The following is a 69,723-nucleotide window of genomic DNA, read 5'->3' on the forward strand; positions in this document are numbered from 1 at the left end:
ACATTTACCTATTAGCAACATTATACGTTTTCACGTTAACACTACCATCATCTGCCGCTGTTTATTGGGCTTTTGGTGATCAACTCCTCAACCATTCTAACGCCTTCTCTCTCCTACCTAAGAACGGTTGGCGTGACGGTGCCGTTATTTTAATGCTCATTCATCAGGTTCCCTTTTTTCTTTAGACGATATTACACCTGCATTTTCTTTGAATTTACAAAATTATTAATTAACGATTTTTTGGTGTAGTTCATTACGTTCGGATTTGCTTGCACCCCGTTATATTTTGTATGGGAGAAGGTGGTAGGAATGCATGATACTAAGAGTATGTGTCTAAGAGCACTAGTTCGGTTGCCCGTGGTGATACCAATATGGTTTTTGGCCATTATTTTCCCATTCTTTGGTCCAATTAACTCGGCCGTGGGTGCTTTGTTGGTTAGCTTCACAGTTTACATCATCCCAGCTCTTGCTCATATGCTAACTTATCGTACTGCATCTGCTCGTCAGGTACTTCTATCTATCTCCACAAAAGAAAATCTAATTGAACGTCATTTGAGTTTCTTCAAGAATTGTTGTAACGTTTATTTTCTATATCAGATCTTAGTGATTTGAGATTGTAGTTAAGTTTGGACTACCTTAGTCACTCTTACTCATTGAGTGGATTATTAGTCTAACCTAGAGCTCCTTTCGAATCGTCCAAATTTCTTGTAGTGATATCTAATCGACCCATTTAATAAGTGGGTGGACGTCAATCTAAGAACCAAATGAAGATTCCATTGACCATAAAATTGTCTTTGATGGTAGACATAATAATGTTCATCCACTTGGGACATGATTTTTGGCCATAAAATTGTCATTGACCATAAAATTGTCATTGACCATAAAATTGTCTCAAATCATATCTGAACCTGGTCCGGGTCCAGACATAGCATGCTCATTTTCTACTCCCAGATATGTCACACCAGCGCTCGGACATGATTTTTGGGCGAAATATCATTTTCCTTTCCCAAATGGGTAGGTGGAGAAAATAGTTAATAGCTCTTTCCGAGATATTTCTTATGACCAACTTTTACGTACTAGATATCAGATTAATTTTATTGTAGCTCCCTAAAGATGATCAATTCACAGAATAACTGCACAAAAGCGACGAGCTTCCAAAATAGTTTTTTGAGATCTTTAGGGGGGCAAATTGCGCTCAAACCACGAATCCTGTTCGATTCTGAATCGGGCTGGTTTCTCTATATCTACTTGATCAACATGTGACTGAAGTCTATGTTTTTTCCCACAAAATGTGAGTTGTTAAATCTTGAATTTATTAATAAAGTTTGAAGCCCGGGGTCCCATTATTTGGACTTGGAAGGTCAAATCCGATTTAATTTTGGCTAAAATAGTAGATTATTTTTTGTAGTTACCAGCTAATATCATGGGTGGCGGGGTCTGGGTTCCTTGTCCTCTTTCATTTCTTTATTGGAAGGTCAAATTCGATTGACCATAAAATTGTCCGTCATAAGCCTATACTTGGGCTCAGACTTCTTTGCGTCATGTTTACTCGGTGAGTCAACTAGTTAAAACCAACTCACTATGGTCTTCGTGCTCTGTTTTTTGTTGCAGAATGCAGCTGAGAAACCTCCATTCTTCCTCCCAAGCTGGACGGCCATGTTTGTGATTAATACATTCATTGTAATTTGGGTATTCGTAGTGGGTTTTGGGTTTGGTGGATGGGCTAGTGTGACGAATTTCGTGAGACAAGTTGACACATTCGGGCTCTTCGCCAAGTGTTATCAGTGCCCCAAGCCGATAGCTCCTCTCTCAGCCGCACCACCTCCAAAGCATCACTAATCACCTAGTGAAGTCATATTGCATCTTGTACAAGGCCCGGTTGCAGAAAATATCAAATACTACACCAACATGTCTCTCTCTCTCTCTCTCTCTCTCTCTCTCTCTCTCTCTCTCTCTCTCTCTCTCTCTCTCTTTTGTATTATACAAATGAAAATGGTGGTGTGGTTCTATCCTAAGTAGATTGTAGTGTGTTTTATTTGACTCATTTTAATCAAATTAAAGGTGATCAATTCAATATATGTTTCTTTAGTGTTTTTTGTGTGGAGATAAGAAAAAGTTTAGGGTGAGTTAGGTTTTGTACTAAACACCATGAATGGAATTTAACTCTTCCAGAAAAGTTGGGCACATACACTACATACAGTACTACACCAGCTATCAAAGGGAATTGTTATTGAATTTATGCAACTAGGTAAATAGATATTTGAGGATGGAGAGTGAGTATAATGTGTGAATTGTTGTATAAACTGGGTCAATATTTATTGCTAGTTGACATATTTACCTTTGATTGATTTTATGTGGTAATGTTTCTTGTCCAAAAACATTATTTATACCTTAATAACTCAAGTTCAATAACCATAGAAACCACCTCATCTGGAAATCGAACTTGGGTCCTCCAGAATTTTAGAGTTTATGTCAACACATTGGACCACTTGGACAACCAATTGTTGACTTTTTCTGTTATTAAAGAACTAAAAATTGTTGACTTTCAACCAATTGTTGAAAGAGGACATACATTAAAGAACTAGAGTGTCATTACAATAATCCTTTAAAAGTAGTTGGGGGATAGAACTAAAAAATTTAGTACAGTTATTGCTTCGAGCCCATTTGGGCAGAGAGTCCGTTTGGGCGTTGTTCATCCTATGAACATGACTGAATTTGATGCTTTGGAATTGTGGCATGAGAGATTTGATTTTTCTGAGGTGACCTCGAGATTCTCATTGGATTGTGGTGTGGTCGTGGACCAGATGATTGATAATAGCTGAGTTAATCACTTTCAATAATAATGTGGATGTATTTTGCACTTGGTCGCCCATTGAATATTTCGAAATATAGCTATTGCTTCACTTTCCTTTGCATTTCTTGCCCGTAAAAAGTGGAGGTTCGCGCTGCAATGAATCCCGCATTGTGATCATGTACGATACTTCTGCTTCCACCAATTTCATTAGTTCTCATAAACGATGCGTCAACGTCAATTTTGAGATAAGGGTTTGGGGGGGGGGGGGGGAGACCAATTCTTATTGAGTCTAGACTACTTCTGTCTGGACGGGGAGATAAGGGTTTGGGGGGGGGGGGGGGGGGGGACCAATTCTTATTGAGTCTAGACTACTTCTGTCTGGACGGGGTAGTTATGACTTTCGGAAAAATTATAATCTGATCAATGACTTTATGAGCGGTGATCTCGTTGTGTTGAAAATGACGTTCACATCTTGCTTCTTAGTACTTCATTACCCTTCACCACCATCCGATACCACTTTACACATATAAAAATTAGAATTCATGTGATTCTTTTTTCATCACAATTGGAAAACCAAATGAGTTAGGACTTTCTCTCTCTTCTAATTTTTGGGAAATGTTTTAGGCGCCCTCACTCCCAATGCACCTCTAATATTTTGTCACAAAGAATACATGCCTTTGTATGATAAGTTTAAAAAATGGAATAACATGGAGGTAAGAGAAATATAAAAGTATACATTATATGTATTAAAACGCGCCAGTCGGTTATTTGGAAGACAAACCTAACCATTTATTTTTATTTGTTAGTTTTGTTTGGATCAAATCTAATGGAGGATGAGGGCTTTGTCAATAAAAAAGAATGGAGGATGAAGGCTAGTCAAACAAATAGTTACAAGGCTCTCTGAAAGTAATCGAATAAATAAGCTTGTTAACAACAAGGTTTCGTGGTGTAGTTGGTTATCACGTCAGTCTAACACACTGAAGGTCTCCGGTTCAAACCCGGGCGAAGCCATTTAATATTTTAATTTTAAAAATAGCCCTTCTATATTTTACAAAGCAGTCACCATGTGACTGTTTGGTCTTCTCTTAAACCGTGTCATTTTGAATAGCCATTTAAATGCAACTATTGAATTCCATTATGTTAGTTCAAGTGGTAACAAACCTATTTCTGTCTATTTCTTGTATCAATATCCATTCTCTTGGTGGACAATTGTGATTGCAAGTTGTGGTCATCCTTCTCTATCATATTTGTTTTCCGTACTAAAGATTTGGTAACATTGTTGTTGAAGTGGAAATACAAAACTGTAACACAACTACCGAAATCTCACGTAAATTTAGAGGGAAATCCGAATCAAAGGCCTCAAGTTTTTTCCCAATTTGAAAGACAAATCCAAAAAGTTTTTTCACTATGATATTATGATGACATCATATGCTGACCTGGGAACTCCATGTCGCCAATAATAGTCTATTTCTAATTGAGGATTTTGATCAAAACTCCTTATAGATTTTATAGTTCGGCAAAAAACTAATTCATTTTCTCGTAACTGGTTGCAAAGAATTTACACTTGTTACATTTTATTTAGTTTTTATTTTCAAATGTTTGCGAACAACAAATTAGTTAAGCAAAAGATCGAAAAATAAACTTTCGATTCAATTTCTTGTTATCAATGAATTGCATGAGGGGGATTGGGCCATTGGTCCAAAAAGGGGACCAAAATGAAAATCCCACCCAAAGTTGCCTAAAAATGAAAGGGAGGTCCAATGTGTCAGTTTGGGGGTCAAAATTACGTAAAGGGCCCTTAGAAAATAAAGTATTTACCGTTCATGCCATCGAAAATTACAAAATTGCCATTGAAAATTACAAAATTGCCATAGAAATTTCTCGGGCAACGATTTTTTTCTGAAAAATAATCTGACAACCCGTCCATCAGAATGTGTACTGTTCAGAAATTTACGAAACTGCCACCGAAAAATTCCCAGGAAACGAAATTTTTTTCGGGAAATTATTTTATTTACTGGAATTTTTTTTCTGTACTAGACATTTTTGCTGGGCGGGAATTTGAAATTTCGTAAAAAAAATTTGAAAATTTGGGCGGGAATTTGAAATTTCGTTTGAAAATTTCAAAACTTCGAAAAAAAGATTTTGTGATCGGGAAATTATTTTATTTACTAGAAATTTTTTTCTGTACTAGACACTTTTGCTGGGCGGGAATTTAAAATTTTCAAAAAAATTTGAAAATTTGGCCGGGAATTTGAAATTTCGTTTGAAAATTTCAAAAAAATTTCAAAATTTCGAAAAAAATATTTCGTTTGAAAATTTCAAAAAAATTTGAAAATTGGAATTTTTTGTGTACGGGAAATTATTTTATTTACCGAGAAGAGATGGTTTTCTGGGCGGGAATTTGAAATTTCGTTTGAAAATTTCAAATTTTCAAAAAATTTTGAAACTTTGAATTTTTCGTGTACTGGTAAATTACTTTATTTACCAGACATTTTTTTTTTCAGGAAAACGTCAGCATGTCCCGTCCAAGGGCAAGAGGGGAATAAAAAAAAAACTGACATTTGGACCTGCAACTAATTTTTGGACAAGAGTGGATTTTTTTTGGGTTTACCCCCCAGATTTTGGACTGTTGACTCAAAAATCCATTGCATGACCTTCATAAAAAAAATGAATTGCATGATATCTCATCAAAAAATAAATAAATAAATTGCATGATAAAAAGAGCACATTCTTAAATTATTATCTTTTAATTGATAAAGACATCATATTTTAAAATAAAATGTCTTTAATGATTTAGTTGGGAACCAGGTGGATTTTTCATGACTAGACCTAGCAGTTTTAAATAATTTATTAGCAGCCATACAATGGCTGCCATAGATTTCAAGATTTAAGAAAAATATTGATGAAAATCAAAATAATGCGATCTAGTTGCTTAGTTGGAATATAATATAATAATATATAACATATAAATGAACAGTTAAGATTCACTCGAAATTAGTACATTTGGCTTGAAATTTCTTTAGCTATTAGTATTATTTTGAGTTCAACAAAAAAAATATTAGTATTATTTTGGGTCAATGTTGACCTAAACTCCAAACCGCAAGAAACAAAGAAAAAGAAAAATAAAGAGAAGTCTCTTAAAGAGAAAAAGAATTACTAGAAGAAATTTAGGATGGTTCATATTTGAGTGGCTGATAGAGGATTTGGTGGTTAGTTCAACAAAAAAAAAAAAAAAAAAAAAAAAAAAGGATTTGGTGGATTACCAACTCCAAAAGTTCTCTTTCAACAAAAAAAAAAAAAAACTCCAAAAGTTCTCTTTTATTTTCTCCCTTTTGGTTTTTGTCAACACGGTTCTCTTTTGCTATCAATAAATGTCTTCCTACTTTATATTAGGCATTTTGGTTGAAAATTTGTTTGACTATTCACACCATTTAGTCGGTTAGATTTCTCAATTATTATTAGACTAAATCAGAGACGATTGGAGGGTTAATATTGTTAGTGTATCAATAGGTCACTTTTTTTGTCTGGAAAGTAACATAGTACTATCTGTGTTTGAGTTTGGACCCTAAGAATTGTAAATCAGCTAAATCGCCACACTAGTCTAAACGGAGAAGTATTTATGGACCTATAAAAAAATTTGACATTAGAACTTACAATTTTGTAAGATCATTTATGTTATACTATCTTCTTTCTTTTAAATTTTGACATCAAACATGTAGCAGTGACCACATTTCTAAGATTGAGTTTTGCTTTTATGTTCTTAAACATAACACAAAAGAAGAGTATTTCTATAAACTTTTTTCAAAACATACCATATGTTTTGAAAAAAAAGAGACATTGAAAGTTGAAATCTTAGTGATCATGAGAGGTAAGATCTTCTTCTCAAATATCATCTCGCCAGCAAATTCTTGACCAATTTCTAAATTTTCAGTAAACTTAACTTATCCTAATTATCTCCACCAAGAGTTCTCACTTTCCTACTTGCATTCCTAATTGCTTAATCTTATTGTCTAATGATGATGACGAGTTAACGAATCTAGGGGAATGACGGACTAGATTGAATTCGAATGCCCAATCCATAGAGATGCTAAAAGTGAGGGTCGTCTAAGAGTTAAAAAAAACGCCTACACAACCACTTTTTTTTCTCTAAAATGGGTGTCATATCTACACCGTCGACTTTAGATTAGGGCCATCTTAAGGGAAATGAGTAGTATCTTTTCCAATTTCAATAGCTAGAAATGTTATTTGACCCAAAAATGGGAATCCACTATGTCCGGCTTCTGTTAGTCCTGGCATTAGGGGTGAAACTAAAGACCCCGAAGGCCGAAAGATTGGTGAAAATCGAACCAGATCAGACAAAGAAACCTGATTTATAATGGTCGGTCATTTCTTAATTGAATTGGTCTTTAAGTCCGATTTGTTCCTTTTTCATACAAGCCTCGTGCCCCGTGGGTTCCGAACCGGACCAGATTAGATGTTATATATTATACATACAATAAATGGTATATATTAGTGAATAATTAAGTATTATAACTAATAATGGAATTGCTCTTATCTCGTTGGGGTTATTTCCCAAATAGCCCCCAACTTTGTGACCAGCTTCCTGCCTAGCCCCCTACTTTATCAAAAATGCCTAGATGACCCCTTTTTTCAGATTCTGTTATAACACCGTTAAGTAGTCATCACTTCTCTCTCCTCCATCTCATCACCTTTCCCTGCCACTTCATCTTCATGCCACATCATCGTCTTCTCCAGCGAAGGTCGCCGACCGGCGACCTTCAAACATTAAAAAAAAAAAAAAAAATTCCCTCTCTCCCTCTAAAAAAAAGAAAATCTTTTCTTTCTCTCTCAAGATCTGGTTCGAACAGACCTTCAATGAAGGTCTGTTTCAGTCGAATCACTCGAACAAACCTTCATTGGAGGTCTGTTTCAGTCGAACATACCTTCATTGGAGGTCTGTTTCAGTCGAACAGACCTTCATTAGAGGTATGTTTCAGTCGAACAGACCTTCATTGAAGGTATGTTTCAGTCGAACAGACCTTCATTGAAGGTCTGTTACAGTCGAACAGACCTTCTTTGAAGGTCTGTTACAGTCGAACAGACCTTCTTTGAAGGTCTGTTCAGACGAACAGACCTTCTTTGAAGGTCTATGTTCAGTCGAACAGACCTTCTTTGAAGGTCTATGTTCAGTCGAACAGACCTTCATTTGAAGGTCTGTTCGACAGATTTGGTTCACCATCAACCAAGTGAACCAGATCTAGAGAGAGAAAGGAGAGTGAAAAAAAAAATACTTTTTTTAGAGAGAGAGGGAGAAAAGTTTTTTTTTTTTAATGTTTGAAGGACGCCGACCAGAAAATTGGCCGGGCGGCGACTTTCGCCAGAGAAGACGATGATGCGGCGATAACATGAAGTGACAGAGAGAGGTGAGATGGAAGATAGAGAAGTGATGACTACTTAACGGTGTTATAACGGAATCTGAAAAAGGGGGTCATCTGGGTATTTTTGATAAAATAGGGGGCTAGGCAGGAAACCGGTCACAAAGTTGGGAGCTATTTGGAAAATAACCGTTCTCATTGTTGTTTTGACACTATAGAGTGAAGAAAAAAGTTAGCGAAATTATTGTGCATGTTGGATTATAATCATTTGATCTTTTGCGCACAACATTAACATCAATATAATCTTTTGATTGATTAAAATTTAAACTAGATTTAAACTGAAAAACTAGATCGTATTTTAAATTGGTGGTCTATTTTATTTTGTACAGTATATGTTTTTGGTCGGACTTTTTACATGTAAAAACTTGACAATTATAATAAGTGCCCCTTGGTTACATCGGTTTCACTCTGCGTGACATTGGACGGGTGTGAGGCTGCCACATTAGATTTGTTGGCCCCACTTTTGTACCCAATAGAACTTCTCTTCAAATTGCCGTTAGTCTTTAACTCGTATAAACCAGCAGATTCTATTTGACTTGTATTCTTGTGGTTGCCGGCCCCTGCCCTTCTTCTCATTCTCAGCGACAGTTTTAGAGAAACTCCAAAAAGAAGCATCAGTGATTTAATTCCAACTACTTCCACTAACTTGGGTTTTCTCTTGTGAACTCTTTATCAAGGTTTTATTTCTCTACCCATTTCAATTCTGAATCTCTCTCTCTCTCTCTGATCATCATTTTCACTTGTTAAGCCGCCCTCTTGTCTTCAGTGTGGTGGGTTTTCATCTTTTTGTCCACCTGAACCTTCTTCCTTCTGGTTCTCAGTAATTTGATCTCCCCGAGTTGGGTATTTAATTCTACCCAATTTCTCATTAACTTCACCTACCCAATAATGGTTCTCTAATCCCCCATTTCTTTTTGTTTTAGTTTGTTCTTTGTTTTGGGTTTTCTCTCTCTCTCTCTCTCTCTCTCTCTCTCTCTCTCTCTCTCTCTCTCTCTCTCTCTCTCTCTATATATATATATATATATATATATATACACATATGTGGTATGTGTCTAGTACCATGACCTATTGATTTGCTGTTGATTAAAATAATGTTGAATTCCTTTATACTTTAATGTTTTGGAATGATTTCCTTCTTTATTTATGATTATTAGCTTTTTCACGAAATTTGACTTTCAATTCAAAACATCTATTTCTCTCTTTAAAATAAGTTTAAATGGTAAGACTGATGTTTGGTGATTGTATGTTAAACAGGGAAGCTATTGTTTAGGGTTTTGGTTGGAACTTAGAAATGAATTTTTGTTGCTTCTCTTCATCAAGAGAGAGTAAAAGGGAACATATTAACTTACAAGGACAAACAGAAGGTAAGAATATCAATTTTTTTTCAATTTGTTTTGCTTAATGATGGATTAATGGTCATGGGTTTTGTTAATGATCTATAAACACATATGAAAACCAATTTGTTTCTTGTGTGATTTGCTTAATTTAAGAGTAGAAAGGAGATGAACTTAGGTTACTTTTTAAACATTTATGTGAAGAAGGGTGTTTAGGTTTGTTATTTGGGAAGTAGAAGTGAACTTTCTCAACAAAAAAAAAAAAGTAGAAGTGAACTACTAAAACCAAATTACACCAACAAGTTAGGGGCTAAAACTAGGAAGCCTTTATCTCTATGCATTCAATTCTAATTCTGCTAAATCTGAATATATTTAGGCAACCAGAAATCTTGTGCAAGAGATGTCTCCTAGCTTCCGATAGCCCGTTACAAGTTTTCGTTCATGAATTCTTGTCGAGCATTTGATTTTAATACGGGATTTAGCTTTTCGAGTCATTTTACTCAAAATTTAGCTAAAGGGCGTCTCTAAAAATCGAATCGTGAGACTTATAGAAGGTAGAAAACTAGAGTTGATATTAGTGGGTAAAGGTTTTGTATGCCTCTTGGTGCCCCTTCGACAATCTTCCATTGCATTATCTTTTTCGAAAAAAATAGCTTATAAAGGTGAATTTTGAGCTGTGGGTGGCCGGCTACTTAGTCTAATGGCTCTATCTTATTAGTGTTATTTTCTGAAAATTTGTAGATTCCGGTTCGATTTTATGATGTTTCAGTTCAGCATTTTACTTCGATTAATCCGATTTGTCCAGGTTCTTAACTGATGAAATGCCTATCTTTTTCGTTTACTTTGTGCTGTTAGAGATCAATACAAATGTAAGGCTTTTCTCCTACAACAGCTTAAGATCTGCAACCCAAAACTTTCATCCATCTAACAAACTGGGAAGAGGTGGATTTGGAGTTGTTTACAGAGTAAGATTGTGGGAATATTTTTTCATGCTTATTTTTCGATGTCTTCGAAGTGAAGTATTCCCAATTTAGATTCGACTTTGACCTTCTCATTTTTTTTTGTAGGGTTTCTTAAGAGATGAAACTGTTGTTGCAATTAAGTCTCTGTCTGCTGAATCTGCACAAGGAACTAAAGAGTTTTTGACTGAAATTGACATGATATCTAATGTTCGACATCCAAACCTAGTTCAACTCATTGGATGTTGCATCGAGGGAACCAACCGAATGTTGGTGTACGAGTATCTTGATAACAATAGCCTCGCGAATGCATTATTTGGTAAATTTCGATTATCCAAGTGCTTTGTTTGAAAATTCGATTATCCGTGATTCTGTAAGCAAACTCTTCACCTTGGTTATAAAGTACAAAAGATGGACAGCCAACTAGCTAGAAATGGGTTAGCTTGAATTCTCTTCGTAAGGATAGATTTCATAATCAGGAAAATGAAAATCATTTCGTTCGACTTGTGACTTCAGTCTCAAAACACCAAAAGATTTTCTCCTGTACCAATTTAACAATGTAAATGGTATACATGTCTTAACTAGGATTGCACGTGTTCACTAAATTTCCAGATTTCTCTGAATTCCACGTGTAGGTGTATTCTTTCTATGACCATTTTCGTGCTAAACATTTTCAGGTCCAAAGAGTAAAAGGATACCTATGGATTGGCCTAAGAGAGCTGCAATCGCTATTGGTACTGCTCGAGGGCTAGTATTTCTTCACGAAGAAACTGAACCACATATCGTCCACCGAGACATCAAGGCTAGCAATATACTCCTTGACAAACAATTGAATCCAAAAATTGGAGATTTTGGGCTGGCAAAACTTTTTCCGGACAATGTTACCCACATAAGCACCCGAGTAGCAGGAACAATGTGAGCATAACTTCTGGTTGTATAGCATGGACAAACTTTTCCCTGCTTGAAAGCTCCTTTTATCTTCTGTCGCATTTCCTGTTCGCATCGAATTTCATCTCTTCTAGTTTTTGGCATTGACAGGGGTTATTTGGCACCTGAGTATGCCTTACTAGGACAGCTGACGAAAAAGGTCGATATCTACAGTTTTGGGGTGCTTCTGCTTGAACTGGTCAGTGGCAGAAGTAGTAGTGCATCAGCGTGGGGAGAAGATATGATGCTCCTTGTCGATTGGGTACTTCTCTAGTTTATTTTCTTGTCATCTCCTATATCATGAAAATAATGACGCTTCTTGTTGATTGGGTATATTTCTAGCTTATTTTCTTGTCATCTTCTATACCATGAAAATTATGATGCTTCTTGTCGATTGGATATTTCTTTACTGTATCTTAGTGTTGCCTCCTATATCATGAACATTATGGAGTTTGGTGTCCATATACCACACTTTAAGTAAACATAAGGATTCTTTCAACAAAAAAAAAAAAAAAAAAGTAAACATAAGGATTAGACAGGGTGTGTGTGTCTATATATATGTATATATATGTGTGTGTGTGTACAAGTATATTGCGGTACTAACTTTCGACTAACTGTACCCAACACCTCGTACATTGACAAACCAGTAAATCCAAGTTATATTGCAAAATATAAGTAGTCTCTTGGTTACTTTGACGATTATATGTTGCTTTTGTGTAGTATTTCTGTATTTGGCAAGTAAATTGTTGTTATATTTGATACTTATAGATTGAATGTACTTAACAGGCATGGAAACTGCGAGAAGAAGATAGACTATTAGACATTGTGGATCCAGCACTGATTGAATGTCCAGAGTCCGAAGTAATGAGATTCATTAAGGTGGCCATTTTCTGTACACAAGCAGCATCAAACCAAAGACCGTCGATGAAAAAAGTAGTGAAGATGCTCTCGAAAGATATGGTTCTCCAGGAAATGCAGCTTACTAAACCAGGTTTCAGCAAGAGCAATACTACTCAAAACTACGGAAGTGTTAGTAGTTCAGAGGAGAGGTCTTCTCAACAAGTTCAGAAAGGGAAAGGATCGACGAACCCGTTTCTTACTTCAATGCAATTAATCGCACCTCCTGTTAGCATGATAGAGCCCCGATGAGACAGTTGACGTTCGGCTTGAAAAGTCTTAGTAAATCTCATGTTCACTTCTTTTTTTGTAAAAAATAGCTTAATCTGTATGATTTTTCACTACCCATTGCTTGTATCAGGGAAAAATAAAGACTTTATAGTCATGTAAGCACATTATAAAATGGACAGTATTAGTCATGTAAACATGAAGATATGTTTATATTCTCAACAAAGATATATTCATTTTCTTGTATTTATTAATTACTAGGTTTCCACCGCGTCGCGACAGAACCCTCTTGGCTAAACCACATTTTTTCTGAAGAATAAAGAAGATAAAGATAATGATGGTTAGAAAAATTTTGTTGGAAAGAAGAAAGAAGATAAGGGAGAGTGAGAAGTTATTTAGAATTTATGGAAGGGAGAGAAAAAGGAGAAGGGGTAAGAAAGAAAAAGAAAAATCATGAGGTGTTAGGATATATTTTGGAGAGATTTTAACTGATTTAATTGTTGACACTAATACCTCTATTTTGATGTAATTTACATAAAGAAGATTTTATACCAACCATGGATCGTGAGACTTACACCTCACGTAACCAACTGACATGTTTTAATATAATAGAATTGTTCGACGAACTACTTCAGGTTACCGACTGACATGTCTTAACATAATAGAGTTGTTCAACAAACTACTTCAGGTTTTAGTTATACTTCTTTTCTTAACCGGGTTCGGAATCATACCCATAATGGACCAACCTACTGTACATGTGAGAGATTGTACCTGAACCTAAATTCCCAACAAGAAACAATTCAACAATAAAAGAAAAGGTGAAGAATCTATATGTATTTAGTACAACTTAGGGAACTTAATAACATCCAAGATGAAATTTCTTCGTCTGAAGCAAGCGATACATCTAGGTCCCAATAGTTTTATCATCCGACAAAACTAAGTATAGATTTAAATGCAACAAACACAAAATTAACACTTCAAAGTTCTGAAAATCCATAATCTAAAAAGCCGCCACCATAAAAAATCACTATCATATGGACGAGTCTAGTATTCCTCCTGCTGTACCTCTATCGTTACTGCAAATCAATAGAAACGAATTATGAACTGAGATGACACACAAATGTTCCTTCATTCCCAACAATTTAATCAGGAAACATAACACTAGTGTGTAAGCTGAGTCAGTATTTACCTGCATATGGTGGCAACTGGTAGTGTGTCCGCCCTTTTGCTTATTGTAAAATTCTTTATCGATCTGACCTCCTGTGGTTGTGATTATCTTCTTCTCTTTTGTGATGGTAAGAAGAATCTCTATCATATCTTGGTCGTTTTTCACCGTCCCTCTGCAGCTGATCTTTTCTATTTGGTTCTGACTCGTACCTATTCGACCTCTCCTCTTTTCCTCTATCACCACGATCTCCTCTTGGGTTTTGTTCTGATTCATGTCTTCTTCTCTTATCAAGGTCTTCTTTTAGACTCAGTTCAGACTCGCGCCTAAGAGACCTCTCAGTCACTAGATTATCCCTGTCTTTATGACTTGTGTCTCTTTCATATTTTTCTGACCTTTTTTCAGTACCTCGCCGTTCCTGGTTTCTTGAACTTATTTCGGTTCTCTTATCATTTATATGCTTGTTCCCCTCATTGTACTCTGATTTGGAAGATCTTCCAATCTTATCATCAGCGTTAAAGCCCGAAGCCCGTCGCTGAGGCTCTGGCATACGATCCGATGAGCTGATGTCAGGATTCCTATGGCTCTTGGCTGGAGGCTCGTACTTGTCTTGTGCCCATCTCTTTGAACTGCTATCTTCTTTAGCACCCCAACCTGTGTTTGCACTTCTCTGGATTTCAAAAATACAAACCAAGAATAAGCATCAAATCGAATTCGGAGTGTAGGAACATTTAATTAGTGGATGTAGTAAAAAACTTCAAGCGGAAGAACTTAAGGTTAATCAATAGCAATCTAACGAAACATACTAGGAAAACCATTCAGCGACACTGACAACACCTCATATTAGGGTGCAAGTTAATACGTAGAAATAAGTGTTATGACACGACAAATCAGTAAACTGAAACATACTGATTTCTTATCTGTTAATAGCAACCTATGCTTATTCTTTTTCTTCCTTTTGTTTATCAATAAGTCGATTTTGGACAAAATCACAAAATAGATACAATTAGACACTTATCTGATTTCCTGTAACTAAAAAATTGTTTTGTTCAGGCGAGATATACCATAACAATGTTAATCTAGACGAAGGAATAGTCTCGCTTATACTTATATTCTGAGCTCTGACTCTAACTTGTAGTTTTTGAATCAGTAAGTTTGCTAAGCTAAGGATCTATAAGTACACATTATAATCATCCATTTGACTAACATTAGAAATTTGCATCAGGGTTTATAAGTAATTAAGATTCTTACTTGTTCATTGTGTGAAAACTTGCATGAAGCTCCATATTTACATTCACCTCTTTGGAAAGCACGACAAACACCACGTTCCTCCCGCTTCTTCTGTTCTTCTTCTTCATCTTCTTCCTCTTTCTTTTTATAGCTACTCTTATGGTCAACCCTAATAATCCGACCGAGAACATTAGCTCCATTCAAATTATCTGCAAAGGGAGATCAAAACAACGACATTTTTAGTATCGAACCACTTAAAATAAAACACTTTCCATCAAGTAAAGAATGAATCCTCTTATAACTACGACAAAATCGAGAAAAGCGCAATCAAGATAATGTGAAATATTACTAACCTACAGCAAGATTTGTGCTTCTTTGATCCTCATAAGCAATAAAGCAGTATCCTTTGGATTTACCAGTAGCTTTATCTCTAACAAGATTAACATCAACAATCTCCCCATACCTGAAAGCAATTCATACACACAACTAAATAAAATCCCCATATTTTACTATAGAAACAAAATTAACCCTAATTTTGATTCTGACAAACATGTAGTTGTAGGTCAATATTAAACCCTAAATTTAAAATCGAAGATATTAAAGTGATATGGGAATAAACACTTACTGTGCAAAAACTGCGAGGAGATCACCTTCAGTGAGATCAAAAGGAATGCCACCAACAAAAACATAAGCTGAATCTTGATATTTAGTATGCCATGAAGCTCCTTCAGAAATCCCTAAAGCAGCTTCTTTTGAATTAATTTGTTGTATTCGTTTCACTAATGTCAATGGATTCATATTTCTCCTTCAATAGCAGAGATCAAGATTTCAGATTTAGATAGAAAGAGTGAACATCCAAAAACCCTAGAAATCAAGAAAAGGGGCTCAATTCCTTCGAACTCCCGTCAAAGCCCTGACTGACTTCCCTCGACAAGATTTTATGTAATCAAATTACAGAAAAGGGCAAACATTCCAAAATAGACCCATTAAGGTCCCATCTGAATGAGAGAAAAAAAATTGTTGCAAGTCCACATGAATGTTTCCTGACAGTTAAAAAATGGAGGTTATAAAAATGGATATATTTTATACGATATTTACAGTTTTTTCATGAAAGATGTGTTTTTCTTACTTTCTGGTATATTTACGAAGGAAGATTTGTTGTTTGGACCCCCTTTTGTATAATTGACTTGTTGTTTAAACTTCTTTTTTCTAGTGTTGCACTTTGTATTCCATTTTTCAGAAAAAATTAATTTTAACAGTTTAAGAGGGGAAAACACTATTTTACCCTCTACTTAACCTACCCCAACCTAAGTAGTTAATCCACGAGTTAACTAGACCCAAGTACTGATCGGGCGACCTAACTTAGGTTTTAAACAACAATCAAGCTTCTTCTTCTTCCATTACAAAGGGAGTTTTTAAATTTTAATGGAAAATTGAAAATATAAATTCACGTACTTGTTGTGCCAATAACCAATAGCGGTTTGAGATTACAATTCTGGTGATTTGAAAATTGTGGTCTGTAACAAATAAGAAGATGCAAGAACAAGTGAAATTGAAACTAAACTTTTATTGCTCAGAAGAAGATAGACACAATTACAATTGGTTGTAAGAACAATTCTCTCTCTCCATTTTTGTGTTTCACATAACTCACAATTTATAGCTAAAAATTCTGACTACCACTAACTAACAACCTCCCTATTCTTACTCCACTAATATGTCCAGTAGAGTAGTTGCTTAGGACTTATTCAAACACATGAAATAAACAAAGACTAAATCAAACTAAGAGTGCACTAACTTGTGACACTCCCCCTTAGTGCATTCTCTCGATCGACAAGACCAAGTGCACTTCTAAACTCCTCAAACTTGCTTTTTGAAAGTGCCTTAGTAAGGCCATCCGCGACCTGTTCATTTGTCCGTATAGACTTCAACACAATTCCTTGACTAAGTACCTTATCTCGAACAAAATGATGGTGAGTATCAATGTGTTTTGTGCGAGCATGAAGTATAGGGTTTCCAGCAAGTTTAATAGCACTTTCATTATCACAAAAGATGGAAATAGGAAAGTAGAGCACCTGATTAACATCTCCAAGAAGTCTTGTAAGCCAAATACACTCATGGGAAGCTAATGTGGCTGCCACATATTCAGCTTCAGCGGTTGATAATGCCACCGTGTCTTGCTTCTTGCTGCACCAAGATATAGCAGCTGAACCAGTATTGAAACAATAGCCTGAAGTAGACCGTCCAAGATATAGCAGCTGAACTGGTATTGAAACAATAGCCTGAAGTAGACCGTCTATCAATCACATTGCCTGCCCAATCAGCATCTACAAACCCACATAAACGAAACTTTGTATTCTTTTTATACATCAACCCATACTCTAGACTTCCTTTGACATATCGAAGGATTCGTTTTGTAGCTGCCATATGACCAACACATGGTTGATTCATAAATTGAGATACTATTCCCACAGAAAAAGTAATGTCTGGACGAGTGACCGTTAAGTATAGAAGACAACCTACAAGTTTACGATACTCGGTCACGTCATCTAATAACTCACCTTCAACCTTGTGTAATTTGAGACCTGGATCCATCGGAGTGGTTGTGTAATTTGCATTTTCCATACCAAACCGTTCTAGAAGTTTAGTTGCATAACTTCTTTGTGACAGAAAATAACCATCTGATTCTTCAACTTCTAAACTAAGAAAACAATGAGCTTTACCTAAGCTTTTCATCTCAAAACGAATAGATAGATCATCCTTCAAACGTTTGATTTCAGCTGAATTATTACCCGTTATAATCATATCATCAACGTAAAGAAGAATCATAGTATGCAAGGTTCCAACTAATTTAACAAAGAGACTTGGATCTGAGTCAGAAGGATAATAACCACAAAATAAGAAGTATTCAGCAATCTTACCATACCACGCACGAGGTGCTTGTTTGAGACCGTAGAGTGCTTTCTTTAGTTTGCAAACATATTCTGGAAATTCTTCAGATATAAAGCCAAGTGGTTGTTCCATATATATATCACGATCCAATTCGCCGTAAAGGAAAGCATTCTTTACATAGAATTGCCAAAGAGTCCATCCATTGTTTGCTGCCAAAGAGATAATAGTACGAATCGTTACCATTTTTGCAACGGGACTGAAGGTTTCTTCATAATCAAAACCATATTGTTGAGAGAAACCACGAGCAACCAGACGAGCTTTGTGTCTAGAAACGCTTCCATCAGCTGCCTTCTTTAACTTATAAACCCATTTACATGTTACAAGTTCAACATCTTTTGGTCTCAGTATAAGAACCCAAGTAGAATTTCTGTCCAAGGCTGCAATTTCATCTTTCATTGCATTCTCCCATTCTGTCCTCCCTTGAGCTTCAATATAGGAAGAAGGCTCATTTTCCAAAGTGTCTTTCAACATAAAACAAGAAGTAATAGTGCATTGGTTAGCTCGAACTTCATAATCTTTTAGATGAGTAGGTGTCTTCTTAGGTCTTGCACTTCTTCGCAATACAACTTCACTTTGTGGTGAATCATTATGACAAGAAGATTCTGAACTCCCCCTATCGCTGAGGTCGTCTTGGGTAGAGATAGGTTCAGGATCAGTTTCAACAAAAGGCATAAAGACAGAAGTTTCTTCCGGGCCAGCAATCGGGTAAAAGTTAGAAACCTCGTCGAAAACAACATCTCGAGAAGTCACAATCTTCTTAGTGACAGGATCCATACATCTTCATCCTTTCCTGTTCGCATCATAACCAACAAACACACACTTCCTTGCTTTTAGATCTAGCTTAGTTAGATTATGCTTATGTATATGAACATAGCAAAGAGACCAAAAAACTTTAAAGTAACTCACATTAGGTTTGATAGTATATAGCAGCTCAAAAGGAGATTTTGATGTACCTGGCCATGGAGGCAGTCGGTTTATCACATGACAAGCACACTGCACAGCTGCTGCCCACAACTCTCGAGGAAGGTTCTTATTGTGCAACCAAGACAAAGTCATTGTTGTAAGATGTGCTAACTTACGTTCAGCGACTCCATTATGTTGCGGGATATCCGGCATGTTAATTGCCGATGAATACCATGTTTTCGACAAAATTCAGCAAACTCATGTGACTGGAATTCACCCCCATTATCAGTTCGTAAACACTTCAGAGCAGACCCGAATTGCTTCTCTACCATCTCTTTGAATTGTACAAAGTGTGTAAAAGCTTCACCTTTGTTTTTCAAGAGATACACCCAACTATAGTGCGAAAAATCATCAACAATAACCATCATATAACGGAAACCACTAAAGCTTGGTGTTCTTGTAGGTCCCATGAGATCAGAATGTACAAGCTCAAACATCGATGATGCACGGTTCAAAGATTTCTGAAAAGGAAGTCGATGTGATTTACCGCATTGACAACCAGCACAAATGACATCCTGATGTGTTGATTTGAAGTAGGGAACTCCTTCAAGTAATCTATTTGTTGATATTTGCTGCAACAATTGAGTACCAATGTGTCCGAGTCGACCATGCCAAAGTGAAACCGTTGTATTTTGACTTGTCTTTTCTACATACGCCTCACTTGCAGATAAAATATATATAGAGTTTGTCTTTCTTCCGGTGAATAAGACATTAGCATCAACACTTTTATAATCATCAAGAATCTGAACATCATTTGGTCCGAATAAAACATACTTACCCGAGTTAGTGATTTGAGAAACAGAAACAAGATTCTTCTTTAAACCCGGTACTTGGTATACATCTTCAAGTGTAAGACTTTCATCATCAGAATTAGTAGCCTTCACATTGAAATCATCTTCTTTCATTACAGGATGTAATGACTTGTCTGCTGTCACAATTACCCGCTTGCTCAAATGAGGACGAATATCAGAAAGTATAGAAGCATTACCGGTAGCATGATGTGAGCAACCCGAGTCAACGATCCACTCATTCTTGCAGTCAATACAGCTAGTATTAATCTCCGATTTCTTTTCATTCTGATGTGTAACCGAAGCCATGTTGTACGGTTGATTAATAACCTCAATTGAGAGACAATTCTCCCACTGTAGCTCATCACTATCTTCAATCTCATGTGCAACATTTGCATCTGATTTGACAACTTTTGCATAACAATTTGGCTTAATGTGGCCTGGTTTGCCACACTTTTTATACACAAGCTTCGCACGACAATCCGACTTCATGTGTCCAGTCCTCCCGCATCTAAAGCATATCAACTTAGAGTGGTTTGCTGACTCCCCCTCAATTGTTTTCTGCTTACCACCATTTGGAGAATGATTTTTCACATTTTTCGACTTTGACTTGCCTTTAGTGAAGAGTGCATCTTCGACATCACCAGAAGACTTACCAAGCATTTGTTTAACCAATGCTTCCTGATTAGAAAGTAGGTTTTCTAACTCAATGATTGATGGTTGCGAAACCCATCCTTGTATTGATGAAATGAACGGCATGAAGTCAGGTCGTAATCCACGAATCAAATAACGTCGTAGCCTTGCATCACTAATAGGTTCTTCACTATCCAAACCTGAAATTTCTGAACATACATTCTTAACTTTAAGAAAGTAATCAGAAATTGACATGCTACCTTGAGTTAAAGAAGCTAGCTCATTCTCAAGGTATTGCAGCCGCATAGTATTTTTCTGGGTGAATAACCTTTCAAGAGTATCCCAGATGTCTTTCGGAGAATCCAATGAACGAACATGATCAATAAATTCCTTACCGATCGAAGTTCTCAATGCAAATAAAGCCTTTCCGCACCTTACTTTCCATTTCCTCCTTAACTCAGCGTTTTCGGGAGTATCACCGGAAAGTGTATCGGTACCGGAAACAAGATCCCATAGATATTGTCCTTGAAGAAACGCCTCCATACATAACCGCCAATATTGATAATTGGTTCCAACAAGTTTCTCTGTAGACATAGGAGAAACTGAATTACTTTCATTCATGATTGAAAGTAGTGATAATCAATAATACTTCTTCACTGAGTAATAAAACCAAACACTTGTTATGCAGAAAAGTCAAGCTCTGGTACCATGTAACAAATAAGAAGATGCAAGAACAAGTGAAATTGAAACTAAACTTTTATTGCTCAGAAGAAGATACACAATTACAATTGGTTGTAAGAACAATTCTCTCTCTGCATTTTTGTGTTTCACATAACTCACAATTTATAGCTAAAAATTCTGACTACCACTAACTAACAACCTCCCTATTCTTACTCCACTAATATGTCCAGTAGAGTAGTTGCTTAGGACTTATTCAAACACATGAAATAAACAACGACTAAATCAAACTAAGAGTGCACTAACTTGTGACATGGTCGTTTTGATTCTAGTGGGAAATTAACCTCCACGATTTCTCATCTTAAGGTTGGCCCCTTATCTGGTGAAAAATCATCTGATATTGAAATCTTAATTTCTGAACCAACTATGATTCATGATTTTGCAATTACAGAGAGTTTTGTAGTAATCCCATATCAACAAGTTGTTTTCAAGCTTCATGAAATGATTAGAGGTGAATCATCAGTTGTTTACGATAAAAACAAGATATCAAGATTTGGAGTTAAATATGCTATAGATTCATTTGAAATTAAATGGGTTGAATCACCATATTGTTTATATTTTCATCAGTGGAATGTTTGGGAAGAAACTTAATCGGATGAACTCGTCGTGATTGCTTCATGTATGACTCAACCTATTCAATCTTTAGTGAATGTGATGGATTAAAGAGTGAGAAGCTTTCATTAATTTACAGTGTAAAATTGGTTATTTCTGAATTATATCAAATCTAGAGAGAAGATGATGAGTATATAAATTAGCTCTATGCATGACCAGAAAACATCAAAAACAGAGTTGCTAGCTTATTATAAACGCCATGAATTTACAGTTAAAAACTTCAACCAAGTTACCATTAAGGGGGTCTAAAGTGCAAAACTAATTATATAATGGTTGTTGAGTTAAATAAACTAGGGAGTCTAACGTGCAAAATTGATTATATAAGGGTGAAGTGTGGAATTTTCTAAAGTATAACTTTAGAGACGGAATGTTCCTTTGTGATTCTGTCAAAAGGGGGTCCAAAGTGCATCAGTCAATTATAGGAAAGGGGGTCCAAACAACAAATTTCTCATTTACAAATATGTCATTCACTGAGGTACTGGCACGTCATTTTTTTTTCTTATTTTCCTTTTTTTCATTTTTTCCTCCGTACTAGAATATTCTCTCTCTCAAATTATTTTAGTGAAAGTTTATAGGACATTATGTTATGTACAGTACTGCGGTATATAACAAAATATCAGTACATAATAAAAAATTTTATACATTCCTTTCAAAACGTAAGCTATTTTATTGAAAATTTATAGGACATTTTGTTGTGTACAGTACATAATAAAATTTTCTATATATTCCTTCTAAAATGTAAACTATTTCAGTGAAAGTTCATAGGACATTTTGTTATGTACAGTACATAATAAAATTTCCTATACATTCCTTCCAAAAAGTGAACTATTTCACTGAAAATTTATAGGAAAAGTTGTTATGTACCAGACATTGTTTTTATGTACTTCGATTTGGTTTTAAAATACCAAATTTGTTAGTATTATTTTAGTTAATTTTTAAGAAATTTTATATACACTTGCCATTTTTACGAGTCACACTCACATTGGGGTTGATTTGGTCATTTTTTTTAGAATTTTTTAACTTATAGCCCAAAAAACGGACCCTAATAGGACTTTTAGTCCTCTCTAATCCAATAAAGGGTTTGAAAACCAAAATAATATCCTAAATGGATATCTAGTCCATTTGGGTCCATCTAGAGAGAAAACACAACTCCCTAGAATAACTATAAAATATTAATACCTAAACTAACCTTCCTTAAATATATAAACACATTTAAGCTCAAATTCACCAAATATCTTTTCCATTTTTATCTCATTTTTTCTCTCTCCAATCACGTTTCTAAACAAAGAAACCGTGATCTTCATTAGCTTTCTGTAACCGAAACCTTTTGGTTTTGTCTCTCTCTCTACATCTTAACCGAAACCTTCTGGTTTTTTTTTTCTCTCTCTACATCTTAATCGAATGAAAATCCTCTATTAAATCAGAAACATTGTTTCATATTCATTTGAGTAGCTGAAATCATCTTCATCATTGTTAATCAGGTAAAACACTAATCAATTTAAAAGTTTTCTAATTCTGTTTCAGTTTATTATAGTTGATTCTCTCTCTCTACATCTTAATCGACTGAAAATCTTCCATTAAAACAGAAAACCTGTTTTATATTCATTGGAGCTTCTGAAAATCATCTTCTTAATTGTTAATCAGGTAAACAAAATTCTTCTTTACTGATTCTGTTTCAAATCGAGTATGTTATTATTGTCTTTCTCTCTCTCTTAAAGTTTCCTTAATGTTTTTGATATTGATGAGATAATCCTTCATTACTGATTCCTACAAATCGAGTATACTTATTGTTGCAATCAATCATCATATTAGATAACTTTAGATTTATAATTTAAGCCTAATGATATTCACATTTTTTCTTCAGATCTGGTTTTCAATCTGTACGGATTTATGAAATGTGCGTTTTTCGTAAGGTTCCTCATAACAGAATTAACATTACATGTACTTTACCATAAATTATCATAATTTACAGTAAATTATGCAAACATCTCCCGTACGAGGTTTTTCAAAATGAGAACATGATATATGTATTTTCTAACAAATTATATATGCTTTATCAGGAATATCATGAAAATTATATTATTGTCCATAAATTATGCGTAATTTATAGAACATTACGTATGTTTTAATCTCAAAACAGTACTCGTTTCATTATTAGAACAACTTCGCTTTATATATGCAAATCTAGTATACTTTGAAATAAATTATATATAATTTACATAAATGTTCATGTGATTTATTGTAAAAAATATGTTTTTCTATAAAATTTATATGTATTAATCTCTCTCCATTTGTTATCACAGATGGAGTTTCAGGTAGAATCATCAAATCAAAATAAGCAAATCAAACTGAAATCAGAGGGTTGGGATAAGATATTTACAGATGGAGTTTCAGGCAATATAGTATCAACACAGGGCATGATTTCAAATTCTTAAAAAATGATTCGAAGCGTGTTACTGATGTGTGTCCTGTTGAAGATGTAGAAATTCACGAAAATGTGATGATTAGAGATAGATGAACATAAATAAAGGACACCATAGTTAACGAGGTTCAGTCGGACATTCACGACCTACATCCTCGGAGAAAGCCAGAATGGCTACATACTTTATTAACCACAATTGTGGTGATTCGTTACAATGATTGATTAGTAATCGAATGATTTAATCCTCAGAACCATTTCTTATTTATAGAGAAATTAGGATCAGGGTTCCTAGGTTATCCTAACTAAACTAAGAAACAATATAAAATATATCTAATAATAGTATTAGATATATTGCAAGAAATATTCTAAATATATGAAACTGAATATTCTTGATCTTCACATATCTTCAAATATCTTGGAATAGTCTGGATTGTCGGATCTTCTCATCTCGATTCGTCTCTTATATCACGTGTTTACATACGTATCTCAACCGAAAATGTGATGATTGGAGATAGATGAACATAAATAAAGGACACCATATTTAACGAGGTTCAGTCGGACATTCACGACCTACATCCTCGGAGAAAGCCAGAATGGCTACATACTTTATTAACCACAATTGTGGTGATTCGTTACAATGATTGATTAGTAATCGAATGATTTAATCCTCAGAACCATTTCTTATTTATAGAGAAATTAGGATCAGGGTTCCTAGGTTATCCTAACTAAACTAAGAAACAATATAAAATATATCTAATAATAATATTAGATATATTACAAGAAATATTTTAAATATATGAAACTGAATATTCTTGATCTTCACATATCTTCAAATATCTTTAGTCTTGATTGTCGGATCTCCTCATCTCGATTCGTCTCTTATATCACGTGTTTACACACGTATCTCAACAGAAGATAGCAAATGAAGCGTGCATGTGGGCACCATTGAAATGCGAATCTATGTTCATAATTGATTTTATTTCTTCGGTTACCGTATCTACTATGTACTTCCGGTTCTATTTTTGACAATCTAATGAATAAAATTTTATTATTTTTGATAAATGTATCATTATGTTTCGTAAAGTTTGCATAATTTATTCTAAATTAGACAAGTGTTTTCTTTTGTTTTCAATTTCTTGATGGTTGAGCTTGCCCCGACCTGTAATGTAAGCTATATTTTAGAATACAACTTTACTACATCAAAATATAAATGTTGCATAAAGCATAAACACTTAGATACAATATATATATATATATAACATTATACATAAATTATGCATACTTTATCATAAATTACAAAAAGTAAGATTTTCAAATAAAACCCTAAACCCCAAAAATTACATTACATGTTTAATAAAGTATGCGTACTTTGTTAACTGAAATTTGTCTAAATCTCAAACAAAAGTAAGATTTTCAAATAAAAATTAGGTTTTTACCGATTACAAACCATTACCAAAATCAAGATTTTCGAATCAAACCCTAATATTTTTTGTGAGAAATCATTACCAAAACGATGAAATACATTGTTTTCTGATCTGTTCAAATTCGATTGTTTAGGGTTTCGGTTTTGAAAAGATTTGAATCTGGATTTTGCTTCCGAAACGGTTGAGAAAAGAGAGAAAGGATTGATTCATATACACAGATTCAATAAAAGATGGAGACAAAGGATAGTATTTCATCGTTTTGATTCAAATTTGATGTGCGTACGATTGTTTAGGGTTTCGGTTTTGAAAAGATTTGAATCTGGATTTTCATTCCGAAACGGTTGAGAAGAGAGAGAAAGGATTGATTCGTTGCTTGTTTTAAATCCCATAAATCACGCTGGAACAAGATGGAAAATACGTTTTAACCCCCGAGTTCATTAACACCCGCGTGTTTTGAACGAGGGACATGGACGATATGTATTTTGTAAAGTATGGATAATTTCGTCCATTAAGCAAAAGGACTAAATATCCATGTTTTGAGAAGATTGGATCATAAATCTTTTTAGAAGATTATTTTGGACCTTATACCCACGGACCCTTTTTTTTACTGAGTCAAATTTCACTCACATTCACTACTAAGGCAATATTGGTCGAGTTGATTAAAGAAAACCTAAAATCTTCTAGTGCTCCCAAAACATAGGATCTGATTCGTTAATTATTTCATTCACCACACTCAGTACCCCATTACTTGAAGTTTTTTTGTCGATGAACACATCCCAAAATCGAACAATTATCTTCCTCGAAGATCATATTCAAATTATTGAAGCTTTTTATTTGCGTTTAATGGGTGAAGATCATGAAAATAAGAGAAACTTCACATTATTCTTTTGATCCATATGAATCTTCGTTTTAAATTTTTCATCAATGAAAATGATGTTATCCTTGAAAAGCAAAAAAAACATAATCACAAACGAGGTATCAATCTGGCAAATTGCATTATAGGTCGAAACGAAACTACCAATATGTATTTATGTTACCGATGGAAAACTTATTAAATTTTTCTTCATAACCTACTCTCTATTATTTGTCGGTTGGACTATACTGATGCCTTGTGCTACACATCAGTTTCATCTTTCCGAGCATGTTGCATTATAGGTCGACATATCAATTTATCTTACAGAAAACTTATCAAAATTATCTTCGAATGTTACTCTGTATTATCTGTCGGTAGGACTGTACTAAACCTTATGTTACATGCGTTTCATCTTTCTCATAGTTAAGCATAGAATCAGTTTTATCTTACCGAAGAAAACTGGTCAAGACATTTGACCAACAAGTGTGTATACAGAAAAAGTGAGTCTGTTAGGGCAAAAATAGGTTTAAATGTTAGTGTGAATAACCGTGTGTGTGTATCAACCAAAAAAAAGGGCAATGACATAAAAAATGAAGGCGTTATGGAGCATACTTTTAGGTCGGGGGCTTAAGGCCTCCGGTGAAAATGTTGTAGGCCCCTGGATTACACATGGGATCTCTCACAATTTGTGCTTAATCCGGGGGCCTACAGCGTTTTAGTCGAGGGCCTTTAGCCACAGTCATCTTAATTGCTCAAACTTTGTAAAGGAATCAATCCCATTCAACTTCAATGACATCCCCACCATTGTTAGCACTGAAAAGTACATGGATTCCCTGTCTTCTAGTCTTAGATAACGGGACCCAAGTACCCAACCCATCCAAATACTAAATCTCTCAAAAGAGGGACCATTTCCAGTTTCCACCAAGCAAAAGCCCTAGATAAAGTGATATTTTGATCTACTTCTACTTATAATATAGCCAAAATAAATATCAGGACAACGAACCCAGATAAGGTTGGTAAAATAGAAAGTCACGATCTTTATTAAATGCAGATGTAGGTGCAATGTCAGTATCTGAGGGTGTGGATGCCTTTTGAGTCTGGCTTGGCCTCTCAACGGGAGGCATTTTGGTGTTGGCTAGGGCACACTGAAAGGAACAAAAGCCCTAAACCATGAATTGCCCTGATCGGGAATAATATCACAAAGGGCAATGAGGCTTTGGGTTACTAAAATTTTGTACCATAGCCAAGGGCTGTTATTGTGTAAGGGTCAAGAAATTTGATAGTCTCATACAAATTGGAAGTGCGCTCGGAGCGTGGATTATAGGTGTGATGATAGTACCTTCAGCATTCAAGGCCTTTTGGATAAGTAGGTTTGGCTCGTCCTAGGAACCAAACCTCAAGGAACGTGATCCGAGGATAATATCGTTAAAGTAACGACCATTATAAAGTGTGGGTTCGATCTTTATATTCGTAAAAAATCTGAAGGTAAACCATACAAGGAAAAAAGAAAATACCAACTATTCTTAATATATGTCCAACAATTTCGGATTTCAATGAAGCAGAGTTTTCTAAAGGTTCTAAACCAAATCATCAAACTTCCTATTCAGACACCGAACCAAACTGCAGGAAAGACGGAAAACTTAATACCTTCAATTAGGTTATCAGCAGAAAACATAACTCCCAAAAGGCTTAATCTAAAAAAATATACATATGAGTTTGTTGTACCTCAGTATAAATGATGAACCAAAAAAGAAAGGTTCCAACTTGGAGGTGTCCCTAACTATTTCACTAATAGTACAAAACGCCGAGATTAGAATTACTTTTTACAGAGATTGGAGGCGTATCTTCCTTACCTGTTAAACTGACAAGAGAAAGTCGTCATCTTCTTCAACTTGACTTCCATTCAAGCAGATGATGTTGTTATTGATGCTTTCAGAACTGGCATTACTGCTCGTGGCAAGAGGAGAGTCTGAAACACTCACTGGTCTGCTTCTTGTTGGTCCTGATCTTACACTGTACAGTGAGGAAGCTGGAATGTTTGTCATTAACGGGCGCAAGTTACCTGGAATGCTTCGCCTTATATCCTGCTCACGAACAAGTCCACGAATCAGCATATGATAAATAGGGATACCAGACATACCACCATTCTCTTGCTACTTTCTGAACAAGTGCTAAAACATCTATGGGTAGAGAGAGAGAGAGAGAGAGAGAGGGAGAGAGATCCAACATTACCAGCAAAGCTTAATTACAATAATCCAACCCAAACCTCACAAGTGCATCATATAATAATAACAAGAATATTGTTCTACTTCTATTAATTGTAAACAGTGCTTGTTCGGAAAAAGAACCATGAGACCGTGTTTAATGTTTTCTTTCATTTTTGTTCTACCCTTCCAGAAAAATATGATCATAAACTAATCAAGTTAGGTGAACTCCTCTAATATAAGTCTAAAAGTTTTCATGAGCCAAATCAACGTAACTTCCTTCCCCTACCAATTGCCATGTCGCAAAAATGGATGATGGAAAGAGTGACAAACTATCCTCAATGCTTACCTATGAAGTGATATGAACAAGGTAAGAGAGTGAAGGAAATGATACATACCATATGCCTCATCGCCATGTCTAAGGACTTCTTAGATAAATTTCTTCCAAAGCCAGAGCTATCCAGGGACGAAGATAGTTTTCCTGTCAAGTTATTACGGCCAGATTGTTGTTCATTGTGCCTTGGAGGTGCCAGCTTTCTCATGTTTACTACTCTTTCGACCATCTGGGTTCCCATTAGAACTGGGTTCACACTGTCGTTATCATTAGAGTATGATCTGCTAGATGCAGGAACGGAGCTCCTGCTGCTATGGACACTACCATTTGGAGCCCGTCCTCTAGATGGAGAGCATGATTGTCGCCTAGGTCTTCCATTAGAACCCAAATCAGTAGAGGATAGAGCACCAGGTCTGCCCCTGGAGGCAGAAGCTGGTCTAGCAGGTAGTGATGTCCGTAAGTTTGGCGGAGCATCTAGCGAAAACCCTGGCATATCTGAGGGTTCCCATGGTCTGGATCTCAGTGTTGGCGAACTACCACATGACGGAGGATTTCTCGTTGCTGTAGGACCAGACTTAGACACTGAAGAAGACCGAGTAGGACCAGGTAAACTAGATATACTTGACGGGGTTGCTGGACGCCGAGTTGGTGTTGCTGTCCTCGATGTCGACTTGGATGCTGTTACAGTGGGTTTGATTGTTGGTGTTGAAGATCTTGCAGAAATAGCTGAAGGTCTTGCAGAAGGGGTTGAAGATCTTGCAGAAGGAGTTGTAGATCTTGTAGAAGGGGCAGAAGATCTTGCAGAAGGGGTTGTAGATCTTGCAGAAGGAGCTGAAGATCTTGTTGATGGTGTTGAAGACCTTACAGAAGGGGTTGAAGATCGCGCAGAAGGCACTGAAGAACGAGCAGATGGCATTGAAGATCGTGAAGAAGGGTTTGCAGATCTCCCCGTCGGGGTTGAAGATCTCGCCGGAGGAGCTGTGGACTTCGAAGAAGGAACACTGGCCCGCGAAGTTGGTGTGGAAGGCCTAGAGGGCCTTGAAGGTTGCTTAGACATGGCAGGTACTGTGGGACGTCCAGTTGGTGTCGCAGGTCTAGAACTAGTTGTACTTCGCCCTCCTGATGACGAGGGCCTCGCCACTCCTACACCTGAAGAGCTCAACCCAGGGATCGCTGCTCTAGAACTAATTGTACTTCGGCCCCCTGATGATGAGGGCCTCCGAATTCCTGCGCTTGAAGAGTTCGAGCCAGGGGACAAAGTTGGTTGCCTAGACAGTAAGTTGCTCCTTGAAGTAGGCTCAACTTGGGGATCTGTTAACTGCAACCACAATAAATAGGCGACTTTAACAAATCAAGATATGCCAGCAAAATAACAGATTAAAACAGATAATAAACCTAAACTCAAAGACAATTGCTGAAATGTCAAAGAATTGGAGTTGAGAAAAACATCAAAGCGTTACAAACTATCATCAGGAAGTTTCTAGTTCATTTCCCAACTTCATGGAATTTTAGGTTTAATTCAAACTTCTAATGTAACTGTTTAGTCACAATATATAACTATAGAAGGAAAAGATGTCCAGCTCCAATACGAAATCCACCCACTGATGGCTTACAAAACTACAAGAGTTTAGATACTACAAACTGAATGGTTGTATGAACACCAACCTAAATGACTAGACATTTTTAAGCTACGACTGTTGAGTTGGAGTTGCATAAAATGCTCTCATACTCTCGTGCTTGGATTATGAGTCCAATCTACTACTATCACCTAGAAGACCAAACTCATCTACAATTTTTGTTATATATTAATTATTGGAAAAAAAGTTAAATGAATAATACCCTAGACTTCAGTACAGCAGAACGATTTGTAGACATTCCAATTTGACTTGAAACACTTTTTTGTGATTCCATCTCCAAAGAAGGAAAAAGAGGTGTGCCAGGCGGTGATAAAAGCCTGCAAAAAGGGGAGAGTGTCAACAGATGGTGCTAAATGAGTATCCATTATTATGAGGTTCATATCAAGTGACAGTTACCACACAAAATCAGATTACGATTTCAAACACATTAATGTCCAATCATCATGGAAAACGATCTGCAGATTCAACAACAAGATCTTATGCTTGACATGTAAACCATTAAATTAACTGGGAAGTTAATAAATGCAGGTGTATCATGCAGCTCCTTCTCATGCAAATCTAGTATACGGTCATCATGTCTGTTTTCACTCCAATGTTGCTCAAGTAATCAAGTTGGACTAATTATTAACCTAATGGTGGTAGAAGATGATAGTCAAACTCAAATTGTTGACGGCATTGTCGATTAGTTATCTAATAGATTTATGAATGTCAATTTATGTTCCTTAGAAGCTTTAATGAAACGCTACGTGGCTACTGTTACGTTTAATTGGAGTGTAGAATCAAGAGTAGCAAAGTCGGCATATGAAATGAAAGAACCAAGTTGCAGTGTATGTCAGGACATCGCATTCTAGGTAACAAATAGTATAATGTAATCATGAGAAGTAATAGCCTCATTCAAAAGCACATAATTGCCAACAACTGATAGCTCAGTTGGTAGTGTATGTACTCCAAAACCCTGGAGGTCCCAGGTTTGAAGTTGGGTTAATAAAAGGTATAAACGAAGTAGTTAAATGGGCTTTAGGACAGTAGTTTAGTTGGCCTTTAGGCCCGTTTCAGTAAGAGTTTAAAATTTGACGGCTATTGTGTCTATCACGTCTTATTAATGTATCAATGTCATTGTAATGACTATCTTAGTCAATTTCCAAAAAGAAGGCACTTAGTCTTCATTTTAAAATTACGTATACTTCTAGACTTCGAAGATTAAATATCCGTCCAAATTCTAGACAAAAAATGCATTGCAAGAAAGAAATTTTACTGCAATTCAAAGAGGTTCTTTAATATTACCAATCATAATCATTTTTATCATTATCACAGTTCAGGAAATCATCCGTAGCTGTCTTGCGTACAGGATCAGCAAGTACAATCTTCAATACGGGAGACCTTCCTGGTTTAGATACTGCAGCAATGAATTATAAGTGAACTACTTTCTCGAAAGAAAAAATTAGCTAGATAGATTAATAGAAACATAAGAGAGATCAAAAAGGCAATTTTACGTAACACTTAATGCATCTGGCATAGGATAAAACTTAAAATTGTACATATAATTTAAGAGATTACATCTGAATAAGAAAACTTCCTTTCTATATATCACCAGATAACAAAAGTGCGAGATAGATTCTGGGGTATAGAAGGAAATACAAATAGGTCTGGGATAGGGAGTCTATCTACAAGAAGGAAAGCGTAAGTTGCACATTACAGGCTTTGGTGTGCAACCAGAATTCCATAGTTGGTGAATGAGCTGGACTAACATCAAACTGCATCCTTAAACTAATTAAGCTGCGAGAAGGTAAGGAAATCCCAGATCTTTAGTCCCATAGCAGGTGATGCACTTTCAGAAATAAGCCAATTCAAAAGGAGTTAAGAACCCATCTTCATAAAGACCTAAATGATACTAGAAGCTTCAATTAATGAAAGATATGCATAAGATGTACTTGAGCTACAAAAAAATGAAGATGTGACTACACTAAGTTCATTCTGGACCACCATTTGTCTGGCAATAAAGGTAACCTCAAAAGTTATCACATGTATAATGGGTCCAACTTTTTTTGTTCATGAATGGGGGAAAACGAGAGATCTTTCGAGTTCTAATTTGAACATCGTGAACGCTATTGGATGATAACAAGTCCTACCGACCCGGACTATTCCGGAACTATCCGCATTCTTAATCACAAGAAATTAAATGGGTGGATTTAGGATAAACTTTTTGGAGTAAACAAAATTTACCCAAACAAATACCTTGATCAAAACCTAGAAACCCTAATTAAGTAATGAAAAGATGATGTAGAAAATTACCTATTGGAGTATCAAATTCTTCTGATAAGTTATTATTAAAAAGCTGATTACTTCGTTCCTTCTCACGTTTCCTCATCTCGAGAAATAAAGCTAGGTCATCTTCTTTCTCCTTTGACAGATTATTACCTAGCTGGTTTCTTCCTTGCTGCCTCATTTGTGCTTGTAGTTGAGGATCCGGTTCTCTAAAACTACGATTCATCTTCAAAACTCTACCACCACCTTCTACTAGTAAAACAAATACCAAAAAACAGAACCAGAAAAGAGATCACCACAACTAAAACCTAAAATTTCAAACACACACACCTCCAAAAACAAAACCTTCTAAAATCAATCAATACAAAATAAAAAAAAATAGGTTTAGATCTGAAATAATAAAGGTAGGTCGAAAGAGTTAACAGTTATGAATCAAAGATGAATGATTTTGCAGGAAATGGAGTAGTGACATTTTTGGTTAAGTTGTACAAGTAATAGAATAATCAAAATAGGAACGAGTAAAAGATAACGACGATCTTCACCTGCTGAAACCTAACATTTAGGTTATCTCTACTGTTATAACGGAGTTAAGATTTAAAAACGGAAATCTTTAGCTTGAATCCACCGCCATTGTCAGAGAAAGAAAGAAAAGATCTGAAAATGAAGCTTTATTGGCTGGCTTATGAGAAGAAATAAAAAAAATAGATTAATGAAGGAATAGTAGAATCATTTCACTGAAAATCGGAGCTGGTTTTTATCAGAAATTTTAGAGAGAGAAAGAGATAGAGAGAGAGAAAGGGTTTTTGGTTTTGTATCAAGATTTCAACGGGACTCAACAACAACTAACAACAACAACAACGTCACAACAGAACTCCTTTCTCTCTCTCTATAGTCTATACTGGTGACTACTACTATTATGTTAAGATGGTGTATCAAAGAGGATGTATAAGTATTAAAAGAGTGCCACGTATGTGTGATGGGACCTAGTTGTGTCAGTTAATAAGGAATAAACGAATGAGATTGAAGTTGTTGGTTTATATATATAAGTAAATTGGTAGTTGGAATGATTGTTAGCACGACGCCAAAATACGCAATCGACGTCACTAAGCCCCTCCCTCCCACGAGGCCACCACTTTTCTCTTGTGCCTATCACGTGATATCGCTAATTCACTTTTCTTTTTAACTTTTATTTTGTTATTTATATATTTATATATATTTATTTCTGTATGAACTTGTAAATGGGTGTGAACAAAGAACTTACTTCATCTTGAAGAAGTTCAACGAAGCAGATTGGAACAAAGAACTCGGCAACATTGGGCACTTAACGGAGATCGCAATACTAAGGCGTTTCATGTTTCTATCTCTAGCCGACGACGGAAAAACCACATTCAGTTTCTCCAGGAATCAGATGATATTCGAGTAACATCGGAGACTCAAATTGCAGAGATCCTTTCGACTCACTTTCAGAACTTGTTTTCGGCTGAACAGGTGGAACCTGTCCCCATTGAGGTGTTAACTAGTTACAAGCAAATCTCGGTCGACAACCTACAGGCCATTTCGATGGTCCCTACTGCAGAAGAGATTAAACAGATACTTTTTAATATGGGTTCCCTGAAAAGCCCGGGCCCTGATGGGCAACCTTGTTTATTTTATCAAAATGGTTGGAACATACTAGGACCAGACATCATTAGTTTCATCCAAGATGCCTTCATTTTGGGCCATTTCCAACCGACCTTGAACGAAACTAATATTGTCCTCATTCCTAAAACTGAGCAACCATCAAAGGCTGCCGATTATCGACCAATTGCACTATGTAACACTTTATACAAGCTCATCACAAAGATTATCGCCAATCGTCTTCGTCCTTTCCTGGATGATTGTATTGGATGGCAACAGAACGCATTTGTGCCTCACAGGCAAATTGTGGATAATATTGTTACTGTTCAGGAATCTATACATTCCATGAAACGGTCAAAGTCAAAAAAGGGAGCTTTTCTTTTAAAGATAGATATGGCGAAGGCCTACGATAGAGTCGATTGGGGTTTTCTTAAGCAGGTTCTCTGTCAAATTGGTATTTCAGGGACTCTTCTTAATCTTATTATGTGTTGTGTTACTACTCCAACCTTTAGTATACTTATTAATGGGAAAAGACAGGGATTTTTCAATTCTTCGCGTGGTCTTAGACAAGGATGCCCCCTTTCGCCTTATTTATTTATTCTGGTCTCACAAGCCCTGTCCCTTTTGATTGATAAATATGAACGAGGATCATTGTTTTTAGGGTATCGGGTAAACAACAAAGCACCAAGGGTCTCACATTTATTATTCGCAGACGACCTTATTTTAATGGGAGAGGCTACTCCAAACAACCTCAATGCAGTTCAATTGTTGATGGAACAGTATACGGGTTTTCAGGCCAGAAAGTAAACTTCAACAAATCAACATTATTCTTCAGTTCAGGAGTTCCACAAAAGAACAGGTCTTTATTCATGCAAATTCTACAAGCACCTATAATGGTCGACTCAGATAAGTACCTAGGGGCGCATATTCTCAAACCGCAGGCTCGTATTAAATCACACGACTTCCTCATTCAGAAATTCAAGAACAAATTAGCAGGGTGGAAGAGGAAATTAATTTCCCAGGCAGGTCGTACAACTCTGATTAAGGCTTCTCTCAGCCCAATCTGTACTTACTTTATGGGTCTATCGCTGCTGCCTCAGGGTACCATTAACCAGTTGGAGAGACTGCAACGAAACTTTTGGTGGAATCACTCCGAGGAAGAACACAGAATGCATTTCTTACCCTGGTCTTTACTCCAAAATCCTAAAGAATTAGGGGGTTTGGGTATTTGGTCTTTGGGCAAAGTCAATCAGTCTCTAGTGGCTAAACTAGCCTGGAGACTCCTGACTAACCCTAATGCTACATGGGCTAAAATACTGATATCTAAATATTACAAGTCAAATACCTTTTGGAATGAAAATAAAATTAGTACTGTTACTCCTCTTTGGAATTCGTTGATGGAAGTCAAAGAAGTGCTCCGGAGAAAGTGTTGTTGGATCATCGGAGATGGCTCTAGGGTGAATATAATTGAAGACCCATGGATTCTAGATTTGTCAGACTTCAGACCTCAATGTAGAACACAACTACCTGAAAATATTTGCTGGGTTTCAGACTTGATAAATCATATGGATTTCACATGGAATAGTGAATTATTGAATGAATACTTTGATCCGAGTTCGGTTACAGCTATTCTACAAATTCCACTTTCTAAATTCAACTCACTAGACAGATTGGTTTGGACTCCAACTATTCATGGAAATTTCACAACCAAGTCATTCTTTAAAGAAATTTCACCGACTCATCAAAACCCTAGAGCAGGAGATAATTTTCCTTGGTCGAATCTATGGAAACTTAAACATATTCAACCTAAGGTCCTACAATTCATATGAAAGCTAATAAACAAGGGACTACCTGTCCTTACTAATATAAGAAAGGGTACATCCACATCTCCACCATTTGTTTGTTGTGCAACCAGGAAGAAGAATCAACTCGCCATCTGTTTGGGGAATGTCCTATTTTTACAGAAATTTGGACAGCAGCCCAGGAGTTCGAACCATGTGTGAAAGAAGATGAACCGGTTATTACTATCAAGAACCTTATTATCTTATCTAAAGAAAATCAATTTAAGGCTTCTTTTTATCTATACCTGATTTGGTGTTTCTGGTTGGAGAGAAACAACAAACATTTTAACAACATGGGTATACATCCTCAACGAATCATCCTCAAAGCTTGGCGGATGGCGTATGATTCTTTTGGTGTTCCAAAAACCGTAACCATCAATTCAGATTTGAGTTGGGTTCCAATTCCAACAGACACGGTCAGAATCAACTTCGACGGTGCTTACAACGATCATGGTGCTTCTCTGGGAGTGGTTATAAGAAATGCCAGTGGAGAAAAGATATATGAAGAAGGTGTAAGAATAAACCCTAGATCTGCCATGGAAAGTGAAGCGGAAGCACTTCTCTTAGCTTGTAGAAGAGCGGCTGATTTAGGGTTTTCCAAGGCTTATATAGAGGGGGACGCCCAACTCATCATCACGGCTGTAACGGACGGTCCAGATTCCATACCTTGGCGCATTAGATCTAGGGTTCTGGAAGCACGAAACATCATATTGGGTCTTCAATCTGTGCACTTCTTTTTCATTCCACGGGCTGCTAACACGTTAGCGCATAACGTGGCACAAGCTGCCCTCTATCTTTGAGTCTAGTTTGTTTTAGTCCCTCGTCTTGTCTGACTTGGGCTTCCAGTCCTTCTGTTTACTTCATTGCTTTGTACTGAACTTTTAGTTGTAATGAAGTTTCTCTTCCAAAAAAAAATATGAGTGTGAATAAATAGGAGTTTTTTTTCTTTTCGTTGAGGTACAACCGAATTATCTAAAAACATTATACAACTCCTGCGGAAGATCTAATAAAGAAAGCCACAACCATGTTCCTTTGTTTCTTCTACTCCATTTTGCCAACTGGTCTGCTTTATAGTTGCCCTCTCTGGGGATATGAGTATATATCACCTTGGTGAAATTGGCCTCCAACTGTTGCACTTTATCTATAATCTTTTCAGTCTGCCACGTTATGTCTGTTTGTTCCTTGTTGAGTTTTTGAACTATATTTAGGTTGTCACTTTCAATGTGGAGGTAAACAATCTTCTTTTTAACAGACCATTCAAGAGCTTTGAAGATGGCTCCGCATTCACATTCTTCAGCATTTTGACCCCGAAAAGTGAAAGCTGCTGTCGCAAGGAAATTTGCCTGGTCATCGTGCATAATACACCCTATCCCCGCCTCGTCCTGTGCTGCTATAAAGGAAGCATCTACATTAATTTTAACAAAAGGAGATGCTGGAGGAGACCAACCAATAACCTTTTCAATCTGCTGAGGAGTACTTTGAAGATTCTGGAGATTAGTAATACATTTGATATTATCTATGATCATCATCGGGACAGGATTTATAGATGCAGAACATTTATCACATCTTGCTTTCCATATATGCCAAAGGATTGTCACAAAAAGGCAACTAATGTGTTCTTCTATATCTTTCCATGAAGTAATCCAGTCTATAATGTTAAGGATATTAATTGAAATAACATTGGAGTGCAGCCAAATTACCTTAGCCAAATCACAATGTAATAGTACATGAATCATAGTTTCTTGTTCTTGACAGAAATCACAATTATATACATGACCGATATATTTTCCAATTCTATCCCTTACAGGTAGACTATTGGTACAACATTTCCAAAGGAATAGTTTGATTTTGGGCAGAATTGGCAAATGCCAAATAAAAGTCCATTCTTTCATATCATAAGGATAGTTATCAGTACGTAAATAGTAGTACATGGATTTTATAGTACGAATACTTTATATCAATACTTCATATCAATGCTTCAATCGACAAAAACCAAGAGAACTAAAAAAACCTAAAAAGAAAGAAGGAGAAAGCTAGAAAGACAAACAAGAGAGAAATCGAAAAAGAAAGAGAGAGAAGGGAAAGAAAAGAGTGAGAAAGAGTGTAGTAATTGAATGAATCTTGCCTGGATGTTGAGTTTCGAGGATGTGACGGTCGAGTGTCCAAAGTTCCTTCCTCAGCTCCTTCTCGGATGATGAAACGACTTAAATGCGAGGTGAGTTATGCCCAATCCTCATTCTTCCTCATCTCGGGAAAGATTAAAGGGTGGATCTTCTCAAGATCCGCGATCTCCTTTGTCTTCTCTCCTGCCTAGGTGATTAATCAGTCTATAGGTTCTGGTATTAACTCAAGTCAAAAATCGAGGCTGGAATGATGATATTTTGTCTGAAGTATAGGTGAAGAAGCTTCCCGAGAGAAGATCTCAGATAGAGCGCCGCCGGTTTAGTAGGTAGAAGAAGATGAAAAGGAGGGAGATGAAAAACCCTAAGTGACGTCACTCGGGAAACTCTCTCTCCTAAAAAAATCCTCCTCCCGACCTGCTTCGAACACTTGAAATTCGAATAAATAGGAGTTTAGATACCAATGAAAACACATATACTCAACCATCTAAAAAAATTGGGTCCACGGGTATACAATCAAAATAATGTTCAAAAAACGTTTAGGGTCCAATCTTCCAAAACACAAATTTTTAGTCTTTTTACCATATGGACATAAAAATCCTCACTTTCTAAACAAAGTACCGTCAATGTCCCACGCTCAAATTTCGCGCGTTTTAAATTTTGGAGGGTGGGAAATCTGAAAAGACGGATTTGGGCGTGATTCGGGAGATTTATTAGCAACAAACGGATAGAAATAAATCATAATTTCTCTCTCCTCTAAACAGATTTGGAAATCAAATTTTCTCTTTTCTATTGCCCGAATCGATCAGAAACCAACATCCTAACCAAAACGAAACGCCATCATCACAGATATTTCCAAATCAATTTTCTCTCTCTTCTTTACAGATTTGGAAACCAAAACAATTTTCTCTATCTTTCTATGTAATATTTTTTTCCACTCAAATCAATTTTCTCTCACTTAACTTTCAGATTTGGAAATAGTATATTTTCTGGGATCAATTTAGCGTGATTTGGGGGTTAATATACAAAACGTATATATCACTTTCTCTCACTTAATTTTCAGATTTGGAAATAGTATATTTATCTGAGAACACTACAACAAAATTTGTTTTCGTGTTTACTCATACATAAATACACATCGAATACAAATTATGAAACAAATACGTAATTTATGTGTTATTTATGACGAGGAAACCATCATTTGTCATGTATACAACGTAATTTATCAACTGTATGTGTGTCATGTTCAATAAATTACACATAATTTCTTTTACATTACACATCGTTTACATTCTGTTACAAAAAAAAGTACAGAATCTTCTCTAGTTCAAAAATGGTGCTCATCCATGTACTCTCCATTTGTAGTCTTGAGCAGGACAAACAACAGTTACACTATATTATCGAAGAGCATATCGAAATGCTTTTGCACCACCAGGAAACAACTGACCAACTTCAGTAAATATTATATCCCAACCATCAAATTTTAGTTTTGTGGTCTTACTTAGATTGGATGATTCTGTAGGAAATTCCACAAGTAACAACAAAACTACAAAAAGAAAACATATACATTTGTCAACAAAACATATAATTTACTAGAAACGACATGTATAATGGAATAAATTATGCATACTGGTTGTTAAAAGTCATAATGTGTTAGGAGACAAACAGAACTTTAGTTTGAATCACAAGGTCACTTTTATGTGAAAAAATATGTATAATGTGCAATAAATTACATATAATTTTTGGAACATTTATTGTACTATAAACGGCAATTGTTTTAGGAAAAAAATATGCGTAATTTTGAATAAATTATATATAATGTACGCCAATTTATAAGACGTTTTTGATATTATTTATAAAGTGTATAATTTGTAACAAAATACATATATTTTACATTCTGTTATAAAAACATCGTACAGAAGATGTTTGCGTAATGTACTAGAAAGTATGAAAATGTATTGTAAACTACCTGGTTCATAAATTGTACGGATACAAATATCTGATGTGAAGAAATATCAGAAAATCAAGAAGCTTAAACCTAAATCTAAAGAAAAATGATATGATAATTGGATGCAAACATAACATACTCGATTTGAAGGAATCAGTAAAGAAGGATTAAACATCAAGATCATAAATAGTAATGAAAGTCTTAGAGAGAGAAAATAAACCTCAAACATTCAAAGTTAACGAATTAGTAAACAAATCTTTGAGAACAAAATCAAAACATGTTATGTTTAATTTTAGAGAGAGAGAATCTGTTACTTTAACCTGAGAAGCAATATTAGATCTTATCAATGGTACGAACAAAGACTTTCACAATGTAAAACCTGATAAACGATGGAGGTTTTAGCTGCTCTAATGAAGATGAAACAAGATTTCTGAGTTTAATGGAGGTTTATTAGATGATTCGGTTTTAGAGAGAGAAAATAAACAGGTTTCCGTTATGGAGGATAATGAAGATAATGGTTACTTTGAATAGAAACGTGATTGGAGAGAGAACGTAGGAGATAAAAATGGAAAAAGATAATTGGAGATTTTGAAGGTAAATCAGTTTTTATATATAAGGAAGGTTAGTTTAGGTATTATGATTTAATATGTGATGGGCCTAAAAGGTGTTCCTAAAAGGTCTCCACCCGCAAGTATACGGGTGTCAAGTAGTAAAAACCCGATAAGACCGGGGTCGATCCGCAGAGACTGAGTCAATCTTATTCTAAATCCTATAACTAATAAAAATTTCTTTTGAAATTGATTTTTGTGATGAGACGATAAAAATAACAAACTTATTGATTAAAACAACGGAAGCATAATTTGTGAAAAACTTATGAAGAGAGAACCTAGGGTTTTGGAATCCGCCTTAACATATATGACAAACAACCTATTCGTTAAAAACTCAAATCTTTCTTATAACTCAAGAATTGGCAACTGATCGTACCAAACCTCGGAAAATCTTTACTTGTTAAAACAAAACCAATAATGATTTAATTTTATAACAATGATAGAGAAGATAATCTAACTATTAGCTATCAAACCTTAAGCATGAAACATTAAAGACAATGGGTCTAAACATGAAACATCAAAATGTAAGAATAACAAATGAAAGATAAATCCAGAATCAAATGTGTAGAAATTAAACCTTGCAACGTTAAATCACATAAAAAATATTATGATTAGAGGTCATCTGTTCATATAGAATTAAGGGTTCATCCAAATCCTAGAAGAGAAGTTAGTTACACATAGTCAAACCAAAATTGAGATTCAGAGATAAATGAAAATAAACCCACATGGTTTGGAATGCTGAAATCTCACGGAAAGTTATTTTCCCTTGACAACCAAACATATGCCTTAAGAAGGAAAATTTTCCAACACAAATTTTAGAACCAAACAGCCCCTTTCTTCTCCAAAAAAAATCTGGTTAAGAGTTACAAGTGAAACTCTCTATCTCTCTAACTTCAATTATAAAAGAAAGATGACAAATGATGGTGAATATCTCTGTTTATTATTGAATCTTTCTCTCTTTCTCTCTAACATGTACTCTCTAAAATAATAAAGAAGAAAACAAATTAACTCAACTCTCCCTTTCCTCTTACTTTCTCTCACTAAAAGTAAAAATAAAGAAAGAGAAGAAGATGATAATGGTTTTCTTTCTTAGTTTCTATTTCGATTCCCAGCCTCCAAAGATGATATCCCCCAGATTGAAGAAGATGACTCTGTTTTATAAGAAATGAAAACTCCATAAGATCTCTGATTTTCCTTATCTCTCTAGGAAATATATCTGGTTCCTATAACAGTAGCAATCTTCATGATTCTCTGTAATAGAACTCATTCGAATCACTGTGATTTTAGGAAGATATCTCTTTAACCAATCAAATATTCTTCTCTATAACCTTGTTGTCCATAAACGCCTCCACTGATCTCTCTCTGCTGTCCTTATTTTCCAAAAGATAGAGATGAGAGAGGGATAAAGAAAGATAATATCTCATCAATCTCTCTCTCTTTCTAGTCTCTGTAAAAATATCTCATTCCACCTTCTAAATAATCTCTCTATAGTATTTTCGGATTTAAGAGAGAAGAGAAATCAGCAATGAATCGAATCTCTCTTTCCATTCTCTGTAAAATCCAAGTATAAAAGGAGAAGAGGATATATCTCCTTTATTCGAATTTTTCTCAATCACTATCCAGCTCATCTACTTCTCTCTAAAAATAGTTCAACCCAATCCATCCAACTCTCTTCTCTGTTTAAGAAAAATCTCTCTCTAACTCAATCTTAGTATGATTTTGTTTTCATCCCTTGCTCTCTCTATGAATGGTATTTAGTGATAATCAAAGGAAGGTATTTTAAAAAATGGAATGGAATTCAAAATGGAATGGGCACTAATAGGGGTGGGATTTTGGTCCGGAAACCCGGAATCCGCCCACGACCGCCCGAGTCTGAAGCGTCCGTGCCCGTCCGTTGCCCGAATCAGTCCGTACCCGCCCGACCGAAAGAGCATAAGCAGACGGACGCAGGCATAGGTCCTTACCCGGTAGTCCGATTGAACCCGCCCGCTTATATTGTTCGCCCGACCGAATCCGCCCATACCTGTTCGTTTACCCTACCAGTTATACCCGCCCGCCTATATGATTGATTTTAAGCCTTTAGATTTGTAGGGTTAGCTACAACCGTTAGATTTCAAGAGTAAAAATATATAACCCTAGAAATCACTTTTCATAATCTTATCTTCACCTCTCTACTTCTCTAGTATCTATCTCCTCCAAAATCTCAATATCTCATCAGTAACCCTTGAACCCACAATACACCGTAGAACCCACAATGCACCGATCGTAATCCATGTGAAGAAGAATAGAACCGATGGTAATCCATGAGAAATCTCATTGATTATCTTTAATTTTGTATTAATGTACTTTTTGGAATTGTAAAGTGGGAGTTTAGAAAGTTGTATTTAGTTACTAAACAGTTTTAATTTTGAATAATTTTTTTATGTGTTCATTAGTAACCGGTGCCCGACCGACCGATACCCGGTTTGCCCGACTATCAAAACGGTCACGGACGGGCACTTTGTTAAAGAAAAATCTGAAATGCCCGCCCGTTTTGTCAAGATGTCCGAATGGACACTTAAGACTTATGCTCGTTCCGCCCGGACCGGTTGACTTAGTTTCCATTTTCCGCCCGTCCGAACCGATTCCCACCCCTAGGCACTAATCACCAACGTGGGTTGTTACCTGGTCAAACAAGAATGATTCCCTGCATCACGAGTCACTTATGAAAAATGAGATGGTCCATCTAACGTGAATTAAGCCCACGTGTCGGCGGATCTTCCGTCAGATCTTGTGGGGATACCGAAATTTCATAACATGCAAGTACTGAATCATTTCTATTTCCTGTCCCGAATGTGCACCTCATGTACCAACTTTCTATTTCCTGTCCCGAATGTGCACCTCATGTACCATCCTTCACGCCGTCAGATGCATGCCACGTGCCTTCTAGTAAATTTAGTCAACCTACTTTTACTCCGAACTTTGATTTGGACGAACTCTCTCAACCGGACTCCGTTTTGACTCCCGCTTTCGCTGTTGGGTTCCCCTCTGATCATACTATTCATCCGAGCATCAACATTATCCAAGATTACCATGCTTCCCTTGTCACCAAATGAAAAAAATACCCCTAACACTAATTTCTTTCGAATTCGTCTATTTTCACACTGAACCCCGTAAAAGACACCTGAGAAAGAAAAACAAGTAACCCATTAGAGTAACAACTCGAAATGGACTAACTAACCCGAGTTAAGAGATTCAGATGGGACATTTTCATGTCTCATCAATATGTATTCTAGGGATTTGTGTTTTCTCTCGAGATGGATACAAATGGACAAGATATCCATTTACATTAATATTTTGGTTTACAAACCCTTTATAGGATTAGAGAGGACTAAATGTGTGTTTAGGGCCCGTTTTTTGGACTATAAGCCCAAAAATGATAAAAATTAGTATGAGGGATAGTTTCATAGTAAGATCCACTTATGATTTGTTGGGGTCTCTCCTCATAAAAGGACTACTAGTTGAAATATGATTTCTTTTATTTCTAATTTAGGGGGAAACAGGTTTCATATTTCAAGCCTAAAACGGAATGCGACCCAAAAAGAAATTCTATTTATATTAGAATACATCCATGTTTATCATTATAAAAGGGAATGGAAAGGAAAAATATTATTCTGACTTTCAGAACAGAGAGAGGTTAGAGAAAGAGAGATTTCTGAAGTGGTTCTTTCAAGAGAGATTGAAGGAGAAGAATATTGGTTTGAAGAAAAGAAGATTATTAATCTTGTGAAGCAGTTTAGTTTGTATTAAACTTTTCCAATCTTTGGTAATCTATGATTTGTTCAAACCCTAAGGAGTAAGAGATTTCTATTTCTCTGTTTCTTGTTCAGTTTATTCACCATAGTTTTTGGTGAAGAATCGTTATCCAAGAGTGTTTCCACACATCTTAAAGAGTTGGTTAATCTTTTATTTGTGTAGGGAAGAGTTGTTATCCAAGAGTGTTTCCACACATCTTGAAGAGTTGGTTAATCCTTTATTTATGTAGGGAAGAGTTGTTATCCAAGAGTGTTTCCACACATCTTGAAGAGTTGGTTAATCCTCTATTTATTTAGGGATTATTGTTAATCAAGAGTGTTTCTGCACATCTTGAAGAATTGGTTTATCCACATAGGTTGGTGAAGAAAAGATTTGGTTTATCCACATAGGTTGGTGAAGAATAGTGTAACCCATTACTTAATCATAGTCGAAGATTTCTAGACTAGGTCCTGTGGTTTTTTTACCTTCTATCTTGGAGGAGTTTTTTGTCACGTTAAATTATCTTGGGGTCTCTACTTTTACTTTCGCATCTCTTATCTTCATATTCGTGAACAAGTTAATTAAGTTATTTTTTCCTAACAAGTGGTACCAGAACTCGGGCTAGATTTATCGGTCAGAAATATGGAAGGGAGTACTAGTCGCATGATTAGCTTAGATGGAGAAAACTATTTTATGTGGAAAGAAAAAATGGAAGATTTGTTATACTGCAAAAACCTAGTTGCACCCATTGAAAGTCATGGTACGACACCGATGAAGATGGATGAAGAAGACTGGTAGGTATTAGATCGAAAGGTTGTCGGATCTATTCGATAATTGGTAAACTCTAATGTTTTTCATCATGTATGGACGGAGACTTCCGCTTTTAGTCTATGAAGGAAATTAGAAGAGTTATATGATCGGAAGACAGCTGCCAAAAAGGCTTATTTGTTCAGAAAGCTAGGAAAATTACAATATAAAGAAGGAACCTCAATTGCTCAGCACTTGAATGAGATGAAAAGTCTAGTAAATCAGATTTCTGCAATGAAGTTATGTTTGGATGATGAGTTGCAGGTCTTACTTCTTCTAAATTCTTTACCAGATAGTTGGGAGACATTGGTAGTGTCTCTTAGCAATTCTACTCCTGATAGCATAATGCGTATGAATCACATAACAAGTAGTTTATTGAATGAAGAAACAAAAAAGGAAATCGTCATCAGACAAGTCTCATTCAGAAGCACTTGTTACAGAAGGACAAGGGAGAAAACCTCGTAACCCTGATAAATCAAGGTCAGCGCTTTGGGGAAAGCTAAATAGTTTCCGGGGTATGAAATTTTCAAGGGAATATGCAAAATTTTGAAAATTTTCCGGGGAAACATATTTTATGGGGAATATGTTTCAAAATAAAAATAAAAAACTCTCCACCTCACCTCCATCTCATCTTCTATCTCTGCCACCTCATCATCTTCACCGACGAAGGTCGCCGGCCGGTCAATTTTCCGGCCGGCGACCTTCAAACATTAATAAAAAAAAATTCTCTCTCTCTAAAAAAAAAATTTCTTTTTTGTTTTAAGACCTAGATCTGGTCTGTTCGTGAAGAACAAGACCAGATCTAGGTCTTAAAATAAAATAAAATAAAAATTTGTTTTTTTTTAGAGAGAGAGAGGAGAGAGAAATAAATTTTTTTTTAATGTTTGAAGGTCGGCGGCCGGAAAATTGACCGGCCGGCGACCTTCACCGGTGAAGATGATGAGGTGAGGTGGGGATTTTTTTATTTTTCCCTCTAACAATTTACAAAATAAAATTGTCAAACAAAATTGACCAATTTTTGACCAAGTTTTCACACCCCGAAAACTATTTAGCTTTCCCCAAAGCGCTGGCCTAAAACAAAGGGAATATCAAAGCCAAAGAAAGAGATTAAATGTTTTGGTTGTGGAAAAATGGGTCATTACAAGAGTAAATGCAGAAAATCAAAGAAGAAAAATAACAAAAATGATGAAGAACAAGATAATGTTGTAGAAAATCAAAAACTCAAAAACCTAAACATCCTAGGTGTGATTCCTAGATGAAGTAGGTTCTCTAGTTTATTTTTTTAGATTCTATAGTTTATTGAACTTTGATTACTAAAGTATAAATAACATAGTTGGAATTAGACCATAGTTTGACTAGACTTTATACTCGTTTTGTAAGAGTTTAAATTTAGCGATTACCGTTCTTATCACATCTGTGATGTATCATTGTCGAGCAAGCAAAAAAACTAATAACGTTGATTTTATTTATATGGGCCAAAGTGCCAAACATATCCCAGAGCCAGGGGCATAAGTATTTTGAAATTTAATAAAACATAAAAGCTGCAAATTTAAAAATCAATGTTAAATCACGTCCGTTGGAGGTCACATAATTGGAAGGAGATGAATTGAGACCAGACCAGTTATATCCTACTATAAAAGAGACTGACCAGTCTCTGACTGACCTCGTAAATTGTGAAGATTTGAATTGGTTTTGTCAGTTGAATTTTTATCTTCTTCCACAACAACTCCACACAAATGTCATTCTATTTAAACCGTTCGATCGAATCATGATCTCACCGTGCTCATTCTCAGTCTATATACCTTGACGAATCACAAAATTACTGGACAAATATGAGATCCAAAGTTTTTATTTTGTCACACAACCAAAATCAGAGTTTACAAATATTATTTATCAGGGCGACCTCAATAATAGAGATCAACAACAACAACTAGTGACCGTGTGTGTGTCTATCACACTGAGAGTTGTTTAGCATTATCCTAAAAATTAGGCACTTACCAGAAACACGCTTCGCTATTAAAATACAACCTAATCTGAACAACACTTCATTGAATATCTCAGGATGTTTAATGCAATATATTCAGTATTTTACTATATAAAAGGACAACAACTATAACAACAATCACAAAAGAGTTTTAAGATCAAGAAATTGTTTCCAAACAAAGCCTATATACTTGGATATATTTGAACATAATATACAGTAACATCAGGTATCAGATATGCAACATTGAGACCAGAGTGTTTATCATTCATCAAGATCACTTTGGCTGTCCTGGTTGCCCAAGATATAGCTCTCACCTGGACCTATCACCATATACCTGCTCAAAAGGGGAAGAAAAGCTGTAGAAGTCGGAATATTACGCTAATGTACAACCCAAAGTCAAACAAAATCGATCAAGTTTGTTTTGCTTTCAGTTGAAAAAGCGCTTAGTTTTGGTCGGTCTGTTTCAGTTCGACAGGTTCAGCCCATTTTTGCTCCTCCCCATGACCCCACATAGTAGTAGGGAGTAGTCGAACACTGATCACTAGTCGCTAGTCACAATCGTTCGACAATATGTGTGTGTGTGTGTGTTCTAAAGGGTCTAGTACACTAATAGCTTGAGGCTAATAACACCTTGTCCAGTTAACCAAGTTGGGGTAAGCGACTATCTGGTACACATCAGACGTAATCACGACCTTCACAACATCTGATTTTGAATAAAATTAGTGGAGCAGGGTATATCATAATTTATAAGTAAATTTTGGAGTCGTTTCTATTGATATTATCTGGTGCTAGCATTATCGAGACATTTAATAATGTAAGACTAAAATAGTAAGTCAAATCAAGAACTTCAAATTTAATAACATTTATGGACTAGTTATCGACCAACCTCTCAAGGATGAATTTCCCTTCTTTGTACTGCTGACTTTTTTCCTGTGCTTTTTCCTAAAAAAATTTAAGGAATAAAACTTCGACGTGAGCCACTAATTGCATAGCCACATGCTTTTATCCCAACTTCGTAACGGTCCAAAACTAGCCTAATGCATATAAAACGGTTTAGTATCTAAAAGTTCGGTTTTGTATCTTACATATCTCCACCCCACCATAGATCCGCAGGAAACACAGGAGATATCACGAACAGTGTGCCCACCGGTCATCATCATCCGGTCTTCCTCCTCACCAAATGAGACATTCACACTGTCACATATCAGAAGAAGATGAACATCAGTTTACGCTCAAAACTAGCAAAGCAATAAGATCATTTGAAGATTTGAGCTTTAGAAAACCAAAGAAGTTTAACCAAGAATATAATGTATAGGTCCTCTCCACTCATTGCCAATTGGTTTTGAGTTGGATGGCCACAAAATTAGCATATCTAGGCTCAAACTGATCCAGATGAGAAACGGGTTTCCTCTTTCACGCAGCACAACCCATAAATTTGAAGTTGCACGAGACGACGAGAAGATAATAATGCTCTAATTGGTATGCTGAGGGGTAATGAATTTGCAAATATCCGGATAAAATTTTTCATAACTCGAAAAACACAAGCAAGTTGTCATCTAAGATTTACAATTCAAAGAACTAGTCCATTAACCAAAATTCCAGTATCCTTTCCTATGCCTGAGTATAAAATGAAAGATGGGATGTATAAAAAAGACTTACACTTCATTGAACAGGTAAGCTTTTCCATGCTTGCAGTGGAACATCTGAATATAAAAGGAAATGAATTAGAAAAGTTGCCAGCTGAAGCATTTGAAGTATGGCTAATAACAACTAGGGACTTATATGCAAGATAGAATAATCGCGTATTGGTCTATTGATGTCATATGAAGTTAAAAAAGAATTCCAAACTTGACTAGTGTTATTCCTAAGCTCGAGCGTACTTGTAAGTCCACCTACACAGCCACCAACAACGACTCCACTTTACGAGCAATTTATATTTTCAATTGACCACCATGGACAGATTTAGGAATTACTTTAAGCTGTAAAGTGGGAGAAAAAGGAAAGCCTAAATACTAAAGAGTAATCATAATTAACAACCCTGATTCTAGATGTGGAGTGAAGTAACAAACCATATCATCAGAAACATAAGCATTCAAGATTCGGAATTTCGGAGGTGCGTGTCAATATGAAGGATTGTCAACGCGACAAAAATCCTCAAAAGCCACGTGTTTGTTGTTAAGTAGCAACAAATTCATAGATAAAGCGAATCATTAGACTCAATAACTAAAGAAACTTCCATCAAAGGCTTACAGACCAAAAAACCTAATAGCAGTTCCAAAATTCCTCTTGATGAAGAAGGCCTTCCTCGAACTATTCTTCTTGTAGCCTTCACTTAGGTAGTTCCAAGTGACCCACTTAGGCATGAAAAGCATGCATGAAGAACACATACAGGAACTTCAGAAAAGTAGATAAATAAACTAATGGCATGAAGATCATTTGCTACGACCAATTTCCCTATCAAGAACTCATAACAAGCTCAAAACTAAATGTAGATGAAACCGGAATCTCTTAAACCTAATGTAGGTCTAAACATCTACGAAGTACCGATGCAGCAAGTCAAGAACAATCCAAGAATCGAGATGATCAAGTAGTTCCACATGAAATTTTGAAGAAATCAGACAAAACATTAAATTGGGTATTGTACTATTGTTTAAACTAATCAAGTACCAAACTACTCAACAAAGTGTGATCCAAAACCCCATTATGTAGTTACTGATCAAGAATCAAAACAAACATTCTAAACAATAGATTAAAGAACAGAAAGTAAAGAGAGAGAAAGAGAGTCTGAGGAAATCAAACCTTTGAAACGATATTTTGAGGAACAGCAAGAGGAGTCTTGCAATGCTTGCACTGGTACATGTTCCCTTCCAATTCTACCCTATCCATTTCTTTCCTTACTCTTAAATCCCTGAAACAAAATTTTTGATTTCCTTTGTTTTACCCAGAGAACCAATTTCTATAAGAGAAACGATTAAGAACAGATGAGAGAAAGATATAGAGACAGAAAGTAAGAGATAAAAAAGAACTTCATCTTCTTCTTTTGATGATTTACAGGTTCATACATAGATGGAGCGTTTCGTTGAGAACTAGCTTCTGCAGAGGTGGTGGAGTCAAGATCGGCACGATTCTCTCCCATCGCAGTTCACAGCGAAATGAAAGGGCACTGGCTAGGGTTCGAGTTGGCTGAAACTCATAACTGATACGACTTTCATTTCGAAGGAGATTCTGTGTGGAACAGTGGAAGAGGGGAGAGGAACGTGTCCCTCTTTCATTGTTGGAGAGATTCCAATACAGCCCTTCATATCATCACTTTTGCGGCTTTACTCCCTTAATTCTCACTTTGGTCCTTCTAACATTAATACTTTGGCCGCTTTGGGGAATAAGAAAAATATCTGGGGCATAACCACTTTAGTCAACTATATATCACTAACTTTTGCTCCCTAATCTTCATCTCTCTCCTTTTCATCTTCTCTCTCCATCTTTTCCCCTCCTCATTCTCTCTTCTCTCTAACTGTTTCCCTCTCAATCTCTCTTGGTCTCTTTCTCACAAGTCACACACTGTATGAAAAACAGAGGCAAAGTTGCATTATAGGGTTCCGCAAATCAGAGACCTGGGTGATAGAAATAACATAGAAACTAAGCTTCATCACATCTAGGTAATTCTTTGTAATATTTGAAATAAAAAGTAACCATTCCAAATCCAGTTTTTCCCCTGATGAATGACAAACCTGGAACACACATAAATCTGTTAAGTTTGTGATCATCCAACTCAAAACTAATTGGCAATGAGTGGAGAGGACCTATACTTTATATCCTTGGTTGCTAGTTACCCATTCTTCCATGTGGGACTATTCTCACACACCCCCTCACGTGTGGCGTTCTTTGAGCCTAACACGTGTGTTTTTTTTCTTTACGGGTGACGTGGAGCACGTGTGGCTTTTAAGCCTATCACGTATGGGCCTAGCTCTGATACCAAGTTGAAATTGATCAAAGAAATTATTTTATTCCTTGATGGATTACAAAAGAAATATAAGACTCTATTTATAGAGTTACAATACTACTAGTTTCTAACTTTACTAGTTTCTAATATTTTACTAGTTTCTTAATAGCTTATACTAATATATTTACTATTTCCTAATTCTTAATAGTTTCTAATATTTGATATTTCCTAATATCTATTATATGGGATATCTTAATATATAGAAAGATATTTCAACACTCCCCCTCAAGTTGGTGCATAGATATCGCACATGCCCAACTTGTCTACCATTTTCGAAAATATTCGACTTGAAACTGCTTTAGTAAGAACATCAGCCAATTGATCTTCAGATCGGACCTTTGGTAACTCTACAATGTTGTCTTCCAACTTTTCTTTAATAAAACATCGATCCACCTCAACATGCTTTGTGCGGTCGTGTTGGACTGGATTGTGAGCAATTTCACATGCTGCTTTATTGTCACAATATAATTGAATTGGTCTTTCAGAAGGATATCCTAAATCATCCAACAAGAGTCTTAACCATAACGCTTCACATATGCCATCAGCCATTCCTCTAAATTCAGACTCTGCACTTGAACGTGCAACAACGTTTTGTTTTTTACTTCTCCATGTAACAAGATTTCCACCAACAAAGGTAAAATATCCTGCAGTTGATCGCCTACCATTTACTTCTCCGGCCCAATCTGCATCAGTATATACATCAATAGTTCGACAACTCGAATTTTTAGTAAACAAAATACCTTTTCCAGGAGCCGCCTTCAAATATCTCAAAATGCGTAAAACAGCATTCATGTGTTTTTTCACCGGGATTGTGCATAAATTGACTAACAATACTTAACGCATATGCAAGATCTGGCCTCGTGTGCGCCAAGTACATCAACCTTCCAACCAGTCGTTGATATCTTCCTTTATCAACCGGTATCTGATTAGGCTCCATTGACAACTTTAATCCTTCTTCGACAGGTGTATCAATCGGCTCACACGCTAACATACCCACCTCATGTACCAAATCTAAAGTATACTTTCTTTGGGATAAGAAAATTCCATTACTAGATCGAGATACTTCAATTCTGTAAAGCCTTTCGTTCTTCAGGATCATCCCCAGTAACCACCATGTCATCAACATATACAATAAGTGCTGTGAGTTTTCCTTTCTGCCTTTTTGTAAATAAGGTATGGTCAGAATTACTTTAGTGATAACCGAATTCCTTCATAGCCTTTGTAAACCTTCCAAACCACGCTCTTGGTGATTGTTTTAATCCATACAATGACTTTTTCAATCTACATACCTTCTGGCTATGTATTTGTGGTATCTTGCATCCCGGTGGAAGGTCCATATAGACTTCTTCTAATAGTTCTCCATGCAAAAAAGCATTTTTTACATCAAATTGTTGTAGTGGCCAATCTAAATTTGCTGCTAACGATAACAAGACGCGAACAGTGTTGATTTTTGCAACTTGAGCGAATGTCTCTGTGTAATCGATGTAGGGTTTTAAACCCTTCTACTAGTGTTTATAGCGGAAATAAGACATCTAATGTCTACACTAGTATTCCCAGGATCACATGCAAAACTAGTAATTAAACTAACGGAGATAGTAGATTACCTTAATCGCTTTTCCCTCGAACTAGTTGAATTGATTGAAGAAGACCAAGAGCTTCAAGTGTAGCTCCTCTACTTGGGACACGAGCAATCAATTTAATCTCCCACCTTGTTGTATAGCTAGCACACCAATGGTGGTTGGAAAGAAGAACACCTTCTTCTTTGACTAGATAGATAGTTAATGGGAATTAGCTCACTTTCTCCTCTCTACTTGATGTGGTAGAGTAAGAAAGCTTAGAGAGAAATTCCACACCTTATTCTCTGCCCTAAGAGTGTTTATATAGAACCCTAATAAGAATCCACCTCCTTTTAGGTTTCCTAAAACACCCTTTAGAATAAGATTTAGGGAAATAGTCGAAAATAGCAACTATTGGTATTTTCTCAATTCCCTAAGGAGATGACGTCCAAACCCAGCCAAAATTGGCAGATTTAATGTTCATAACATAAGGAAACGTCACTCCAAAAATCAGCCCAATCCGAGCCCTAGAAGTGCCTGAATCGGCTAAGGCCCAAAAACCCTGTTTTTGGCCTTTTTGTACTATCTTTGCCTAATTCCTTTTTAGGCCTATGAGATATGTTTATGGGACACTCCCATGATTATATCTCACTCCCACTAGTCATATCCTAGATCAATTTGATACTCTTATGTGTAACCCGTTGTAGGATCTGATCGAAGTTAGCCGCGAATTACTTCGTAATTCGACGATCGTAGTTGGTCTCTAGCTACAACTCTACGATCCCTAAATCAATCGGACTTGATGATCTTCCACATCAATTGTCCTATCTGACAAATTGTTCGCATTGTCACCTTGGTCGAAAGACATCTCCTTCAACTCCTTCAATCGACTCCATAAGTTTGAGTATAGCCTTTTGCCACTAGTCTCGCTTTGTAACGTTCAATTGTACCATCTGCTTTATACTTCACTGAATAAATCCACCGACATCCCACTGGATTTTTATCTTCTGGACGATCAACTAGCTCCCAAGTGTCATTCTTTTGTAAGGATTTCATCTCCTCATTCATAGCTGCTTTCCATTTTGAATCAGATAAGGCTTCCTGTACATTGTTAGGAATATATACAGTAGATAATTGATTTACAAACGACTTATTTGATTCTGACAACCGATGATCTGACACATACTGACTCATAGGATATTTGACTCTACTAGACAGCTCAGGTTCATATGTCGGTTTAGGAATACCTCTGGTTTGACGCGACGGTAATATTTTCCTAGGTGGTTCGGAAGGTGCTTCAGGAACATCCTCGACAACTGACTGGTTTGGTGTATTACAAACCCTTGGTTCAACGACTTCAATTGGAGGTGAATCCACAATTTGTTCAACGATTTCATTAACACTTTCTTCCATTACCGATTCAGGTGTTGGTAATTCTGGAATTTCAATTTCAGTTCTACTTATTTCTTCAGGAATCAAATTTACTTCAATATTAGATCCAATTTTGTTCTCTTTTACATGATTATCCGTTTCTTCATAATCAAGAGTCAGAACTTCCTGCTTAATTTTCTCCCCCTGAAGTTCAGACTCAGGTGAAAAATACTTAGAATCTTCATGAAAGATAACATCCGATGTAACAAACATTCGTTTAGTTGGAGGATGATAACATCTGTACCCTTTCTGATTTGCACCGTACCCTACAAATACACATCTTAATGCCCTTGGAGTTAATTTTGTACGTTGGTGCTCATGAAGATGAACAAATACTACACACCCAAAGACACGGGGAGGTAAATTTGAAACTGTCGGAGAAGTTGTAACATCCGATAGAGCTTGAAAAGGAGTCTTAAACTCAATAGTACTCGATGGTACTCTATTAATTAAATAGGTTGCAGCAAGAAGTGCTTCTCCCTAATAAGATAATGGCATATGTGCTTCGATCAACATAGCCCTGATAACTTCTAACAAGTGACGATTCTTTCTTTCAGCGACCCCATTTTGTTGAGGGGTATTTGGACAAGTAGTTTGATGAACAATACCATGAGAAACCAAATAAGTTTGAAGTTCATGATCCATATACTCTCCTCCGTTGTCACTACGGAGTATCTGAACATTTGCGTTGTACTGAGTACTAAACAGTTTATGAACCTTCTGAAACAATAACTTTACCTCACTTTTAGATTTCATCAAACACACCCAAGTCATCCTTGTACAATCATCAATAAAGGTAACAAACCACCGTGCCCCACCCAAAGTAGAAACCTTAGATGGACCCCAGACATCGGAATGTAAGATCATAAAAGGAGTTGGACTTTTATTTAAATTTAACGGAAACGATGCACGATGACTTTTTGCAAGTGCACAAACATCACATTGAAAACTTGAAACATCGCATTTAATAAATAGCGATGGAAATAATTTCTTAAGGTAACCAAAGGAGGCGTGCCCCAGACGGCGGTGCCATAACCATATTTCATCTTTATTTTTTATTTCAGAATTATTCACTACTAATGCCTGGCGCAATTTATTAGAGCTTTCAGATACTAAATCCAAGTAATACAACTTTCCTCGCCTAACACCATAACCAATTGTTTGCCTTGTCCGGATGTCCTTAAAGACGCAAAATTCAGGCCAAAAGATGACAACACAAAATAGAGTGGTGGTTATTTGAGACACTGATAATAAATTATGATCTAAAGATGGGACAACCAAAATAGAGTCTAAGTTCAATGTGTTCGTTAGAGTTATAGGTCCTTCCCCTACAACTGTGGCTGAGGTGCCATTGGCAGTAGAGACAAATTTATGTGAAGATTGGTTTATGGTTGAGACCTGTCTAGAATCAAAAGTCATATGATCTGTAGCACCAGAATCAATTATCCAAGTACTATTCTTAAATTGTGTAGACATATTTAAAGTTTTGCCTACATTACCTGTAGTGGCTACCGTCGATGAAGCTTGCTTAACAATTGGATCTACAAGGGTCTTCTTAGAGTTTTTCTTTCGATTATGATCCCACCATTCTGGATAGCCTAATAGTTCATAACAATGACTTTTGGTATGACCAATTTTGTTGCAGTGAGTACACTTATAAGTAATTTTGTCAGATTGACCAACAATTTTAGCAAAATTTGAATTTGCCTTATTGAGAGTCATTATTGCGGAAGCATCAGTTGCCCTTCACTTTAGCTAAATCGGAAAAACAAGACGAAGATGAAAGGCTCTTCTCTTTCAATCAATATAAATTCCCAAACAAAAATTTAAGACTTTTGGCTCTGGTACCAAGTTAAGTTTGTGACCATCCAACTCAAAACCAATTGGCAATGAGTGGAGAGGACCTATACTTTATATCCTTGGTTGCTAGTTACCCATTCTTCCATGTGGGACTATTCTCACAAAATCAACACAAATACTTTTCACCCACCATTTCAATACAAAAGTTGGATCCTAGACCAGTAGAAATAAACCCTAGAAAAGGAAATATTGCAAGCCATTACAGTTTTTCAATGCGAAAGTTGGATCTCAAATTGAAGTTCACCACAAACAACTACCCAGGAACTTGGCACCGATTCCAATGCAAAAATTAGTTCTCAAATTGAAGTTTGGAATCTCCTTCCTAGTGCGATTGATGTCGTGTTCGACACAAACAACTTCTCATAACTTGGTACTGACTTGGTTACCACATTGACCATCTTGAATGTGAAGAATTTCTTTCATTTTCTATATGAAAGATTGATCAATGATAAGAACACAAAAATGGATAGTTGAAAACCAGGGAAAAATGGAATAATGATAAATGGTAAGTTAAGAAGGGAAGATGAGACGTTTTTTAATTTGGGGGTGTGATTCCCAGAGAGAAAGAAACAATGAAGAGAGAAGGAGATAAAGATTATAGAACAAAAATCAAGAAAATAAGTTTTAGACCTAAAATAGATATGCCCCGTTAGTCCAACCTAGTTGACGCAAGACTTTATGCCCTATAGACTTTTCTTTATACCCCAAAACCGCGACCTAATATGTAATGGACTTAGTGTTTTGGATTAATGGAATCAATCATTCAAAAAAAGTTGTTAAAAGAACTAACGATGAGTTCAGTGATTCAAACACAAACAACTTTGAAATTGTTGGAAGATTTTTGGCTATCTATTTGATTTTGGGTCATCTCATTATTTCATACCAAAAATTTATATTTCTTAATTTCACATTTATAATTTGATTATTATCTATAATGTTAATCTCATCATTACATAATTTTTTTCGAAACTAGTTAATTTCCATCGTTAAAAATTATGAAGTTTAAATATGAAAGTGGGGGACATAAGATAATTATAACATGTTTATATTATATGAACGCGATAATATTACATTATTAAAGGAAACAAAATAATATGTACAAATATAACAAATTCGAGAAAACATTAGATTTGACCAAACAGTTTGTCAAATTCTTTATCAAGTAGTTTGTCAAATTCAGCGGAAGATAGATGACCAAAGCGACCATAGTATATATCTCGTTCACTTTCCAGAACACAATCCCTTGGAATTTCAAGATTACTGACGTAATCAACGGGAAATAACTCGATCACTGATTCAATATTATGTATTTCTACCTCATCAACTAGATAATTAGACACATCCAATCTAGTGTTATAGAAGTGACCACCCATCTTCATGTGGTTCATTTCTGTATTGGTCGTTGATTTCTTTAACGACGCTTGGTAAAGATCTACCAGATGTTTTGCAATTTTACAGGTCATTTGCCAATGACATGTCATACCACATCTATAACATGATTTAGTTTACACTTCAAGTGGTTCATTTAAACTCATTTTTTCTTTATCTTGTCGACTAGATGGATAAGGTCTAGTTCTCGAGTTATTGTAACGTCCACGTTGGCTACGACCGTAACCACGCCCACCAGAGTGGTAGTCGCCATCTATGTTATTCCAGTTTTGATTAGTCCCACAACCACGTCCTCCAAAGTCGTAGCCACCATCTCTGGTATCTAATTGGTGATCGTTACTACGACCAGATCCTCTAGAGTGGTAGGCACCATCTCTATCATTTATGTTGTGATCGTTGCCCCGACCACCTCGTCCATTTCTCATATTAGAGAAAGATGTTACATAAGTTTCAGATACCTCTGAATAACCAGTTGGACGAGCCTCTTGATTTTTATTTATAACCTCGCGATGTTGTTCAACAACAAAAAAACATGAAATTAAATCAGAATGACATTTAAAGTTCATATTTCTATATTGTTCCTGCAAGTTCCAATTAGAAGCATGAAAAGTAAAAAATGTTTTCTCCAACATTTGTTCTTCACTAATAGGAAAACCAGAATGTTCTAATTTTGTCGTTATTTTAGACATAACTAGGTTTCTTCCCCGTCCTACGAACGGGGAAGATCCCTCTTAGCTAACGCCTTTGAGGAAGAGAAAAATAAATTTAAATTACAACATAAATTACATTAACTTCCCTTAATTTGTAAATCATATTCCAAAATCAATAGAGGAGAGATAACAGTGTGTTTAAAGAGGAGAGAGGGAAAACTGTATTTATGGAAGAAATATCACTAACAGAAAAGATCTGATAAAAAAAAAATTGGGCAATTTAATTTTAAATTATTAAGTGAAATTAGGAAGATATGGGAGAGTGGGTTAGTTATTCTAACCAATTTTGACTGATTTATGGGAGATTTTCTACTAAAGCTGGTAGTTTCTAAGATGTAATCCGTGGGAAAAAAAAATAGGGAGAGAAATATGTGGGTAGTTATTCTAACCAATTTTGACTAATTTACATAGATACCCTTTTTTTACATAAAAAGATTTTATATTATCCGTCGGATGTGTTCTCGACTAAATCTCTAAAATAAAATGGATGGCCAGACTTATCCCTTGGATAACCGACTGACCTGTTTTAATATAATAGATTGAACTATATTATGAAACAGTCTTCTAATCTTGCAGTCTCAGGTGCAACCAGTCATTTAGGGTCTTAGGAAGAATAACCATTTTTAAATGGTCAAAACATTTCTTTAGACCAATCCATAGCAATAGAGGGTCTCTCGTATTTAAATATTCCAACTTAAGATCTCACATAGATGATGTCGGATAAAATTTAGTGCAGGCACACGATTTTGAGAAGTTTCATTATTACCCTCTACTATGTTCCTCCTCAGATTTTTTTTTCTCAATAGGATTCAATATCAAGTGCCAATTAATATAGTTCTTTCCTGATAAATCAAGAATTGCGAAATTGATATTAGTTAGATTCGACATTTGAAAATTAATAGCACAACTTACCTTGACCTTTTGATAGCCTTCACGACAATCCCTCGTCTATATCTTTAAATCTCTTTATCCACATCTCGAGACTATCGTGATGATAACGTATCGTAATATTATAAAAGAGACTGAGATAATAGATGAAATGCTATTGATCTTATAATCACACAAGATTCCTATACCAAAGTAAATGGACAATTACTTTAATGGTGTGTTTGGTTGCAGGATTCTTAAGTAGGAATCCTATCAAAAGTGGGATTTGGTAGGAATCATGAATCCTTCGTCTATTTGGCTACAAAAAAATCTTAGGACTCTTGAATCCTAAGGTTCTTAATTCCAAAATTTGTATTGGACCAAAATCTCACCCTGTCCCCTAGGATTTGTTAGGATTAATAAACCTAAATTTTAAAAATTAGAGTGTCTCTAAATTGACATTTAAGAAAGAGAATCTTTATTTGACACTTGACAACTAGATTTTTAGAGTGTCCCATTCGAGATGTTCTAAGTAGGTGTTACATTCCGCAGCCTCTTAAGCCAACAATTTCAGATTGCTTCAACACAAAGTAAACCAAACTTCCATTCATAATTCTATAGGATCCTAACTAAACACAGCAACCAAGCTAATTGATCTATGGGCAGCCATATACCACACAACAACAAAATCAAAATCAATTTTGGGGCAATGAATATTATTTATAAGGGCGACCTTAATAATAGATGAGCAACTATTGACCGTATATCTATCACGCTTAGAGTTGTTTAGCATTTTCGTAAAAATTAGGCACTTATCAGAAACACGCTTCGCTATTAAAATACAACCGAATCTGAACAAAATATCATTGAATATGAAGATGTTTAAGGTAATATATATACGGCATTTTACTATATAAGAGGAGAACAACTAAAACAACAATCACAAAAGAGTTTTAAGATCAAGAGAGGGCATCAAAAGAGTTCCAACAAAGCCTATATACTCAAGAGTAATATTTGAACCTATACACAGTAAGATCAGGTATCAGGACTGCAACGCTTCCGAGCAGAATGTTAATTATTCATCTACATCACTTTGAGTGTCCTGGTTGCCCCAGATATAACTCCCACCTGGGCCTATCACCTTATACCTGCTCACAACAAGAAGAAAGCTGTAGAAGTCAGAATATTACGCCAATGCACAAGCCCAAGTCAGACAAAATCGACCAAGTTCGTTTTGGTTTCGGTCAGAAAAGCGCTTAGTTTTGGTTGGTCTGGTTTGGTTCGACCGGTTCAGCCCATTTTTGCTCATCCCCACATAGTAGTAAGGAGTAGACGAGTAGTCGAACACTAATCAGAATTGTTCAACAATATATGTGTGTGTGTGTGTGTTAAAGGTTCTAGTCGTCTGTGTTAAAGGTTCTAGTCCGCTAACTTGAGGCTAATAAACCTAGTCGAATTGGTCAAGTTGGGATTAGCTATATAATCAGGTACCCATAATGAGTAATCATGACTTTAACAACATCTGGTATTGGATAAAATAGTTGAAATTGATCAAAGAAATTGTTTTATTCCTTGATGGATTACAAAAGAAATATAAGACTCTATTTATAGAGTTACAATACTACTAGTTTCTAACTTTACTAGTTTCTAATATTTTACTAGTTTCTTAATAGTTTATACTAATATATTTACTAGTTCCTAATTCTTACTAGTTTCTAATATTTGATATTTCCTAATATCTATTATATGGGATATCTTAATATATAGAAAGATATTTCAACAAAAATTAGTGGAGCAGTGTATATAATAACTTAATAAGTAAATTTTGGAGTCGTTTCTATTGATATTATATGGTGCTAGCATCATTGAGATATTTAATAGTGGAAGTCGGTTAATACCTATTACCTAATTACTGAAAAAGAATATACGTTTTCTATCATGCATTTATAACAAGTAAGTTTCATGCTTAGGAAGTAAAATGGTAAGTCAAATCAAGAACTTCAAATTCAACATCATCTGTGGCTAGTTATCAACCAACCTCTCGAGGAGGAACTTCCCTTCTTTGTATTGCTGGCTCTTTAACTGTGCCTTTTCCTGAGAAAAATAAAACTTCGGCGTGAGTCACTCACTAATTGCATAGCCACATGCTTTTATCCCAACTTCGTAACGGTCTAAAACTATCCTAATACATATAAAAGGGTTTAGTATCTAAAAGTTCGGTTGTGTATCTTACGTATTTCCACCCCACCATAGATCCGCAACAAACACAGAAAATATCACGAACAGTGTGCCACCCAGTCAACATCATCCGGTCATCCTCCTCACCGAATGAGACATTCACACTATCAAATATTAGAAGAAGATGAATATTAGTTTAGGCTCAAGACTAGCAATGCAATAAGATCATTTGAAGATTTGAATTACAGAAAACCGAAGAAATTTCTCTAGGCTCAAACTGAACCAGATAAGAAACGGGTTTCCTCTTTCACGCAGTACAACCCATAAATTTGAAGTTACACGGAGACGACGAGAAAATAATAATGCTTTAATTGGTATGCTGAGAGGTAATGGATTTGCAAATATCCGGATAAAACTTTTCATAACTCGAAAAACAAAAGCAAGTTGTCATCTAAGATTTAAAATTCACAGAACCAGTCCATTAATCAAAATTCCAGTATCCTTTCCCATGCCTGAGTATAAAATGAAACACGGGGTGTATAATAAAGACTTACACTTTATCGATCAGGTAAGCTTTTCCATGCTTGCAGTGGAACATCTGAATATAAAAGGAAATGAGTTAGAAAAGTTTCCAGCTGAAGCATTTTATGTATGGCTAATAACAACTAGGGTCTTATATGCAAGAAAGAATAATGTGGGTATTGGTCTATTGATGTCATATGAAGTTAAAAAAGAACTCCATATTCGACTCGTGTTATTGCCTAAGCTCGAGCCTACTTGTAAGTCCACCTACACAATCACTAACATCGACTGTACTTTACGAGCAATTTTATATTTTTCAATTGACCACCATGGACAGATTTAGGAATTACTTTAATCCGTAAAGTTGGGAGAAAAAGACAACCCTAAGTATTAAAGAGTAATCATGATTAACAACCCTGATTCTAGATATAGAATGAAGTAACAAAATATATCTGTATCTGAAATATAAGCGTTCAAGATTCGAAATTTCAGAGATGCATGTCAATATGGAAGATCGTCAACGCGACAAAAATCCTCAAAAGCTACGTGTTTGTTATTAAGTAGCGACAAATTCATAGATAAAGCGAATACTTATAGACTCAATAACTAAAGAAACTTCCATCAAAGGCTTATAGAAAAGTTCGGTGAGACGCCAAAAAACCTAATTGCAGTTCCGAACGACCCACTTAGGCATGAAAAACAAGCATCATAAAAAAGAACGGCAATACATGCAAATGCTTAATTGCTTGTATCAGAATAATTCTCCCGATTTCGGATAAAAACACAGACAGGAAACTTCAAAACTAGACTATCAAGAGCTCAGAACAAGCCCAAAACTAAATGTAGATGGAACCTCAAAATACTAATTAGAAAACTCATGATTATTAAAATACTACCAATGCAGCAAGTGAAGAACAATTCAAGAATCAAGTAGGCCACATGAAATATTGAAGAAATCAGATAAAACATCAAATTGGGTTAAAATAATCAGATACCAAATTACTCAACAACCCACTGATTTAAGAGTAATCCAAAACCCCATTATGTAGTTACTAATCAAGAATCAAAGAAACCATACAAACAAAAGATTAAAGAACACAAAGTAGACAGAGGGAGAGAGAGTCTGAGGAAATCAAACCCTTGAAACGATATGTTGAGGAACAGCGAGGGGAGTGTTGCAATGCTTGCATTGATAAATGTTGTTCCCTTCCAATTCAACCAAGTGAAGCCTACCCATTTCTCTTCTTTATCTCTGAAACAAGAATTCGATTTCCTTTCTTTTTTTTTTACCCAGAGAACCAATTTCTGTAAGAGAAACGATTGATGGGAGATAGATACATAAAGAGAGAGAGAGAAAGTAAAAGGAAGAAAGCGATGAGTTCGAAGTTGGAGGGATTTCCTCCCGCTTTCGAAACGCCAACTGTTAAAAGAAGTGAGGCTGGTGAGTTGAGTGACTCCAACACAAACAACTTTGGAATTGTGGGAAGATTTTGGGCTATCTATTTGATTTTATTTTGGCCCATCTCATTATTTCATACCAAAAAAATCCATATTTCTTCCTTCCACATTTGTCCTTTTATTTTTTTTTTTGTTGAAGGATCCACATTTATGAGATATAATGGGCACTCAACACTTGCTAAAAATGAATTCAGCTCAATTGGTAAGATTTTGTATGAACTAATATTCATAGATATTTAGAAAAGGTTTTCTTAAGCTTAGAAAGAAAAAAGTGAAACCTTCAATAAGTTCACAAAGAGAAAAAGTGAAATTATAAAAGCCTAGAAAATTTGAAATTGTAAGTTAATTGAATAAAAGCTTTTGATCCCTAAAAAGTTAAAATTTCGAATTGAATTGTCTAAACTGTTTGTTTTTTGACAAAAAAATCTCTGCCTCTTTTGTTTATTTTTATATAGTCCTCAATTCAAATTTTTCTCTCCTCTTCCTAATGTCTTTTTAAATATCATATTCTTTTTTTTTTCTAATTTTAAAATCTAGAATTTATGTCACTTTTTTCTTCCTCTTCTTTGAGTGGCTAGAATAGTAGAATGCTACTACATAGACTAGAAAAGAATTTTGAACAAGAAATAAGGAGGGATCTAATGGAATTGAGAGCGCCTATAGACAGTAATACCATTTTAGGAGGTGCAAATAGACAAAAAGTCATCTGAAGGGGTAACCAGTAGAATAGAAACGCGTTACATATCAAGAGGCAGGCCCTATAGAATTCCCAAGTGTGATCGACCCCCATTGCACTTGGTGTTCACTCGAGCCGTACTTTCTCTTTTTGTTGATATTCGCTCGAGCCATACTTTGGGCTCGAAAATGGAATGCCATAACCAGATAACGCATTCTGAAATGATGTTTTGTGCATGGAAATGAAACAGGATGACATTTGACGATTCTTGGTACTTCAACCCAATAAAGTGGATTTGTGATTCTCTTTCTCTTAAAATCGTCCATCATGTAATCCAAGAGCAAAATCAATTTGTACCAATTTTGTTCCTGACAAACCAAAATAATATAATATGCCTTTATAGAGCCAACAACTGATAGCTCAGTTCAGGAGCGCACCCACGTAGGGGGCCGTGGGGATACGTGCCCCCACGATTCCGAGTTAAAAAATTGGTTAGGTCCAAAAATTCAGGGTCGTGTTTAGGTAAAATACGCGTAATTCCTAGGCTATGTTACAAAGCCACAGTTGGCTCAATGGCCGGGTAATTAGTTGTTCGGGTTGCATGTCACAAAATGGAATCCCACCGTCTTATTTTCTTTATTGCTTTTTTGGGTATTTTGTTTTGAGAAGAACTAAAGGCTCCTTGCTTTAGTATTAAAGGTGCCTCATTCCTTCACAAATTTTCTCTCAAATTTGCCTTAAGGGAGGCGCCAGAGTTTTCTTTTGAAAATTTCTCATTGGTTTTTGCACCTACTATCTTTGAAGTTATCTGATTAGTACTTTAAGTTATTCGTTAAGATCTTTTTACTAGAAACTTAAAGTCCGGATCTTCGAAGATCTCAAAAGTTTCGGGACAAAAATTTATCAAAATTTTGAAGGTCCAGGAACTTTTAAGTTGTGAAAAATTTTTAAAACATTTTTACCTGGGACATTAAAATTCCTGGATCATTAAGTTCTGGAACATTTTTATTAGAAATTTTGTTAGAATTTTGGAGGATCAATTTTAAATCTAAGTCTTTCAAACAAATGGTTAAGATTAAAACAAAAGATATTATTCTATATACTTATTTCTTTCTCATTATTGTTACGCAAAACGAAATGTAATAGAAAAAAATGAAATATTTTGAGTTTTTTTGTCCGTAAAACGTGATAATAACTATTAAAATTCGACGATAAAAAAAAGTCAAATGTTTGACATATAACTATATGACTCTGTCATTCCACATTCTTTCAGCAATACTATCTCTCCAATCACCAGCTTGTTGTCTTTGTTGTTCTTGACTTTGAATCTCTTCATCATAATCTTCATCCGGGATACACTCATCGGTTTCTTCTTCATCTGGAGCAAATTCGTCTGAACTCCATTCTCTTCGAATAAAGTTATGCAATCTTGTACATGCTAAAACTAATTGTGATTGTGATTTAAACGGAAAGGATGGAACAGTTTTGAAAATTTTGAATCTCGCTTTAAATACACCGAATATTCTTTCTATCGCGGTTTTTAAAGAAGAATGACGATGATTAAATAATTCCTCTTTAGTTTCTGGACGTCTAGTACTCCCAAACTCCCTTAAATGGTATCGAACTCCTCGATATGGTGTCAAAAATTGAGGACGATTAGGATATCTGGCATCTGCCAAATAATATTTACCTACAACACAAATATTTAAATGAAAAATATATATTCATATATCATCAAATCAAAATATATTAAAATGAATTTCGGTAAAAATAAAAATTATCTTACCATGCGGCACTTTAAATCCACCGCTTCCCTCTAAAGCATCTTTTAGTACTCTTGCATCATTTGTTGATCCTTCCCATCCACTACGAACATATATGAATTGCAAATCAAAGGTGCACGCCGCCAAAACATTTTGTGATATAATTCTTTTTCTATTACGATATGCAACCGAATTTTTTATTGGTACCATGGCCGGAATATGTGTACCATCAATCGCTCCAACACAATCCTATGTTTCAAACATAACATGATTGATAAAGTTAACTTAAGAGTAAAATATATAATTAAATTAATTTTAATCCAAAAAAAATTTATTTGATTACCAGAAAGTAACGATTGAAGCGATCATCTGTTAGGATCTTCATTGAGGTGGTCGTTGGAGTTTTCACCATTAATTTCGGAGCTAATAAGGTTAACGCTTTCAACACTTTATTGAAGTTTATGCTTGTACAAAATTTAGATCGATCAAATCTTTCTCGAGTTACTGAATAACTATTATTCTGACCATCCGTTAAAAGAAACATCTCAAGCATCTCTTCCACACTAACATAACGAGTACCCATTAAAAAAAACTTCTCTTTTAAAATTCGACATAACTTGAGGAATGTATCTGGATACATCCTATAAATCTCATGAAAATCATCAGGGGAATCACTTAATTTTTGTTGGATATAAATGAATCCTTTACTAGAGACTGACTTTCTTTGAGCATTAGGTGCATGTAGACAAAAATTGCAAGTAAATGCGATTGCACGAATAATAATGTCATTGTTACTATTTATTTTTTCAACATGTTCCTCACCTTCAACATTATCTTCATAATCCATTTGATAAATCCTAACAAATAAACAATGAAATAAAATACGTCAAAAACATTATAACATAACCCTTCTAAGATTGCTCAATATAAAAAAAAACATATAGAAAACCATATAAATCTTTAAACGATATTGTCGTTCCACTAACATAAATAAAGCATAAAATAGTGTATTTGAAGCATAAACAAAACAAACTAAAATAAATCTTAAACCCTAAACTCCAAAGTATCATTTATCAAGCTCCGATAGCATCCAATTTTTTCGCTCATCCAGATTCATCATGGAAAACATCATTTTCTGCTCCGGAGATTTTAGAAGTTTTGCTCCTTCCATTTTTATTGTGTAGTCCAAATCAGGAATCTCATAAAGTGCTTTACACCAATCGTTTGAACTCTTTGTAGTCTGAACAAGTTCTTCAAGACTCAGACTGATGCAGGCGCATAGGCGTGTGGGCCCACGTCCACGCGTGCCCACACCCTATTAAGTCATAATAGTAGTTTATTTAGTAGAAAAGAAGTTACTATAATTTGATATTTCTTTATTTTAAAGTTTCTATGTTTGAGTAGTTTATTATTTTAGGAATCCTAGTTTGAGTCTATCTAGGAAGGTTTATTATCTTATAAAAGGGGATCTAGTCTATGTTATTATTCACCTTGAAGAGAAAATCAATTGAAGTTAATAAGAATTTAAGTTTAGTTTATCGTTTTCTTTAATTCTTCTTAGTTTATTTTATTATTCCTCTGCGTCTACATCAAGTGGTATCTAGAGCCAATTTTTTTTTTTTTTTAACCAATCACAATGGTTAATTCTACCGTTCCTACTCCAACAGTCAAAGAGAAGACACCAACTTTTGCCTCCGAATGGGACAACATCAACAAGAAGTTATCCTCGGTTACAATTTTAGAAGAAGCTTTCGAAAATTTCAAGAAGGAAACCATGGAAAAATTCGATCAAGTCAATGATTCGATCATGAAGCTATCTAAACAAATCGAAGGCATATGTAAGTCTCCCTCTTTTACCACTACTCCTTCTTCTACTACTTCCATTCAAGCATCATTATCACTTCCAACCACAACACCAACTTCAAATTCCATACTTGGACAACCTAACACAACCCCGATTCACATCAACCCTACATCACCACTATCACCGGTTTTCCCACTAACATACATAAACCCTTCAACCTCCATGGTCGATACTGTTGAAAGAAATTTTCTTCATAAAATAAATACTAGTTTTTCAATGAGGGATGAAGAGAAATTCGTTGAGACAAATAAAGAAGAAGAGGTCCAATTAAATAACACAAGCTCCGACAATTTATTTGATCCGTATATAATTTCGAGAGAAGAATTAGTTGTTTCGAATCACAAAATTCTTCCACATCAAATTGTGTCGTCATTGGTGTTACCTCCTCATTATCATGAACTTATTACAACTTTTAGGTTGTCTTCATGGAACCAATTGGAATATACCGATCACGTCTTCGATACAATGTCCCATGATGGGGTTTCACCTACTCGATTCTTTCCATTCAAGGAAGAAATTAATAGGACACCGGTTCTTGCTTCACAAAATACTTCTACTACAAAATTGATTTTTTGTGATATATTGGCTAAGGTGGTTCCAAACGTGACAATTTGTGATGAAGTTTTGGTTTATAAGCTTCACGAAGATGAACGTGGGAAAATATCTAAAGTTTTGGTCCATTTTTGTCTTCTTCGAATTTTCAGGAACTTTCGTGAAAAATGGGAATTAAGGATCGGTATGGCGAAATTCATCGTATGCGGTTGCATCAAATTGTTTTCTTCATCGAAAAGGTTCGGGACGAACCTTCTGGGGAACAGGGTGCTGATGCAGGCGCATAGGCGTGTGGGCCCACGTCCACGCGTGCCCACACCCTATTAAGTCATAATAGTAGTTTATTTAGTAGAAAAGAAGTTACTATAATTTGATATTTCTTTATTTTAAAGTTTCTATGTTTGAGTAGTTTATTATTTTAGGAATCCTAGTTTGAGTCTATCTAGGAAGGTTTATTATCTTATAAAAGGGGATCTAGTCTATGTTATTATTCACCTTGAAGAGAAAATCAATTGAAGTTAATAAGAATTTAAGTTTAGTTTATCGTTTTCTTTAATTCTTCTTAGTTTATTTTATTATTCCGCTGCGTCTACATCACAGACCCATTCTTTCACTAACTTCTTCATAGTGTGTCCTTGCTCGTTTTCGTTGGACAGGTAATTTGCCTACTTGGTTGGTTTGATCTATAAGTATTATCCTCAATGTTTGGAGGCGCATAACGTTGGTCACAATTAATACTGTTTGGAAAAGGGTCTAAGTCGACATCGAAGTTGTCGACATCAATCCCTTGTAACCCCTCGACTGATGCTTCACAAGCATTATCTCCAACAGCTAAAGACCCTCCAAATATTGTGCACCAATCCTCGTATTCTGGATATCTGTCACTCCGGTAATCCTTAGCATTAGGGTGTTTCTGCAATAAACTACTTGGATCAAATATTTTACTAAGAATTTTATTACAGTTACTTCAATTAAATTTTATGTTTAATTACCTTAAAATATTCTTCCCAAACTTCTTGTGGAGCGGTGATCTTACAGGTGGTTGCATCCCAACCAAATCCAGAGCATGAAGCCATTAACTCTTTAATTTGTTTATACTTACCTCTCCACTTCTTAATTTTACTACTTACATGTTCTGATGTTTTATTACCGTTACACTTTTGATTTAGAGCTGGAATAATTACTTGGTCATAGTACGTCTTTGAAAGTGCACCATCTTTTCCGTATTTACCGCTATTCATGGCTTCAACAATAAGTTGAAGTAACACTTCATTTTCAGTTGGAGTCCATTTCATATACTTTCTTGTTGTCTGTGAACTCATCTAACAAAAATAAATAATAATTTAAATTAAATTATCTTACTCAACGAAATACTAGATAATACTACAATTCAAATAATGATTTACA

At 35.6% G+C, this 69,723-nt stretch overlaps 8 protein-coding genes and 1 non-coding gene across 21 annotated transcripts in view; 3 read left to right on the plus strand and 6 right to left on the minus strand.

The window, feature by feature from the left end:
• Positions 1 to 2,088, plus strand: part of LOC147568430 (auxin transporter-like protein 2) — a 5,572-nt gene extending 3,484 nt beyond the window's left edge. For all 5 annotated transcript variants that reach the window (XM_086654862.1, XM_086654863.1, XM_086654865.1 and 2 more), the window contains 3 exons: positions 1 to 167; positions 250 to 507; positions 1,612 to 2,088. The exon at positions 1 to 167 is cut by the window's left edge and continues 41 nt beyond it. In XM_086654862.1, coding sequence (XP_086510988.1) covers positions 1 to 167; positions 250 to 507; positions 1,612 to 1,839 — 653 coding nt within the window. In that variant the 3' untranslated portion in view covers positions 1,840 to 2,088. The remainder of the gene's footprint in view (positions 168 to 249; positions 508 to 1,611) is intronic.
• A 1,643-nt stretch (positions 2,089 to 3,731) lies between these two features.
• TRNAV-AAC (transfer RNA valine (anticodon AAC)) lies at positions 3,732 to 3,805 on the plus strand. The gene has a single exon. It is a non-coding gene; the product is annotated as a tRNA-Val (tRNA).
• Positions 3,806 to 8,727: 4,922 nt separating this feature from the next.
• Positions 8,728 to 12,824, plus strand: LOC147568432 (Protein kinase superfamily protein). Of its 5 annotated transcripts, none has more exons than XM_086654869.1 (7): positions 8,728 to 8,906; positions 9,484 to 9,593; positions 10,419 to 10,528; positions 10,631 to 10,841; positions 11,200 to 11,437; positions 11,561 to 11,711; positions 12,236 to 12,824. In XM_086654869.1, the coding sequence occupies exons 2-7, from the start codon at positions 9,521 to 9,523 to the stop codon at positions 12,596 to 12,598; spliced, it is 1,146 nt and encodes a 381-aa protein (XP_086510995.1). In that variant the 5' UTR covers positions 8,728 to 8,906; positions 9,484 to 9,520; the 3' UTR covers positions 12,599 to 12,824. The 5 variants fall into 5 exon arrangements, with proteins under 5 accessions (XP_086510995.1, XP_086510994.1, XP_086510996.1 ...); XM_086654868.1 differs by having other exon boundaries at positions 8,878 to 9,072; XM_086654870.1 differs by lacking the exon at positions 8,728 to 8,906 and adding an exon at positions 8,920 to 8,999.
• Positions 12,825 to 13,359: 535 nt separating this feature from the next.
• Positions 13,360 to 16,007, minus strand: LOC147568433 (RNA recognition motif (RRM)-containing protein). The gene is made up of 5 exons (XM_086654872.1): positions 15,595 to 16,007; positions 15,323 to 15,432; positions 14,991 to 15,178; positions 13,764 to 14,409; positions 13,360 to 13,650 (listed from the first exon to the last, which is right to left on the minus strand). Exons 1-4 carry the CDS (start codon positions 15,765 to 15,767, stop codon positions 13,819 to 13,821), a joined length of 1,062 nt encoding a protein of 353 aa, XP_086510998.1. The 5' UTR covers positions 15,768 to 16,007; the 3' UTR covers positions 13,360 to 13,650; positions 13,764 to 13,818.
• Positions 16,008 to 27,850: 11,843 nt separating this feature from the next.
• Positions 27,851 to 33,802, minus strand: LOC147568434 (uncharacterized). Of its 4 annotated transcripts, none has more exons than XM_086654873.1 (6): positions 33,334 to 33,802; positions 32,819 to 33,040; positions 31,811 to 31,922; positions 30,729 to 30,843; positions 28,954 to 30,207; positions 27,851 to 28,435 (listed from the first exon to the last, which is right to left on the minus strand). In XM_086654873.1, the coding sequence occupies exons 2-6, from the start codon at positions 33,015 to 33,017 to the stop codon at positions 28,208 to 28,210; spliced, it is 1,908 nt and encodes a 635-aa protein (XP_086510999.1). In that variant the 5' UTR covers positions 33,018 to 33,040; positions 33,334 to 33,802; the 3' UTR covers positions 27,851 to 28,207. The 4 variants fall into 4 exon arrangements, with proteins under 4 accessions (XP_086510999.1, XP_086511000.1, XP_086511001.1 ...); XM_086654874.1 differs by having other exon boundaries at positions 32,819 to 33,043; positions 33,334 to 33,698; XM_086654875.1 differs by having other exon boundaries at positions 32,819 to 33,037; positions 33,334 to 33,462.
• Positions 33,803 to 37,217: 3,415 nt separating this feature from the next.
• LOC147568435 (uncharacterized) lies at positions 37,218 to 37,778 on the minus strand. The gene has a single exon (XM_086659789.1). It carries the CDS (start codon positions 37,776 to 37,778, stop codon positions 37,218 to 37,220), a length of 561 nt encoding a protein of 186 aa, XP_086515915.1.
• Positions 37,779 to 47,535: 9,757 nt separating this feature from the next.
• Positions 47,536 to 50,763, minus strand: LOC147568436 (protein yippee-like). The gene is made up of 6 exons (XM_086654877.1): positions 50,553 to 50,763; positions 50,290 to 50,398; positions 49,150 to 49,193; positions 48,576 to 48,684; positions 48,377 to 48,432; positions 47,536 to 47,824 (listed from the first exon to the last, which is right to left on the minus strand). The coding sequence occupies exons 1-6, from the start codon at positions 50,624 to 50,626 to the stop codon at positions 47,752 to 47,754; spliced, it is 465 nt and encodes a 154-aa protein (XP_086511003.1). The 5' UTR covers positions 50,627 to 50,763; the 3' UTR covers positions 47,536 to 47,751.
• A 9,382-nt stretch (positions 50,764 to 60,145) lies between these two features.
• On the minus strand, positions 60,146 to 63,476 carry LOC147568437 (protein yippee-like). 2 transcript variants are annotated; one of them, XM_086654878.1, is made up of 5 exons: positions 63,142 to 63,476; positions 62,036 to 62,079; positions 61,537 to 61,645; positions 61,342 to 61,397; positions 60,146 to 60,451 (listed from the first exon to the last, which is right to left on the minus strand). In XM_086654878.1, exons 1-5 carry the CDS (start codon positions 63,238 to 63,240, stop codon positions 60,379 to 60,381), a joined length of 381 nt encoding a protein of 126 aa, XP_086511004.1. In that variant the 5' UTR covers positions 63,241 to 63,476; the 3' UTR covers positions 60,146 to 60,378. The 2 variants fall into 2 exon arrangements, with proteins under 2 accessions (XP_086511004.1, XP_086511005.1); XM_086654879.1 differs by lacking the exon at positions 60,146 to 60,451 and having other exon boundaries at positions 61,269 to 61,397; positions 63,142 to 63,277.
• Positions 63,477 to 65,378: 1,902 nt separating this feature from the next.
• Positions 65,379 to 66,747, minus strand: LOC147568438 (uncharacterized). The gene is made up of 3 exons (XM_086659802.1): positions 66,244 to 66,747; positions 65,924 to 66,149; positions 65,379 to 65,827 (listed from the first exon to the last, which is right to left on the minus strand). The coding sequence occupies exons 1-3, from the start codon at positions 66,745 to 66,747 to the stop codon at positions 65,379 to 65,381; spliced, it is 1,179 nt and encodes a 392-aa protein (XP_086515928.1).
• Between the last annotated feature and the right edge of the window lie 2,976 nt (positions 66,748 to 69,723).

The sequence above is a fragment of the Eschscholzia californica genome, unplaced genomic scaffold (assembly GCF_041429995.1).
Source record: "Eschscholzia californica isolate CP2 unplaced genomic scaffold, dmEscCali1.0.p SCAF_1, whole genome shotgun sequence".
In the NCBI taxonomy this organism is placed as follows: domain Eukaryota; kingdom Viridiplantae; phylum Streptophyta; class Magnoliopsida; order Ranunculales; family Papaveraceae; genus Eschscholzia; species Eschscholzia californica.

What these genes read in the sequence shown, in the direction of transcription:
- LOC147568432 (XM_086654869.1), top strand. Translation starts at nt 9,521, where the DNA reads ATGAATTTTTGTTGCTTCTCTTCATCAAGAGAGAGTAAAAGGGAACAT. An exon ending in GATTTGGAGTTGTTTACAGA is followed by an intron (nt 10,529 to 10,630) that starts GTAAGATTGTGG and finishes TTTTTTTTGTAG; the next exon opens with GGTTTCTTAAGAGATGAAAC. An exon ending in ACCCGAGTAGCAGGAACAAT is followed by an intron (nt 11,438 to 11,560) that starts GTGAGCATAACT and finishes TGGCATTGACAG; the next exon opens with GGGTTATTTGGCACCTGAGT.
- LOC147568433 (XM_086654872.1), bottom strand. Translation starts at nt 15,767, where the DNA reads ATGAATCCATTGACATTAGTGAAACGAATACAACAAATTAATTCAAAA. An exon ending in CTCCTCGCAGTTTTTGCACA is followed by an intron (nt 15,433 to 15,594) that starts GTAAGTGTTTAT and finishes AATTGCTTTCAG; the next exon opens with GTATGGGGAGATTGTTGATG. An exon ending in AAGCACAAATCTTGCTGTAG is followed by an intron (nt 15,179 to 15,322) that starts GTTAGTAATATT and finishes CTCCCTTTGCAG; the next exon opens with ATAATTTGAATGGAGCTAAT.
- LOC147568434 (XM_086654873.1), bottom strand. Translation starts at nt 33,017, where the DNA reads ATGAATCGTAGTTTTAGAGAACCGGATCCTCAACTACAAGCACAAATG. An exon ending in AGAATTTGATACTCCAATAG is followed by an intron (nt 31,923 to 32,818) that starts GTAATTTTCTAC and finishes TCATTGCTGCAG; the next exon opens with TATCTAAACCAGGAAGGTCT. An exon ending in GATAAAAATGATTATGATTG is followed by an intron (nt 30,844 to 31,810) that starts GTAATATTAAAG and finishes CCCTTTTTGCAG; the next exon opens with GCTTTTATCACCGCCTGGCA.
- LOC147568435 (XM_086659789.1), bottom strand. Translation starts at nt 37,778, where the DNA reads ATGATGATCATAGATAATATCAAATGTATTACTAATCTCCAGAATCTT.
- LOC147568436 (XM_086654877.1), bottom strand. Translation starts at nt 50,626, where the DNA reads ATGGGAGAGAATCGTGCCGATCTTGACTCCACCACCTCTGCAGAAGCT. An exon ending in CAACGAAACGCTCCATCTAT is followed by an intron (nt 50,399 to 50,552) that starts GTATGAACCTGT and finishes ATTTTGTTTCAG; the next exon opens with GGATTTAAGAGTAAGGAAAG. An exon ending in GGGAAATTCATCCTTGAGAG is followed by an intron (nt 47,825 to 48,376) that starts GTTGGTCGATAA and finishes CCTTTTGAGCAG; the next exon opens with GTATATGGTGATAGGTCCAG.
- LOC147568437 (XM_086654878.1), bottom strand. Translation starts at nt 63,240, where the DNA reads ATGGGTAGGCTTCACTTGGTTGAATTGGAAGGGAACAACATTTATCAA. An exon ending in CTCAACATATCGTTTCAAGG is followed by an intron (nt 62,080 to 63,141) that starts GTTTGATTTCCT and finishes TTTTATATTCAG; the next exon opens with ATGTTCCACTGCAAGCATGG. An exon ending in GCTTACCTGATCGATAAAGT is followed by an intron (nt 61,646 to 62,035) that starts GTAAGTCTTTAT and finishes AATATTTGATAG; the next exon opens with TGTGAATGTCTCATTCGGTG.
- LOC147568438 (XM_086659802.1), bottom strand. Translation starts at nt 66,747, where the DNA reads ATGGATTATGAAGATAATGTTGAAGGTGAGGAACATGTTGAAAAAATA. An exon ending in GCTTCAATCGTTACTTTCTG is followed by an intron (nt 66,150 to 66,243) that starts GTAATCAAATAA and finishes TTTGAAACATAG; the next exon opens with GATTGTGTTGGAGCGATTGA. An exon ending in TGGATTTAAAGTGCCGCATG is followed by an intron (nt 65,828 to 65,923) that starts GTAAGATAATTT and finishes TTTGTGTTGTAG; the next exon opens with GTAAATATTATTTGGCAGAT.